A 72,089-nucleotide genomic window follows, 5' to 3' on the forward strand; every position below is an offset into this window, starting at 1 on the left:
GTTGTCTTCGTGAGATTCAGCTGTAGTCTGACCTTTACACACTAACAGTCGAAGTTGGTCAGCATTTGTGCCTCTTGGCTGATGTTTGGTGTTATTAGTACGATGTCATCAGTGAAGCGGAGGTAGTATAGTTGCTGACCGTCTATCATCACTCCCATTTCTTCCCACTCCAGTCCTCGCATGACGTTCTTGAAGGTGGCACTGAAGAGTTTTGGTGAAATGGTATCACCCTGCTGAACCCCTCTCTTGACATTGATGATCACTTCCTTGTAGAATGGTGAGATCCTGGTAGTGAATCCGTAATACAGCTCATGAAGGATCCTGATGTACTGAATTTGAACGCCCTCTGTCACTGTTGGTGGGAACAGAGTATAACAGGCACGTTTAAGCCAGTACAAAAAGACAAGACAGACTTGTGTTTAATCTGCAACTCTTACCAACATCAACAATGCCTCTGGGCTAAGGCCCAGCCTGCAAATACACATCCATGGTTTAGTTCCAGTGACAGACATAATGGAATTATGGTTCCATATGCTTGATAAGTGCAAATAAAATTTGTATGAAGTTACTATCACAGTTCAAAGAAAAGATTAAATGAGGATAGGGAAGAAGGGTTGAAGGGGAATAGATGGGCTTAGAATAAATAGAGTTAACTGATGACTTGAACTTAAGAATTGTATTATTGCCATCTACCACAACCCTACAGCAAGCATCATCCTTAATGGGGAAAAACTGAAAGCTTTCCCCCTAAGATCAGGGACAAGACAAGGATGCCCACTGTCTCCACTACTGTTCAATATAGTACTGGAAATACTAGCAATAGCGATTAGGCAAGAAAAAGAGATTAAGGGCATCCAAGTTTCTCTACCAAGAAACTCCTAGAAACGATAGACTTGTATAGTAAAGTTGCAGGCTATAAAATCAATACCCAAAAGTCCATGGCTTTCCTATACGCAAATAGTGAGGGAGAAGAAAATGACATGAAGAAAACAATCTCATTCACAATTGTACGCCAGAAAACCAACTACCTAGGAATTAGTTTACCTAAGGAAGTAAAGGACCTATACAAAGAAAACTACAAAACGCTGCTTCTTGAAATAAAAGAGGATGCGAGGAAATGGAAAAATATCCCCTGTTCATGGATCGGGAGAATTAATATTGTCAAAATGGCAATACATCCCAAAGCACTGTACAAATTCAATGCGATCCCTATTAGGATACCCATGACATTCTTCAAAGAAATGGAGCAAACACTCCTGAAATTTATATGGAACAATAAGCCCCCTTGAATAGCTAAAGCTGTTCTTGGGGAAAAGAAAATGGGAGGAATTAACCTTCCGAACCTCAAACTCTACTACAAAGCAGTAATAATTAAAACAGCATGGTACTGGAACAAAGGCAGAGCTGCAGGCCTATGGAACAGGGTTGAATATACTAACATCTCCCCTCAAACATATGATCATCTAATCTTTGATAAAGGGGCAAGAAATGCAAAGTGGAGTAAGGAAAGCCTTTTCAACAAATGGTGCTGGCAAAACTGGACGACTACATGCAAAAAACTGGGCTTAGATCTCTGTCTAACACCATGTACAAAAGTAAGATCAAAATGGATCAAAGACCTCAACATCAGACCAGAATCCATAAGGTACATTGAAGACAAAGTTGGCAAAACCCTCCATGACATTGAAGCTAATGGTATTTTCAAAGATCTCATGCCACTGCCATACAAGTGAAAACAGAGATAGACAAATGGGACTATCTTAAACTAAGAAGTTTCTGCACCTCATAAGAAACAGTGACAAAAATACAAAGACAGTCTACAGAATGGGAAAGGATATTCTCCAAATACACATCCGACAAGGGGTTGATATCAAGGATATACAAGGTACTGGTTGAACTCCACAAGAAGAAAACATCCAACCCCATCAAAAAGTGGGGCAACGAAATGAACAGAGACTTTCTCAAAGAAGAAATCCGAATGGCTAAAAGGCACATGAGAAAATGCTCTACATCATTAATCATCAGGGAGATGCAGATCAAAACAACAATGAGATATCATTTCACACCACAGAGAGACTGGTCCACATTAAAAAAAAAACAAAAGCAACCTGTGTTGGTGTGGATGTGGCGAGAAAGGGACCCTCCTTCACTGCTGGTGGGAATGCCGACTGGTTCAACCCTTTTGGAAAACAGTATGGACGACTCTCAAAAAATTAGAATTTGAGCTCCCATTTGACCCAGCAATACCACTACTGGGAATATACCCCGGAGAGGCTAAAAAGTATAGTCGAAGTGACATCTGCACTTGTTTGTTCATTGCAGCACTGTTTACAATAGCAAGAATATGGAAAAAACCTGAGTGCCCGAGAACAGATGACTGGTTGAAGAAATTTTGGTACATCTACACAATGGAGTACTATATAGCAGTTAGAAAAAAATGAAGTCATGAAATTTACATACAAGTGTTACTACATGGAAAATATCATGCTAAGCAATATGAGTCAGAAAGAGAGGGACAGACATAGAAAGATTGCATTCATCTAGAGAACATAAAGTAACAAAATAAGAGACTAACACCCAAGAACAGCTGTGATAAATACCAGGTTGTTCACTCCATGGCTTAGAGGCAAGCCGCACTAGGGGTAAAGGCAGCTCAGATAGAGAAGGGAGCACCAAATAAAGGGTTCTGGCCAGATCTGCCCAGGATGGGAGATGCCTGCTGAAAGTAGTCTATGGAACGAACATGATTGCCACCCAATGTCTCTTCTGCAGACCACAGCACCCAAAAAGAGAGATAGAACAAAAGGGAAAGCCCTGCCATAGAGGCATGGTGGAATAGGGGATGGGGGGTGGGAGGGATACTGGGATTGGTGGGGGTGGAGAATGGGCACTGGTGGTGGGATGGGTACTCGATCACTGTATAACTGAAACCCAAGCACAACAACTTGTAAGTCTACAACTGTACTTCATGGTGTTTCACTGATAAAACAAAACAAAAAATATTAAATTAAAAAAAAAAGAATTGTATTATTAATATCTAACACTGATAGAGTATCAAATAAGTGCCAGGTCTTATTTTTATGTGTGCCTGACCCTGTATTTTTTTTCCTTTCTTTTTGGGTCACACCTGGTGATGCTCAGGGATTATTCCCCACTTTTCACTCAGGAATTACTCCTTTCAGTACTCAGGGAACCATATGGGATGCTGGGAAATCGAACCCAGTTTAGCCACGTGCATGGCAAATGTCCTCCCAGCTGTACTATCGCTCCAGCCCTCACACCCTGGAGCGATCATGGATGTAAACGTATTTAGGAACTTTGACCCAATCCTTGATATCTAGATTCTAACTCTGACTGACTCTCTTTCACAGACCATACATCATGAGACATAGGCTGTATCAGAGAACCCAGGGAACATAGGCAGAAACCAGCATCTTGGGCCAGGCATCTCTCAAAGTGTGTCCCAGTCTCAGCTTTGCCCAGAGACTGAGAGACACTGAATAGAGCTTAGATGAAGCCTTCTAGCTGCCTGCAGAAGAGCTGTTAAGATGGCAGGAGTGGCAGGCTTTGCACTGCCTTTGGTCAAGCTTCCGTGGTCATCCTCTACTTCAGCTGCTGCCTTTTTCTACAGATACAAATGGCCAGTGTCAAAAGCTTGGCTCCCTGTAGGTCCCACATAACTGCAGATTTCTCCTCTATCTAAGAAGATAAAACCAAAGACAAATTTTGGCTATTTCTCAACATCCCCTGACAGCACAGAGGCCTGGGCATTGTACAGATTTCCAAAAGGGACTGTTTTGAGAACTAAATCTGGGGATGTGCGTTAGACATGACCCTCTGCTTGCCCTTGTAGAGGCCTCGTGCCCTGTTGACCTGTGAGCTGGATCTTGCAATTGCCCTTTACATTCCTCCCTCTGTGTCTTCAGGCTGTGCTGGGCCAGCACAGGCACGGGTGGTGCTGGCAATCCAGGAAGGGGGAGCTGGAAAGACTGGCTCCCAGGAGTGAGGGGACAGATTCAGGAGCCAGATCACAGGGTGATCCTCTTATCTTTGCCATCTACTAGCTGTGTGTTTCAGGCAAGTTACCAAACCTCTCTCAGCTGTAGTTTTTCTTCTGTGAGAGGAGATAACAGTTCCTTCCTTTATGAGATGTTGTGAAGTCGAAGTGGTTGTACATATAGAATGCTTAGTTAAGTACCTAAACCACAGAAACCACAATGCCATCTACAGAGTGGAAGATGGCAATCTTTGGAATTGACCTGGCAGAAACCTAAGCTCTGGCTTTAGCCTTCAGCGAATTACTGAGCCTGAATTTCAGCTTCCACATATGAAAAATTAGGTAACAATACTTCCATCAAAAAATGAGGTAGAAGATTAAAAACCCTAGGTAAATGCTGGCCCAGTGCCTGCCCAGAGAAAGAACAATCACTGGTTTCTTGATGCACTTGTCCATCCAATAGCAAGAGAAGATCATGGACAACTTAGCAGTTGGATGGTGGAAAAAGAACCTAACTGTTTGAGACTGACTGAATGGGAGCCCTGTGGAAAGATGAACATTAATGACCCCCGCCCCCCACCCCTACCCCAAGTAAATAGCAGAAAACAGGGCAAGGTTTCAAGTAGGACTCAATGGACAGTGGATAATGCTGAGCCAAGGTCATCCAGAACCCCTGTATACCCCTATGCTCAGCAACCTGCTGGAACCTGGTCTCTGTCTCATCCCAGAAGCTCACTAGTCATTTCCGTGCACCTCAGGCTCTGCACAACTAGCCTGGCCTTTGCAGTTGCTGTGCTTGAAGCTCCCAGCAACTCTGACAGAGCAGAATTAGTGCTGCCCAAAAACTGGGATCAAGAATAAGGATAAGGAGGCAATTAAAACAAAAAATGTCTGCATGTCATTGGAGAAACTATGACAGAGTAGCTAAGGACATGCTCATCTGGCTTAGTTGGCCTTGGGCAATGGTTAAATGAGGCTGTTTATCATCTTAGTCTTCTAGCTTACCTCCACTATGGCCACTGGGGACCCCTTCTACCCCCGGGTACAGGCTGTGATGGCTCCTGGAAAGAAGGTACATACAATGTGGGGTGGTGGGAGTGGGGACAACTCCATAGAGGTGGACAGCAAAGTCCCAGAACATCTTGGTTGCAGAGAGGAAGCATGGATGGACTTTAACCAGGGAAGAGGAATGATTTGATGAGTGTTTTTTAGAAATTTCTATTTCAGCTGAGTGGAGGGTGAGCTCCTTGGGTCAGAAAACTTTGTTGTTTTCTGTTTTGTTTTGTTTTGTCTTATTTTTTCATTTTCTTATATTTTCCAAGTGAAGCCTAACACTTTGCTTTACTCTATAGATTTTTATTTTCTTTAAAAGGCCAAGGAAAACCTAATATCTTTTTTTTTTAGTCTCTATAAAGGTAAAGGCCCTCCCGTTGATCGTCGATTTGCTCGAGCGGGCCCAGTAACGTCTCCATTGGAGACTTTGTTGTTACTGTGTCTGGCATATCCAATACTCTCGGTAGCTTGCCAGGCTCTCCGAGAGGGGCGGAGGAATTGAACTCGGGTCGGCCATGTTGGCCGCTTGTAAGGCAAACGCCCTACCCGCTGTGCTATCCAGTCCATTTTCATTTGGGTACATTAAAGCCAGAAAATCTACACAGTTATAGCCAGTAATACCACACTGTTATTAAGAAATGTAATTTAATTTCTGTCAAACAATATAATTATTTACATTCCCTTTATTATCTTTTTTTAACTTTTAAAGTTTTGTGAAACCTAGCTTTCCCATCTACCAGTTGCATAGAATTGGATAAGTTACTTTCCTGGTCTTAGTCTTGGTTTCTTCGTCCATTAAGTGGGCACAATAAAAATTCCCATCTGATATGGGAATTTTTGTTGTGACTATTAAATGAATTTATAATTGCTAAGTGACCAGTATGAACAAAATTTGGATTTCCTTTTAAGAAAATTCATACTAGACTCAAATCTGGGTCTAGATAATCTAGAGACAATGTGTATTTTATCTTGCTATATTCCACTCTCTCCTCTTCACTGCCTTACAACTGTCACTTTTGCACTGTAGCACTGTCCTCCCATTGTTCATCAATTTGCTTGAACGGGGATCAGTAACATCTCTTTTGTGAGACTTGTTGTTACTGTTTTTGGCATATCCAATATGCCATGGGGAGCTTTCCAGGCTCTGACGTGCGGGCGGGAAACTCTCAGTAGCTTGCCAGGCTCTCCAAGAGGGATGGAGGAATCAAACCTGGGTCTGCCGCATGCAAGGCAATTGCCCTACCTGCTGTGCTATCGCTTCAGCTCAACTGTCACTTTTATTATTTTTTTTTTAATTTTTATTAGAGAGACATCATGAGGTATAGTTGTAGACTTACAAATTTTTGTGTTTGGGTTTCAATTACACAATGATCAAATACCCATCTCTCCACCATGCCCATTTCCCACCACCATGGATCCCAGTATCCCTCCCACCCCCCATCTCCCCCCACTCCACCCTGCTTCTGTGGCAAGGCATTCCCTTTTGTTCTTTCTCTCTTATTGGGTGTTGTGGTTTGCAAAAGAGGCAATGGGTGAGCTGTCACTTTTTTTTTTTATAGTTTATTTCTTTATTGAATCACTGTGGGAAAAGTTACAGAGCTTTCGGGTTTAGGTCTCAGTCATGTAAGTATCAAACACATTTCCCTTTACCAGTACTTATTTTTAACCGTGAACCCCAATAGAACCCCACCTCCCACCCCTCCCAATTCCTGTGAGGCAGATGAGTTCTAGTTAATACTCTATCTACTTTGACTAGATACATTGTTTCGATAGAAGATGCACAATTATTGTTTAGAGTTTACGACCCCCCCCCCCAATCAGATATGCTGAAACAGTGTTGTGAAATGATTTGCTTTCTACAGCTTGGTTTAAGAATAAAATGATGTCGCGCGGCCGCAATAGGTTTTGGATTTCTGCTAAAACCTAGTCTTAAATAATTTTTTTCTTTAGACTTTATCATTTACAAAGTTGTTTACAATAAGGCTTTTAGGCATAAAATGTTCCCACCTCCACTCTTGCCACACAGTGACCATCTCTCAACTCTAGCCTCTCTCCCATCCCCCAAACGTGACTTCTTGAAAGATGCATTTTAAATTTTAACAATTGTAGTTTGGCTTCCATGTTTTCAGTATTGTTTACTCTGATGTTTTATGTATACCTCAGATGAGCCCATGACTCCTTAACCTTGCCCCTATATTACATCCAGACCACCTCTTTTAGCTCTCCTCTCTATTTCTCTTCTTCCTTAATATTTTTGATTCTGTAATCTAGAGACAAAAGAAAAGTTTATTATCTTAAAAGTCGATGATGCCCTAAATTGTCTTCTCACTACGTGAAGCAGAGCAGAACATGAAGGATTCCACACAGTTGAGAGTCTCACAATTATGTGCTGGTGCGAGATCTGCCGTCTGCCACCCATACTACCTCACTGACTTCCCACTCACATTCAGCCTAAATAGAGCTCACTCAGGCTTTGGAAACATGACCCAGTCCATGTCCCTTGCTAGACTTTTACAGGTCACTGTCTCAGTCACCAATGCTTCTGTGGCACCAATCTCATGTCATTGGTACTTCATGGTATGTAAGCCACTAGTTCCTCTACTGTCTTATAAATGTAAACACAGGAGCAGAGTAGACTTTGAGGCCAGTCTGGCTGTCAGGTCCAAGGACACTCAGAAAGTGAACAGATGTTTAACAGAGAACTAATTCAGTGCAGGCTTCCTTCTACAGTGATTATTCCATTGGCCTCTGTTCTCCCCCTTTACTGTGAAGCTTAGCCTCCGTGCCATGAATATGTGAGAAGTGTACTCATGGGTTGGGAGCTGTGGTGGCTACTTTGTGATCTGCCTCTCAGCCCTCTGTCTCCAGAGCACACCTGACAGGAAGGACGTGTGGGTGAGGGATGCTCCAGAATGCCTGTGGATTTATGTGAACGCCTCTGTCATTTGAAACAGGAAATGATGCTGTGTGTGTCAACTGAACTGACTGATCTCAAGCTCCATGCTAGTCCCAAAGGCAACATAAACGCATTGCTGTCCTTTAGACAAAACTTTCTAAACTGGCCAATGATAACCAGGTGTGTTTCTGCAGTTTTGCTTTTACTGTAATTCTGTAAAGTACCTTGCTTTTGATGCATATCTCACACCCTGAGGAAAACGCACACACTCACTACTGAAATCAATATTTAAACAGTTAAAACAGGGGCTGGAGCAATAGCACAGCGGGTAGGGCATTTGCCTTGCACGCAGCCGATCTAGGTTTGATTCCCAGCATCCCATATGGTCCCCCAAGCACCGCCAAAAGTAATTCCTGAGTGCATGAACCAGGTGTAACTCCTGTGCATCGCTGAGTATGACCCAAAAAGCAAAAAAAAACAAAACAGTTAAAACAATAAACAGTAAATATTGGATTCAAATTGGTCTTTGGGAAAAGGGAAATGAATGATGTCCTTTACCACAATGCTGAAAAAGACAGTAGATGTGAGAGGAATCAAGCTGCAGTCAAATTAGAACTTCTTATTTATTTATTTATTTATTGAGGGTGGGGGAGTGCACCTCTAGCAGTCTCAGGGCTTACTCCAAACTGTGCTCAGAATTCACACCTGGTGGAGTGGGGACTTGTGTGGGATGCTGGAGATCAAACTCGGGTGGCTGTGTGCAAGGCAAGCTTTCTGCTTTCTGTCTCTTCTGTCCCTAGGATTTTTTTTAATAAAAAGGAAAATAGAGGTACATGTATTTTTTTTGAACATTAGCTAAGTAAGATATTTTCAGTGAGGATAGTAAAAAAAGTGTTTAAGCTTGCTTCCAGAAACAAGTTCACTAACATCCTCACCAGACTGCAGAAATGGGAGTGGAGGAAAGTGAGTTCCCTCAGAGACCTGAGCAACATCCCATTAGGGGACCAAAAAATCCCCTTGACATGACATAACCAGCACCACTGGTGCGGTGACCCCCCCGCCCCTGTGACACTGTTCTTGAACCTGTGTAGCCTCATTTTCCATCAATGAAGCACTCAACCTGGAAGGAAACTCTCCTGATAAGAAGACCCACATGAGGCTAGATCTTGATGGGATGCTGGTGGCAACGGGTGAACACAGCTGGCAAAAATTCCCACTGGACAAACAGCCTCTTATGTTTCACTTCCTTTTTTTTCCAGTTTAGATAACATGGTAACAATTAGTTGACATTTATAGTTTGTATATACAAGTTACTCTCCCTCCCACCACCACTCAGGACCATCACTACTGTCCTTATGTCACTTAATCCACCTTTTCACTCCCTGCCCCATCCCAATGTGCTGTCACTTCAGTTTTATAATTGAAGCCAAGGGTTTGTCATTACTCATTGACTGATTTATTTTTAAATATCTTTTTCTACTTCATATTTCCAGTTACTTAATGCATTTTGTTTTCCTGTGGGATGTATTTCTACCATTAAATTAAAACATGGTTATGAAATGATCATTTTTCTCTTTCACCTCAAGCCATTTCCCCAGGCCAAATGGGAACCCCCAAACACAATTACTGTCAGACCTTATCTCTGGGGATTCAGGAAAAACTGAGAATAATGTCCCTTGGGATTAATGTTGAGAATCAACCTTGAGTTCAGTAAGCATGAAAAAAATAATTCACTGAAGAAATGGTGTTGTTGAAACTAAAATGAGAGTATATAGTCAAATGGTTCCCGTAAATCTTGCATCTGGGAAAAGGAGAACAGCTTCCCTAAAAAGGGATGAGGCTGAAGGGAATCATGGTATCATCTGAAGCCATGTTTACAAGATTAAAGTTTAGGGTGAGCACAAACTGTATTAGGATAAGACCAACTTGCTAATCTAGTTTCCAAATGTATTTGTAAATGTCAACTTAAGTAGAGTCTTCTAAAGGGCTGGAAGAGTTTTAAAAGGATTTCTTTTTTTTTTTTAAAGTTTGTTCACCCAAATATCCAATAGTTAGAATTTGTTATAAAATGTGACTTTATATTTGAAAAGCTGCATCATTAGTTTAACCAGGCTTTATTTGAAGAATTTTTTCAGTGACTTTGTCTCTGAATTATAACTGTACTTCTGAATTATAACTGTACCTCACCCCAGGGATCATAACTATTTTTCCATTATTCCTTAATTTTTAATATTTCAATGACTGCACCAGAAATGGATTTTTCTTCTTTTAGTTATTAAATTGTTTCCAATTTCTCACCATTAAAAATATTTTGAGGACTTTAGCTTATTTCAGTAATTAAGCTCCTTCCTCATATTTCTATAGCACTGTCCTCCCGTTGTTCATCAATTTGCTCTAGTGGGCCCAGTAACATCTCCATTGTGAGACTTGTTTAGCATATCGAATATGTCACGGGTAGCTTGCCAGGCTTTGCTGTGCGGGCGAGATACTCTCAGTAGCTTGCCGGGCTCTCGGAGAGGGGCAGAGGAATCGAACACGGGTCGGCCTTGTCAGCTGCGTGCAAGGCAAATGCCCTACCCGCTGTGCTATCGCTCCAGCCCTATATTTCTATAAACAGATATAAAATGGATTAGATTATATGTACATCTTTTTGCCTGTAGGTAGTTGCTAAGTTGTTTTTTCTAAGACGTGATACCTAATTTCCCTGTTATTAGCATATAATGAGTAAATTTGTTCTCACCATATTTGGATATTAATATGAATTTGATGAACAAATTATCATTTTAAAAAATTTACTTGGAAACTTTAAATAATTTTAGAGATAGGCAAACATGGTTATCCTCCTCTCTACTTAAAAAAAATAGGTTTAGAAACTTGTTCTTTTCCTATTAAGGACATTGGAAGTGAAGAAGTTTCCCTTAGTTTATTTGGGGGTGACATGCCTCCCAAAATCAACTCAGAGGGGCTGGAGTGATAGCACAGCAGGGAGGGCATTTGCCTTGCACGCGGCTGACCCAGGTTCGATTCCCAGCATCGCATATGGTCCCCTGAGCACCGCAAGGAGTAATTCCTGAGTGCATGAGCCAGGAGTAACCCCTGTGAATCACCAGGTGTGACCCAAAAAGAAAAAAAAAGCCAACTCAGAACATCTGGTGGTAGGACCTATGTGCTGGGAGGTTCCATAGGGAGCCAAGGTCTAGCACCACTGGAAGAGAAGGAGGGTACTAAAGTTTGCTTTGAAAGGGCTGAATAAGAAAAGTGGGTACAGCAGACATAAGTAATATTTTCTTTGGGGAGGGGTGCATGGTGAAAGGCAGAGATATGAAGATAGCTGAAAGACAGCAGGATCAAAGAAAGATGCTTTTGACAATGGAACAGGTAGCCTTTGTATGTTTGAAAGCAAGAGGGAAGGACAACATGGAAAGGAAAAGAATGATTTCAGAGACTAAAAGTGAAGATGTGCAGGGATGAGTCAAAGGAGTCAATAGTGGAGAAGAAATTAGCAGGGAAAATGCTGGTATGTTTTGGGGTGTGGGCATTAGTCTAGCTGGGTTCTGTAAGAGGAGCCAGTCATCTTTCAGGATCAAAGTCAGGAAGGCAGAATCACTTGGAACTGCTAGAAGAAAGGAAGAGAGGAAAGGAGAGGACAGCATATACTCAACACAGTCCATCTGGGCATCATTTGGCCAACACCACTTTAGGTAGAAGTTTTCTTTGAAGGAGGGGACCATGAACCACCCAAGTTGGGGTAGAAACTAGCCTTCTTTTAGCCATAGGATCCTTGCAGTGTGTACCATTGAACAGATTTCCTACATAGTGTCATCAGTGCTGTCAGAAAAACAGAATTAGATGTGATACATATTACTAGGTGTTAAGAATCGAGACCTGAGTAGATAAAGTGATATACATGATAACCTTAAAGTACCTTTCCAGCAAACCATAGTGACCAAAGGAGGAGAGAGAGAGAGAGAGAGAGAGAGAGAGAGAGAGAGAGAGAGAGAGAGAGAGGAGGAATAAAACTGCCGTGGTGGCAGACTTTGAGTAGGGCAGTGGAAGGAGAGAAACTGGGGACTCTGGTGGTGGGAAACATACACTGGTGAAGGGATGGTGTTGGGAAATTATATCAATGAAACCCAATCATGGACAACTTTGTAACTGTGTACTCGGTTTAGTAAAAAAAAAAGTCTCAGATTTAATAAAAAGTTTTTTAAAACAGGCATTATATTTAATAAATTCTCTAGAATATAGATTAAAATTGAAACAGAATTGGAGAGAGAATAAAGATCCATGTGTAGCATGCAGCTAACTTTGCACAGATGGACCCCCACTTCCATCACTGGGTGTTGGGACTGAAGTTATGGTAGGTCAGCAGTTATAGAAAACTGAAACTCTGCTAAGGGAAAGCCAAGTGGTACACATGAGACAACAAACTCATGAGGTCCCACATCCATCTCTCTGCCTTGCGCCTTGAGGATGTCACTTGAACTTCTGAACTGCAGAAGCAGCTGGTGTCCTCTGTCCACTCACCCAGTCCAGCACCTGTAGGAGCTGAGCCCCTGCATTGGCCAGCAGATGCTAACAGTGTAAGCAAGCTGCCAAGGTACTTAGACCTACATGGACCTTCCCGGCATCAAAATGGCTGCCATCTCACTTCCACATCCCCTGGTCCCATCTGGAACTACAGAGGGAAGGGAATTCTGGGAGTTATAGCTTCAATGGGGCAGAATTATCGCCTTCCAAAATCATTGCACTGTCTCTCTGGTGTTTTTTTTTCAAGTAATAGCATTTTTATTTAAATGAGAAATATACTGTTTAAAATTCTTTCTTTTTTAATCATTTTTAATGAAACACCGTGAGGTACAATTACAGACTTACACACTTTTGTGATTACATTTCAGTCATACAATGGTCAAGTACCCATCCTTCCACCAGTACCCATTCTCCACCACCACCAATGTTCCCAGTGTCTCTCCCACCACCACCCCACCACCCCTCAACCCCCGCCTCTGTGGCAAGCACATTCCTTTTTACACCCTTTCCCCTTTTGGGCGTTATGGTTTTCAATACAGGTATTAAGTGGCTATCATGTTCAGCCTAAAGTCTCTGGTGGTTTTTAAGCTATCTGGGGACTCAAGCAAAATCTAGGACATAAAGAGAACTGCAAACAACTATTGAGTTTTATAAGGGCAGACACACAAGTGCAAAGACATGATTTGGGCCCAGAGTCTAATCTTGTGACATTTAGCTGGTGATATTTAAAACTTTGTTTTCTGGTTATATAAATGAATGAGAACTATTTGCCTGCTGCTGGAGGTCTGTAGGTAGAGGATACTCTTTGAGTAATTGGTGTGCAATTGTAATTACAACAAGAAGTTTAGGGCGGGAGGTATCCCAGAGTTCTTGGAAATGTAGCCTTCATGGAGCTTTTTCTCATCTCTGCATACCCTTCTGATGTTCCAGGCATGGGAAGGCTGCTTTGGCCAGCACACCAGAAATACCTATTTTGAATGCTAACACTTCTATAGGGACACCTTAGAAATTTTTGTTTTGTTTTGTTTTTTTGGTCCTGACAGTCAACTTACTCCCTGTAAGTCCTGAGCACCTTACTTCTAGATCTGCACTCAGGGATCAATCCTGGTGGGTTGAGGAATAATATGGGATGTTAGGGATCAAACTTGTGTTGGCCGCGTGATAGGCAAAAGCCCTATCCACTATGCTACCACTTCGAAAGCTCATCTTTGAGCTTGAAAACTCAGCAATGTCCGTGATCCTCAGAAAGCAGCTCACATATTGGCATTCAATGAATCATGGCTGAAATAACACATTCTCCACATTTGTAGGTGAAGCTTCTGCCCGGAAGTGGCCTCTGGGAAGTCAGGACCTCCTAGTTCTAAGTGAAATGGGTCCCACTGCTGCTCCACTTGTGACCTTCTTGCTTGATCTTTCACCTGCTTTTAAACCCAGCTGGAAAACCAGGTCTTCCTTCTGGATTTAACCCCAAGTGGTCCTTGCCCATGCCTGAGAGAAGGTTATGAGTTAGTCAGATTCAGACAAATTTGGTTTTAGTACACATGCATAATCCAGCAAAACTGGAAACATCCCTTTAATGGGGCCTTAATGGGAAATATTAGGGATATGGATTCTCTCTCTCTCTCTCTCTGTTAGAGAGTGGGGGACTTTGTGGCCACCAGGTGATATTAAGGGCTTACAGCTGGCTCAACATTTAGAGATTCCTCCTGAAAGTGCTCAAGGGACCATATGGAGTGCCAGGGATTGAACCCCAGTTGACTGTATTCAAGGCAAGTGTCCTACTTGCTGTACTCTCTCCATCCCTCTAGATAAAGCATTCTTGAAACCATTGAAACCATGAAAAGCTGTCTTCTGAAACAGTATTCACTTTCTCTCTTCCTTTTCTCTCCTCCTTCTTGGTTTCCTCTTCTTTCTCCCACTTTTTCTTATTTCTCCTTGGTTCTCATTTCAGGAACACAGAACACCATGTTCACTGGGATCAGGCCTGCTCCAAGAATTGGGTTTACGTGGAATCAAAACCTCAAGCTCAGGTCACAGAGAAGTGAGCACAGCCTTGCTCTACAATGTGGCTTCGCAGAGGGTGGTGGTTATTGAACTGAATGGTGACGAGTCCTGAAACCAAAGCAAGGGTTACATAGCTGTCGCCTTTGTTCTTTAATTCCTATTTTTCTGCTCCAACTTCCCCTTCTTGGGCCCTGGACTGACCAACCACCAGAGAGAATGAGCCTGATAGCCAGTAATACAACTTGAAGTCACACTATTTCCGGTCATCAAAGCACCACATTTCCTGCATAAAGGAATCTTAGAACTTTCCAATGCTCCAGAAGTACTCAAAATCAAGTTTCAAACACTCAAGTTCCCGCCTACTTTTAATTTGAGTTAGTTAAACCCTCTCAGCTGTGTTGGTCTCTGTTAACATTTCTGTAATTCTCTTAAAAAACAAACATATTGCTTTCAAGTCTCTTTCCTGTTATTCAGTTTTCCTGGCGACAATGCTAGATTTTGCCGCTGCCTCTACTTGACTCATGCTCCGTCTATACCAGAGTTTGTAAAGTGGACAGAAGCTGAAACATAATCTGGCCCCCAGTCTGAGGGTCATCCCTCTCCCCTTTTCCTCTGGCATCACACCTGTCTCCCAAACGGGAACCTCTGGTACCTGACCCAAGTGTAGCTCCAAGTGACAACTGCCAAGGAATCAGAACCAGCTGTTCTGGGAGGAGTTTTAGAATGTTGACATCATAGTCATCAGATTTACAAAATGGTATTGAGCAAAGCTCAAGATTGCTAAAACTAAAGAGTAAACTTAATAAACACATAAGACCTTGACTAAGAGAGATTTTCATTTTGCAGAATTTTTAAGAGCAGCACATTGTTTATCTGCAGCTGTGGCTGGCATGAAGGCAGAGTTTGAGAGGTAGTTGTTGATCTGATGACTGCAATGATTACGTTGTACACTTACATAATACAGCAAATCAGAAGGCAAGAGAGGGGAGTATCTTTACATCTGCAGCATCTAAACACCTGAGAGTTTGTTAGAACACCAGATCTCAGTCTCTACACCTGATCTATGCAAGCGGGATGTGTGTATTGAGACTCCAGGTGATCTTTGTGTATGTTGATAATCCTGTTCTAGCACTTTCTTGGCTAACCCAGCACCTAAACATAAACTTCTCCCCAGACTGCAGGGGCTAACCACCTGTAAGATGGACTTCAAGGGCCTGGAGCGATAGTACAGCAGGTAGGGCATTTGCCTTGCATGCGGTCGACCTGGGTTCGATCCCGTCATCCCATATGGTCCCTCCCCCAAGCATTGCCAGGAGTAATTCTTGAGTGCAGAGATAGGAGTAACCCCTGAGCACTACTGGGTGTAACCTAAAAAAAAAAAAAGATGGACTTCAGATTTCACAATAGTGACTGGGAAGCAGTAAGGACTGTGGGAATTATAGATTAACAAGAAACTAGTTATGTGACACAGGAGGAGTCACCTCATTTGCTCATCTGACTGATGAGGTGGAACTAGATTATCTCTAAGGTCATCTGAGGTCCTAACAAGCTCCATGTTAAGTCTCCTCCTTGTTATTCACTGCTGGCTTTTCTTCTGCGCAGCTTTAATTTAGGATCAGACTCTGTCAGCCCAGACCAGAGGATGGAGACTTGGGGTTGGGGGTCAGAGCAACATTTCACAGTAACCAGTATAGACGGTTAATTCTGGGTCAAAATCCTGCTGTCAGCCTGCCTGCCAGTCTATAATGTGACATGATGGGATAATTTCCAATGTAGCTATTCTACAAAGGTCTCTGAGAATGACTTAAAAACATGCCTTGCTGCAGCACCACACCCATCCAAACTCAGCTGGGAAAAGAATACCTTGTAATAATGCAAAGGGGGTTGGGCCAGGGTGTTTCCTGCAAGTCCCACACCACAGAATGAGTTAATTGCCAATGAATCTAAAACATATGCTCCACATGTTTCTCTGACAGTACACACTGCCTAATAACCTGGGGAGTAGCTTTTCCTCAGAACAAGGCTAGAACCAAATTCAGGGTTTGTGTAATTCACATTCTCTCTCTCTCTCTTTCTCTCTTTATCTATCTCTCTGTCATTCTCTCTCTCTCTGGCCTGGTTATTGCATCTTTAATGCTGTATCCACAGGTAATTTTTCAGTGGTACCGTTTGGTGACTGTGACTCAGAACTAGGTCTGATTGGGACCAAGATTTAGAAGGAACCTGACTGATTGTGCCTCAGTAAATATAGCTTAAAACAAATCACTACTTGAGTCAGTGCAAAAGAACACACTTGCTGCTTCTATTTTCAGAAAATTAATGAACAATTTCAGTTATGGCAAAACAACCCTGCAGAACAAGGGTCAGTTTGCTCTTTTAATCAAGAAGCTTTGCCAAATATTTACTAAAATAGGGCAGACTCCTTGTAAAAGTATAAATAGTTTTGTTTCTTATTTAAAATAAAAAGGTCCCCAGCACCTTATATGGTCTGATTCTTTGATAGCACTCAAGTGTTTTTATAGCAGGATTTTCATTGTGGTCTCTGCTAAGGAGAGAAGAAACAAGATTATAGCACAAGGTCAGAGAAAAATGATGCTTTATATAAAAATCTGATAAAAAAAACTGCAGAGTAAACTGTGAGTAATGTTATCTTGAGAGGATAAGTATGTGCTAAAGCTGTACTTAGACTCAGAACCCAAGGTTTCCACGGCAATCCTGTGGTTACTTGCCCTTCCTTCCTTCCTTCCTTCCTTCCTTCCTTCCTTCCTTCCTTCCTTCCTTCTTCCTTCTTCCTACCTTCCTCCCTCCCTCCCTCCCTCTCTTCCTCCCTCCCTTCTTCCTTCCTTCCTTCTTCCTCGATGTTTCTGAGTTATTCATCTTTCCTCAATAAGATCCATCAGATGCACTCCTTGAGCAAACTTTTTAACTTTTTTTCAGCCCATCATGGAGGTCTCATTTGGCTGATAGAGAAATAGGTTGGTGATCTATTTCTGTCTTTTGAAAAGTGGAAAGTTGGCTAAAGGGAAATTGGGGAAAGATTTCTCTTCTCCTATGAAAGAAGGAAAAGACAGAGCCCTGACATGTCCTATAGGCCTCGCTTTGGATTTGCTGTTATGTAAAGTAATACCTATCCTTCTTGTTTAAGTCATTTTGGTGTCTGTCAGCAGTTACTTGCTCACTAAGTACTCAAACCCATATAATATGTTTCAATCAACTTATAGAACAGCCATCATATTTTCCACCACATAGTATTGAAATCTCCGAAATTTTAAAATTTTCCCAACTATTGTAATATTGGGTTGGAGCAATAGCAGATAGGGCGTTTGCCTTGCACGTGGTCGACTGGGTTCGATTCCTCTGCCCCTCTTGGAGAGCCCAGCAAGCTACTGAGAGTATCTCACCCGCATGGCAAAGCCTGACAAGCTACCTGTGACATATTTGATATGCCAAAAACACTAATAACAAGTCTCACAATTTGTTGTGAGATGTTACTGGTGCCCGCTCAAGCAAATCGATGAACAAAGGAGGACAGTGCTACCATTGTAATGTAGAGCTGTAGGTTAATCAGTAACTCTAAAATAGTGATTTTCTTGATGATTAGTATTTATTTAATTTCATTTTTAAAAAGTCATTGATCACTGTCACTGTCCTCCCGTTGTTCACCGATTTGCTCGAGCAGGCCCAGTAACATCTTCATTTTGAGACTTGTTACTTTGTTTGGCATATTGAACACATCACGGAAAGCTTGCCAGACTTTGCTCTGTGCACGAGATACTCTCAGTAGCTTGCTGGGCTCTCCAAGAGGGGCAGAGGAATCGAACCCAGCTCGGCCGGGCTGGCTGCGTGCAAGGCAAACACCCTACTGCTGTGCTATAAAGTAACCCCTATTAAAAGTTTAAAAAAATTTTTTAAACACTACGATTTACAAAGTTGTTCATAATACAGTTATTTCAGGTTTATGGTGTTCTAACATCAATCCAATCACCAGTGTGACCTTTCTTCTACCAATGTCCCTAGTTTCCCTCCCACTCCCCAAGCCTGTTAGAGGGACATAACAAATTTACTTCATATTGATTACTTCAACAAAATAGGAAATGGAATTATTAAAATTTGTACCTTTTCTTTCCCCCCACCCCCACCTCCAGAGGGCTGCTCGGCCTGTAGTTCTGTGTCAAGTCACAGTCTGTGGTCTCTGTTCCAAAGGCTAGGGTTTGTTAATGTTGTCAAGAATAAGGTGTATTTCAAGAGATACCAACTGAAATTTAGAAGATGGGGAGAATGCAAAATCTATTACTATGCTCAAAACATTTGGTAATCCAGGATAAAAATAAATACAACACACCAAAATATAGGATGGTAGTCCATGTCACCAACAGAGACATTATTGCTTATGCTTATATAAGGAGATATGGTAATTTGTGCAGCATATGCTCACGAACTTCCTAAGTATGGTGTCAAGGTTGGCCTGACAAATTACACTGCAGCATATTATACTGGTCTGCTGTTGACCTGTAGGCTTCTCAATAGATTTGTCATGGACCAGATTTATCAAGGCCAAGTGGAGATCACTGGAGATGAATATAATGTGGAAAGCATTGTTGGACAACCAGGTACCTTCAGCCACTATTTGGATGCAGGACTTCCCCGAACTACTACTGGAAACAAAGTCTTTGGGGTCCTGAAAGGAGCTGTGGATGGAGGCTTGTCTATTCTTCATGGTACCAAATGATTCCCTGGCTATTACTTGGAAGGCAAGGAATTCAACCCTGAAGTGCATTAGAAACACATTATGGGGCAGAATGTTGCAGAGTATAACACTTGATCACTTGACATCCTGTTACTCATCAATTTGCTCGAGCGGGTGCCAGTAATGTCTCCATTCGTCCCTGATGAGTGCTAGTGTAGCCCAATGGCGTCTGCTCACTCCAGGAACGTAGAGCCTTAAACCTATTGTTCAGGGTCTTGGCAAAGAAGTGACCATCTCATAGGTGGATGGCCACAAGATCTTTTGACGTCTGTGGAATCCAGTCAGTAACGACTCTAGTCCAGCGGTCGTCTCTAAATCTCATTACATGTCCAGCCCATCTGATTTTCAATGCCTTGGCAAACAAGACAGCATCCCTGATTCTTAATCGTCGATGGAGGTTGGAACTCCGGATTCTTTCTCTCATTTGAGTGAAACATGATACTCCAAGCATAGCTCTTTTGATTCTTCTTTGGGAGACCCGAATAGCGTTCTCATTCTGTTTTCGTAGGGCCCAGGTCTCTGAGACATATGTTAATGCAGGAAGAACAGTGGAATAGAAGAGATGTGCCCGGAGTTGGAGGTTCTTCGTCTTCTTAGTTATTTCTTCAATGCTCTTGAAGTCGTCCCAAGCCGCTCTCTTCCTCCTGCACAATTCAGGTGCCAGGTCATTCGTCATGTTGACTTCTCAACCTAGGTACACATAACTGTTGCATTTGGAGATGTTTATCCCGTTGAGAGTGAATGGAACGTCAGGAAAGAGACTGTTTCTCATAAACATTGTTTTGGTGAGATTCAGCTGCATTCCAACCTTTCCACACTCACGGTTGAAGTCGGCCAGCATTTGTGCACTTGGCTAATGTTTGGTGTTAATAGAACGATGTCATCAGTGAAGTGGAGGTGGTGTAGTTGCTGATCACCTATCTTCACTCCATTCCTTCCCATTCCAGTCATCGCATGATGTTCTCGAGGGTGGCACTGAAGAGTTTCGGTGAAATGCAGAGTATATGTGTTACCTAATGAAAGAAGATGAAGATGCCTACAAGAGACAGTTTTCTCAATACATAAGAACAACATAACTCCAGACATGATGGAGCAGATGTATAAGAAAGCTCATGAGGCTATACAGGTCAAACTTGTTTAAGAGAAGAAACCTAAGAGAGAAGTTAAAAAGAAGAGGTGGAACAGTCCCAAAATGTTTCTTGCCTAGAAGATCAGGTAACCCAAAAGAAAGCAAGTTTCCTCAAAGCTCAGGAGTGAGAAGTAAACTCAAACTAAGATTTTTTAATGGAGATTTTGTAAAGTCGATCACGACAATCACGACCATCCTGTTATTCATCGATTGCCTCGAGCAGGCCCCAGTAACGTCTCCTTCGTCCTAGCCCTGAGATTTTGAAAAAAGTGCCATATTCAAGGCTCTTTCAGAGTTAGGAGAATGAGACCCATCATTGTTACTGGTATTTGGCATTGGGTACGCCAAATTGGGTACTGGTATTTGGCATTGTTACTGGTATTTGGCATTGGGTACGCCACGGGGAGTTTGCCAGACTCTGCCATGTGGGCAAGTTACATTCGGTAGCCTGCCAGTTTGTCCAAAGTAGAAATGAGATAATAAGATGTCGAGCGGCTGTAAATGCCTTTGTAAAGTCACTAAGTAATAAACCTATTGACCAAACAGTGAAAAAAAAAAGGCAATTTGTGATGATTGACTGCTATATGATTTTAACCTATGCAAATTTAATACAATATAATCAAATGCCTATTCTTGTTTACTTAAATTAGTTTTCAACTCTGGCATCTAAAATATATTGCATTAAATTTATATTTACTTGAGTCTCATTGTGATAATCATCATGTCTTCCCTGTCATTAATAAAACTTTATTTTTAATTTTTTGCTAATATATTTTTGAGTTTACATTTTAAATAAGTAAGGCCTACAAGTGGAGAATTTAATAAAAAGAAACCCCTTCTGGGGCTGGAGCAATATCACTGCGGGTAGGGCGTTTGCCTTGCATGCGGCCAACCTGGGTTCAATTCCCAGCATCCCATATGGTCCCCTGAGCACTGCCAGGGGTGATTTCTGAGTGCAGAACCAGGAGTAACCCCTGTGCATCGCTGGGTGTGACCCCCCCCAAAAAAAGAAACCCCTTCCTTTGTAAGCTGATTTCGTCTTAAACAAAAAAACTGTTTATTTTCCATTTCTCTTCCCTTAATTTCTGTTTCTGCAGTAACTGGAGGGTCTCATGCACATTAGATTGCAGTGTATAATGGGGTATGAACACTTTAGTTATGGTGTTGCACACATTTGGTTGTGATGCACTGAAGATCAGACACTTAGTTGTGGCACAGGGATCCCAATCAACTGTGCCCTGAAATCTCACTCATAGCCTTTATTTTCAAGACAGGTGCTTCATCACTGAGTTATCACTAGATCTTCTAAAAGTTCTTTTCTATAATTATTTTATTTTAATTTTTATTAAACATCCATGATTTACAAGCACTGTAGCACTGTCCTGTAGCACTATCCTCCCATTGTTCATTGATTTGTTCCAGCGGGCCCAGTACCGTCTCCATTGTGAGATTTGTTGTTACTGTGTTTGGCATATTGAATACATCACAGGAAGCTTGCCAGGCTTTGCCATGCGGGCGAGATACTCGGGTAGCTTGCCGGGCTCTCAAGAGGGCGGAGGAATCGAACTCGGGTCGGCCAAGGCAAATGCGCTACCCACTGTGCTATCGCTCCAGCCCTTCATGATTTACAACGTTACTGCAAGGCAAATGCGCTACCCACTGTGCTATCGCTCCAGCCCTTCATGATTTACAAAGTTACTGCAAGGCAAATGCGCTACCCACTGTGCTATCGCTCCAGCCCTTCATGATTTACAAAGTTACTGATAATTGAGTTTTAAGTATACAATAATTCAACACCAATCCCTACACTAGTATCAAATTCCCTCCACCAGTATTCCCAGAATCCCTCCCTACCCCTAGGATATGGTAAGTACATCGTCCTAGCCTGTCTCATTATTATAAATTGCTGGAAATGTCAAGATATCTGATGGGGATGAGAGGGTGATATCAGGATTGAGGGCCAAAGTCTTAAAACAAAGAAATCTCACTGATTTACCAGGATGTCAATTCTTTGACTGAGACTTCAAAAGTTTTTAAAATTACATATATAGTCAGACTTAATATCCAAAACTGAAATTTATTATTTTAAGCTCAAGGATTGAAAAAAATTCCTTTGTTTTATATAGAAAATTTTTTTAAAAATTTAATTAAAAAATTAAGAATTTTCTTGAGTACCTGATGTTATTATTTATGGCTTTGTTTGCATGTACCTAATAACAGGCTTTTAATATATATATGTATATATATGTGTATATATATTTATATATAAAATTGTTTCATCTGCATGGAGTCAGAGAGTAAGCATTAAAAACTACCAGGTTGGGGCTGGAGCGATAGCACAGCGGGTAGAGTGTTTGCTTTGCACGTGGCCGACCCAGGTTCAATTCCCAGCATCCCTTATGGTGCCCTGAACACCACCAGGAGTAATTCCTGAGCGCAGAGCTAGGAGTAACCCCTATGCATCGCCGGGTGTGACCCAAAACGCAAAAAAAAAAAAAATTAGGTAGCACAGAGGGTAGGGCGTTTGCCTTGCACGCAGCCAACATGGCCAACCCGAGTTCGATTCCTCCACCCCTCTTGGAGAGTTGGAGAGCCCAGCAAGCTACCGAGAGGATCTTGCCCTCACAGCAAAGCCTGGCAAACTACCCATGACATATTCAATATGCCAAACACAGTAACAATTGTCACAACGGAGATGTTACTGGGCCCACTCGAGCAAATCGATGAACAACTGGAGGACAGTGATATTCCATAGTCTGTTTTACATTAAGAATTTCTCTGTCGAGAACAAAAGGCAATGCCCTGCCACAGAGGCAGGGTGGGATGGGGGGATGGGTGTAGGAGGGATACTGGGATCCATGGTGGTGGAAAATGGGCACTGGTGGAGGGATGGGTATTTGATCATTGTATAATCGAAACCCAAGCACAAAAATTTGTAAATCTACAACTGTACCTCATGGCGTTTCACTAATAAAAATTTTTAAAAAAAAGAAAAAAGAATTTCTATGTCTTGCCATTTAACAAAAAAATACTTTCACTAAAAATCTTTTAGTGAAATAATCCAAACAACAACAACAGAAAAGAATCAATGGGTGATTTAAAAAACATTCTCTTTCTAAACCTGATAAACGAGAAGGTTGGATTTTTCATCTTTAATAATCTGCTATATTGCTTCAATTTTCTGCTTTCTTATGCATATGAAAGATAGATTTATCACTCTCCACTAAATTCCTTACAGGAAGTAATTACTGAATGTGCTACCAACTCCTAACAAAGAACAGCTAAAAGTTTAGCCCTTATGGCCTCTAAGTACTTAGATTATCAAAAAGAAATGGTAGGTAATTTCCAACCAAAACTGAATCTGAAAATACTTTTCATTAGAGGCTGGATACTAACCTCCATTCTTATTTTCACCCTAAATTATAAATAAAATAGAAGAACATTTTTATGAGGAATTTTAGGATGAAGGGTTGAGGAAAGCAAATGCCTGAAGAGCGAACTTCACAAATCATTAAACCAGTGTCAGTTATAATTTCTATGTTGACACATTCTTAGAACAGTAAGGACAGTTCTGGTTATGCTGACATTTTGGCACACATTATTATGTTCTTCAAAGGCTGTAAACAGTGTTACTGGGGGTTCTGTTCAGAAGTTTATTATTGTGCTATAAAGTTAGAGAGGTACTGGGAAGCTTCTCATTTCTTCTTCCTGGAGAGAGGCGGTACCTTCCTTGCTGACATTGCTCTGGCCTGAGTAAAGATTCACAAATCACACCCCGTAGCATGCATTACCAACCTCAGACTCACTACCTTTAGAACTGCTCTTCTTAATGTGAAATCCAACCACAAGGCTCATGAATTCTGTTAACAGTTCTTTATCTGTTGTTTTAACAGTCCTTTATTTGTTAGAATTCAAACAGAGGGAAAGTGACATGATATAGTGGCTTCCATGATAATAACCATGTATTACAGAATAGGTCTTGGTTTGCAAGATTTTCCTCAAAAAAATTTTTTTATGTGAGCCATTCAATAATCTGGTGGGATTTTATAGACAAAAAAGGCAAAGATACATGAGACTTTGGTCCATCCCTGGGAAAGAGAAAGAAGAAAGAGTAAGAGAGAAGGAGAGAGGCAGAGAGAAAGAGAGAAAGGAAGGGATGAAGGAAGGGAAGGAGGGAAGGAAGAAGAGAGGGAGGGAAAGAGAAGGACTATCCTTAGGTGTCAGCCTCATGTTATGTTGTTTTATACTCCACAAATGAAAACAGTACTTCTATGTCTGTCCCTCTCTTTCTGACTCATTTCACTTAGTATGATACTCTCCATGTCTATCCATTTATAAGCAAAGTTCATGACTTCATCTCTTCTGACAGCTGCATCTTATTCCATTGTATAGATGTACCAAAGTTTCTTTAACCAGTCATCTGTTCTAGGGCACTTGGGTTGTTTCCAGATTTTGGCTATTGTGAATAGTGCTGCAATGAACATATAGCTACAGATGTCATTTCTACTGTGCTTTTTTGCACCCTTGGAATATATTCCCAGAAGTGGTATTGCAGGATCATATGGAAGCTCAATTTCTAGTTTTTGAAGGATTATCCATATTGTTTTCCAGAAAGGCTGGACTAGTAGGAATTCCCACCAGCAGTGAAAGAGTGTCCCTTTTCCCCACATCCATGCCTGCACTGGTTGCTTTTGTTCTTTTGAATATGTGCCAGTCTCTGTGATGTGAAATGATATCTCATTGTTGTTTTGATTTGCATCTCCCTGGTGACTAGTTATGTGGAGCGTTTTTTCGTGTGCCTTTTGGCCATTTGTATTTCTTTTTTGAGGAAATATGTGTTCAATTCTTCTCCCCATTTTTTGATGGGGTTGGAGGTTTTTTTCTTGTACAATTATACTAGTGCCTTATATTTCCTGGCTATTAATCCCTTATTAGATGGGTATTGGGTAAATATTCTTTCCCATTCTGTGGGCTCTTTCTGTATTTTGGTCACTATTTCTTTTGAAGTGCAGAAGCTTCTTAGTTTGATGTAGTCCCATTTGTTTATGTTTGCTTCCACTTGCATGGTCAGTGCTGTTTCATCCTTAAAGATGTTTTTAGCTTCAGTGTTGTGGAGAGTTCTGCCTACATTTTCCCCTATGTATCTTATGTATTCATGTCTGATATTGAGGTCTTTAAAGATCACACACCATGACCAAGTAGGATTTATTCCAGGGATGCAAGGATGGTTTAACATTCGGAAATCGATTAACATAATCCATCATATCACTGTCACTGTCACTGTCCTCCCATTGTTCATCGATTTGCTCCAGCGGGCCCAGTAACATCTCCATTGTGACACTTGTTACTGTGTTTGGCATATCGAATACATCACGGGTACCTTGCCAGGCTTTGCCATGAGGGCAAGATACTCTCGGTAGCTTGCCAGGCTCTCCGAGGGGAATGGAGGAATCAAACCTGGGTGAGCCGGGCCAGCCGCATGCAAGGCAAATGCACTACCCTATGTGCTATCACTTCATCCATCATATCAACAAAAGAAAAGATAAAAACCATATGATCCTATCAATAGACACAGAGAAAGCATTTGGCAAGATCCAGCACCTGATTATGATGAAAACTCTCAGCAAAATAGGCATTGAAGGAACTTTCCTCAATATAGACAAAGCCGTCTACCACAACCCCACGGCAAGTATCATTCTCAATGGGGAAAAACTAAATGCCTTACCTTTAAGATCAGGCACAAGAAAAGGTTGCCCACTTTCACCACTCCTATTCAATATAGTACTGGAAGCCATGGCTATTGGAGTTAAGCAAGAGAAAGGTATTAAGGGAATACAGATAGAAAAGGAAGAGACCAAACTATCACTATTTGCAGACGATATGATACTATACTTAGAAAACCCCAAAGATTCTACAGAAAAGCTCCTAGAAACAATAGGTCAGTTTAGTAAAGTGGCAGGCTACAAAATCAACACCCAAAAGTCCATGGCTTTCTTATATACAAATAACGAAAGAGAAGAAATAGACATTAAAAAAACAATCCCATTCACAATAGTACTTCAGAAAATCAAGTACCTCAGAATCAGCTTAACCAAAGAGGTGAAGGACCCATACAAGGAAAATTACAAAACACTACTTCAAGAAATAAAAGAGGACATTAGGAAATGGAGACACATCCCCTGCTAATGGATAGGGAGGATTAACATCATGAAAATGGCAATACTGCCCAAAGCACTATACAAATTCAATGCAGTCCCTATCAGGATACCTATGACATTTTTCAAAGAAATAAAAATAAAACACTCCTGAATTTCATATGGAACAATAAACCCCCACAAATAGTTAAAGCAATCCTTGGGAAAAAGAAAATGGGTGGCTTCACCCTCCCCAACTTCAAACTGTACTACAAAGCAGTAGTAATTAAGACAGCATGGTACTGGGCTAGAAACAGACCTGCAGACCAATGGAGCCAGTTGAATATTCTGTCACAGACCCTCAAACATATGACCACTTAATCTTTGACAAAGGAGCAAGAAATGTGAAGTGAAACAAGGAAAGCCTCTTCAACAAGTGGTGCTGGGAAAACTGGATAGCTATCTGCAAAAAAAAAATGAACTCTGACCTCTGTCTAATGCCAGGCACAAAAGTCAGATCAAAATGGATTTTCTGTGATTGTTAAGAGCACAGTTGATCAGGGATCAGACTCCAGCTCTGCCACTTAATGACTGAACGTGGGAAGTTTGGGCTGGAGCAATAGCAGGGCTGGAGCGATAGCACAGTGGGTAGGGCATTTGCCTTGCAAGCAGCCAACGTGGCCAACCCAAGTTCGATTCCTCCACCCCTCTTGGAGAGCCTGGCAAGCTACCGAGAGTATCTCGCCCGCATGGCAAAGCCTGGCAAGCTACCCATGACGTATTCGATATGCCAAACACAGTAACAATTGTCACAATGGAGATGCTACTGGGCCCGCTTGAGCAAATTGGTGAACAACGGGAGGACAGTGACAGTGACAGTGTTCCTAAGTTATAGCCCTGCCTTGACTTTTCCATCTACAAAATAGATATGCTAACATACATGTCATAATAATGTGATTGAATGTATTAATACATGGAAAACATTAAGCATAGAGCTTAGGGGCCAGAAAGCTAGTACAGCGATAGTCTACCCTATTCAATCCTTGCCACCACACAGTCCCCAAGCGCTGCTGGGTATGGTACTGGTGATCTTCTGAGCCACAGGGCCTGAGCAGCATCACATCCCCAAGTCTTAGCAATAAGCCATCTGAGTCAATTGACTGAGAATCACTGGGTATAGCCTCAGCATCCCTATGCCCCACTTGGGAGGTATTCTCCTGCCTCAAAAAAGCACAGAGCACAGCACTTAGAAAATTCTCAATAAATAACAGCTGTTAAAAATAAAGGGGGCATTCCCTTTTGTTCTCTCTCTCTCCTTTTGGGTTCTGTGGTCTGCAAGAGAGGCATTGAGTGGCAATCATGTTTGGTCTATAGTATACTTTCAGCACGCTTCTCCCATCCTGGGAGGATCCTCCCAACACCCTTTATTTGGTGCTCCCTTCTCTATCTGAGCTTCCCTTTCACTAAAATAAATAAATAAATAAATAGATAAATAAAGCTAGGGATGTGGCTCATGGCAAGCAGAGCACATGCCTTACATGTGTGATGCCCTGGAATCAAGCCCTATTCTGCTTGGCCCACCCTGCCAAGTAGCAGCAGGAATGACCCACCTTCTATCACAGCCATCACTATCACAACAACGACAAAAAAGAAAAGATTAGAGTTTATGGAGAACTTTGAGATAAAATCCTGTTTTTGTGACTTTTCACATTATACTGTTAGTCAAAATGGTCCATGAGCTTATTTATTTCCTTTCCCACCTAATGAAGGCAACAGGGACTTTATGTAAAAAACTATAAACAATATAATTTGCAGCTGTTTTGAGCATAGGATTCTCCATTGTTGTGTGTGTATGTGTGTGTTTGTGTGTGTGTATACCTTCAGGTTCCACTTGCACTTCCGTTCATTTTTGCCACTTCTGTTTGCTGTATAGAAAATTGAACCTCTGAGAAGTGAGAAAACTTGGAATGTTGGTTCAACTTCAAAGCTTGGTTTCTGATTTTAACCAAAATCCTCTACTGCCTGAAGATTTAAAAAAAAATGGTTGAAGCAAAATTTGTGCATATTAGAACCTGGAAGTTTTTGTTTTTTATCTTCAGTTTGTGATTTAGTTGATTCCTTTTTCCTTATTTCACAGTGAGTCATGTAAATCCAAAGTCACAGCTTTACAAGCTGCTGACCACAGGGAGTTTAATTTATCCCTTTACTCCAGGCTTGCTCCCTTAGCTGTATCTGACCACAACTGCCTCCGGCTCTATTAATCATCTCTCTGTGGCTTCAAATTACTCTTTCTTTTCAGGGAAGTATGTCCACTAGGGATGTACTGCACAAATTCCCTACTCGATTATAATTGCCCCTTTCGATGCTCAGGGACATAAGTAGGGCCATTTTCTATCACACCTATCTAATCTAAGAAGGTGCTGCCTCAGTAACATGTGATGGAGCCTGGGAGAGCTGGGGAGCTGCTTTCTCAGCTGTGTTTTTGCAGGAAACTGCTGCCAGTTCAGACCTGGGGATGATTAAAAAAAAAAGCATTGAGTGTGAGTTTCTTAGGAGAAGAGACAACTGGTTTAGAGACAGTGGTGGAGGGACACTGGCACACTGCAGCACAATGACACAGTTCTCATAAAACATTTACTGCTAATACTATTAATAAATTAATAAAATTAATAGCACTGCACTGTCCTCCCATTGTTCATTGATTTGCTCAAGCGGGCACCAGTAACATCTCCATTGTGAGTTGTTCATCAATTTGTTCAAGCGGGCACCAGTAACATCTCCATTGTGAGACTTGTTACTGTTTTTGGCATATTGAATATGCCATGAGGAGCTTGCCAGGCTCTGGTGTGCGGGAAGGATACTCTTGATAGCATGCCAGGCTCTCCAAGAGGGATGGAGGAATTGAACCCGGGTAGGCCACGTGCAAGGCAAATGCCCTACCCGCAATGCTATCACTCCAGACCAACAAATTAATAAAATATTAATTAAAATAGTACAACTTATTTTAAAATTTATTTATTTTTATTTAAGGGGCTGGAGCGATAGCACAGCAGTAGGGCGTTTGCCTGGCAAGCTGCTGGCCTGGCCGAGCCGAGCTGGGTTTGATTTTTCTGCCCCTCTTGGAGAGCCTGGCAAGCTACCGAGAGTATTTTACCTGGACGGCAAAGCCTGGCAAGCTATCCATGACATATTCGATATGCCAAACACAGTAACAACAAGTCTCACAATGGAGAAATGGAGATATTACTGGGCCCACTCAAGCAAATCGATGAACAACAGGAGGACAGTGATACAGTGATTATTTAAGTGGGGGCGGGGGTGGTTAGGATATACGTGGCTGTGTGCAGGCTTACTCCTGGCTCTATGCTCAGGACTCACTCTTGTCACTGTTTAGGGGAAGCTTGTGTGGTGCTGGGGATCGAACCCAAACTGGCCACATAAAAGCAAGCACCTTACCCACTATACTATCTTTTTGACTGTTTTTGAAAAACTTTTAATTGGTGACTTCTGGTAGAACTGTCAGAAAAACAACCCTGAGAACTTCTGCATTTTCATGGCAGCAGAATTAGTTGATCAGTAGCTCTCATCCTCAGTCAGTTCCTACAAATTGGAATCAAATAAACTTCAGAGCTTTCCATGTTCTATTTAGGTATTGCTAAGAGTTTATATTTTTCTAACAGCTGGCCTGGGAGCAGAACTATGTGTTTTCATGTGTTTGCTTGTTTGTTTGTTTGTTCATTTATGAATGGAAAAGAGTAAGAATGGAGGGAATAAGGACCCAAACTCACTGGGAGCCAGCTGTGTTTCTTCTTCAAGAGGGACCACTAAGGGGGGGATGGTTTGTTTAATCTCAGAAATGTAAACAGAATGAAGCTGTCACAGTGATGTTGGATTCTTTAGCACTTATTAACTCTGATGCAGCATAATGGAGATTTTGACTTTGTAAATACTGAGCCCCAGTGATTCTAACTTTATACATCTCAAATTAATCTTAATGTAAACCAAAGTGCATGTGATTTTTTTCAAAGTAAAATCCAACTCCTATCTGTAGTATAAGAGAAATGAGATTGGAAAGTACAGGAATGACATTTCCCAGGAATGTGTATGAAATAGCACAGCTGAGTAGCAGCGCTATCTGTATTTCTGCAGTCCTGCTTGGGCCATGTCAATCTACACAGGCCAACAGCAGATCACTCTGGAATCCTGGGCAAGATTAAACACACACGCACACACATGCATACAAACTGACCCCACAGTGTTATAACCTCCAAGATTTTAAGATCTACTTGTAAAGTTGATTGCATAACTGGAAGACTATATTGAAAAATAATTGGGGGGTAGAAATATTATTAATTTTCCAGCAACTACAGCTCCCATTTCAGTCCACCTCTGTGATGGCTAACTGAAAATCCAGATTGCTTTTGAGGGCATGAAGAAATAAGCAGCTCCTGATACTTCACAGAAGAGGAATTTGTTGAATGCTGCTAAGGGAATTAGTGTTTGCCCAGTTTACTTTGAGATCATCTTTGTCAATTAAAAAACTATTCTTGTCAAGTTGGTGAGCCTTTGGCTTTTGCTTTTATGTAGAAATAATTTATTTAATTCTTTTCTTGAAGTTTTGTTATTTATTAAACACTTGGCACGAAATGAAATAAATTAAATTAAATTCACTTAGAAACAAAAAGGTAAATGATATTCCCAAGAGATCAATTTTTTATACTGAATTGGCGGATAAAACAAGAGATATTTTGGTGGTGGAATGCATGGCATCTTAAATTTTATATCAGAAACACAGCCTGGAAAGGACCATCTTTCTTTTCTGGACAATTTTGTGCCTGCAAAGTTTAGCATTTCTTTTAGCAGTTTAACAACCAAAATAGATGCCAAGACGACTCATCTTAAAGGTGAGAGAACTGTGAACCCAATAAACAAATGATAGCTTTGAGGAGGACCAGTGTATGTTGGAGGAGGAACCAACAAAAGTTGGCAATGGATGGGAGGTGAAGGGAATCAGGGATAAGCATGTTTTTGTTTTTGACTGGAGTAATTGGTTGAATGGTGATGCCACCCCCTGAGATGGAAAAGGCTAAAAGAACAGACTGTAAAGATGGTAGAACATGAGGTTTTATTGTGGATAATTCTGAGATGCCTGTTAACCGTCCAAACGTAGATGTTAAGTAAGCAAATAAATAGGTTAATCCTGAAACTCAAAATTGCTGGGGCTGGAAATAAAAAGCAGAAAAGATTCAGTGAGAGAGATAGAGGAAGCCCAGGAATGAATCCCTTGTCAGGAGAAGTTCTGGAAGGACAAGCAATATCAGGAATCAATTTTGATTTCTTTGATTATCTCTTTTAATTTTCTCAGTACTATAAATTCCTAAAAGAGAAAACATTCTAAAGTTCAAACATCTGATTGAAATATATGCGCAAAAGTACATTCTCAGGTCAGATGTTGATGAATTCTGAATTAGTTGCTTGAGGATCATTTTTAGTTATTATAAGTCAGTTATTTATAAGTCAGTGGGCTGGAGCGATAGCACAGCGGGTAGGGCGGTCGCCTTACAAGCAGCCAACATGGCCGACCCGAGTTCGATTCCTCCACCCCTCTCGGAGAGCCCAGCAAGCTACCGAGAGTATTCGATATGCCAGACACAGTAACAACAAAGTCTCCAATGGAGACGTTACTGGGCCCGCTCGAGCAAATCGACGATCAACGGGAGGGCCTTTACCTTTACCTTTACCTTTATAAGTCAGTAGCTGATCCTATATTAATATCAATGAATTTGATTAACATTTTGTTCATGGCATTAGAATCAGGTATATGACTTGATGCTAGCTACAATGAATCCGAGCCCAAGCCTTGTGTCCCTACCAGGAAATGCCAGCAAGAAGTTTCCAGAGTAAGATGTGATATAAGCTGGGACATGTCTGCTTCCTTCCAGTTAATATGAGTAAGACAGTGCATTTCCTTCCAGTTAATAGGAGCATTCCCCTCTTTCTCAGGACCCTTATGTGGATGGAAGTCCAAGTCCAGTCCTTGTTTTTGACCACTGAAGAGATGCCGATGTCTCAGGATCTAGAGCCAAGTGTTTTCGGCAGATTCTATCATATTCTCTTCCTTCTCTTGGCTAAGTATTCTGCACTTGGCTAAGTATGCTGCACCCCACTGCACTCCCCTTACCAGTCTATTCTGAGCCAGAAATTTAACTCTACCTCACCGAGGATAAAATTTTGTTTCCTGACTTGAGGCTGTGTCCCTAATCAGGAGTTCCAGTTCCTTCTCTGTTGGAAGATTTTAATAACCAGAGCTGTGTCATTCAGTGGATAAGTTATTTGATTAGTTCTTACTGCAGGTTTGGAGTCTTTCTAACCGAGTGTCATGTGCTATCATCCAGCCTGGTGGTGCTGGGTTCATATGAAGGGTATTTGGGGGACCTGAAACAAAGTCCCTATTTGCATAACATACTACAGGCTGGGGTGCCATTTATGCTTCTGCAGAAATCCTCTATGATGATATGGAGCTTTATGTCCCACGAGGAAAGGCTACCTGGCTCACTGATCTAATTTATTGTGGATCTTGGAACATCTTCTACCATTCATCATGTCCCAGCAGCTCCAGTAGCTGACAGATCAAATTGAACAGTTTGAGGTAAGCTTCCTGTTTTAGACTTGCCCACTGTTCAAAAAAGTTCTCAAGGCAAAAGGCAGAATTCACAACGTTGTTCAGTATGGATTTCAGTAATAGCTTTGTCTTTAGGTATGGAGTCCCAAGGCAATAACTGATCTGTGTCTTCACTGGGTTACAGAAATGAAGAGTAATAGCAGTAACAATAAAAAGCTTTAAGTGTATAATATTGTATCTATAGTTTATAGATTTATTTAAAGCATTCTGTATAATCTGTCACTGTCACTGTCCTCCCATTGATCATCAATTTGCTCAAGCGGGCACCAGTAACGTCTCACAACAAATTGTGAGACTTGTTGCTGTTTTTGGCATATCGAATATGCCACAGGTAGCTTGCCAGGCTTTGCCATGCAGGCGAGATAGTCTCAGTAGCTTGCCGCACTCTCCGAGAGGGGCGAAGGAACTTCTGTATAATAAACAAATAAATTATAAGTATTAAAATAAAATATTCACATAATAAAAATTTTCTAATTTTCTCTTTTAATGTTATTACTTTTGAATTTAGTAACCCAGCGCTTCAATTTCTTCATAGTCCTCAGACTTGTCAAGTTTCTTTTTTACTTCATACTATCAGCTTTCCATCCTGAGCTTGAAAATTCACCCTTTAGCATCTCTGTGTGCCAAGGAAATGAAGCCAAGCTTTGCTTCCTGCCACCAGAGAGGAGCCATCAAAAATGATCCCAGACAGGTAGAATGTGGCATGTCAGAAGTGGCTTTGCTACAAAGGCAAGTGTAAGCTTTGGGGTCTGTTTCTTGTGACGCATCATGACCCCCAACCCAGCAACTCTGCCTGATACTTTATTTGTAACTCTTAATTCTTTTCTTTTCAAATTATCAGAAATTTTATGATCTTGAGATCTTACCAATCTTGAGTCTACCTCTTGGAGAAGATAACTTCTCCAGGGATAGTTTGTGTAACTTGAGGTAAGTGATCTCGATACCTCCTGTCTCCCTCTTAGCAGCTTACCCTAAATGGCTGATGCTAAAGGTGCATACTGCAGTTGTGATGTCAATAGAACCCAGGACACTGACCCAGGGCAGCACTAGAATAAAAGTCTCGAAGTGCAGGTCACTTTGGATGCCATGCCATGGGACAGTATGTACATCCATACATTATTGATTACCAAGTAGAAGAGGCTTTTGATGAAGTGTTGAAAAGAAAAATTTGCATAAAATGTGGGTTGTAAGCAGAGCTAAATAAATATCCATCTCATCACCCTGTGTGATCTCCTTAGTCCTCTTGACTCACTGAGCTTGGTCTTGCGTATCCAGATCCTCTTCAATTGGATACTGGTGTTTGGGGTTCCCTGTTTCTTTCACGTCCCATTTGGATTTCATGCTATTGCTGTAGCATTTGTGGTTTCTATTTAATCCCAACTATTTCCCTAGGATTCTGGCCAAGTTTCTCTATCCATTTTACCTGCATGGAGGGCAAGGAAAGTAAACAGTAATAGGTTTCAAACAACATTGTAAATGCTTTATGGGCTATGTGTTACAGGGAGTAGTGAGTAGTAAAATCAGAATTAAATCTGTATATTTACAGAAATGTGCCAATTTTAAAGCTTCTCTGCTTCCTAAATGCAGCCTTTATACTGCAGAGGTGGGTACACTGAGGGTGGTTCAAAACAGAGGACTGGGGTGTTTCTAGAAGCTTCCCGAGAGAGTTTGAGTGCACAGCTTGGCCCTCTTTGCCACAGAACTTCAGAGTGACTCTTGTGGAAAAAAAAAAAAAGCTTAGTAGCTCTTCACTGAGCCTGTTATGTGTCTCATGTCAAATGTCCATCACATGTCCTCCATTTGAGCGGGAAGTGCCCCTCCCTCTGAGGTGAAAATGGTGCTGTCAACACCCATTCTCAAGGGGGTGAGTGGTGGTAATGATTCCACCAGCTGGCATGGTCTCCACCCCTTCTCTGACAAGCCAGTTAGAACTATTTCTCTAGGTTATTACTTCCAAGACAGGAAAAAGCAACTTCCTTTCCTACTTCCTCTCCTTCCCTCTTTCCTTCCTCCTCATCGCCTTTCTTCCTTCTTTCCTCTGACACTGCTTTCTAAGTGCTTTACTCCCATTTCCTGCTCTTGTCTTGGTTCATTCCATCATTAGTTGACTTCATAATCAGTAAGTAAAGGAAGATTCTGTTCTGGGCCCCATAATGGAAAAGTCATATGATTCCAGCTTTGATTCCTGGTTCTCTTACTAAATCAGAGTCCTGGGGCAAGTCAATTCAAATATATCTAATAAGTGCCACAAATATACAAGTAGTCCTGTTTGTATTATTTGTGCAATTATGTACAAGAGTTTCTTTAAATTTTTTGAAGCAAATAGATTTTATTTGGAGGTTTTTAAGTTGTGGAGGGAGACAGAGAGAGAGAGGGAGAGAAACGCACTCAAGAGAGAACACAGGCTTCTCCAAGGGCAGAGAGAGCCTCTACACACATCCTAACATTAGACACGAAAGCATGATTCCCAGCATCCCATATGGTCCCCCGAGCACTGCCAGAAGTAATTCCTGAGTGCAAAAGCCAGGAGGAACCCTCATGCATTGCCAGGTGTGATCCAAAAAGAAAAAAAAGAGAGAGATTCTGTTTGTCCTCTATCACTTGAACTCTCACCCTGCCCCAGAAATTTTGTTCATATTTTACTTTCACATTGCACCTCCTGCATCGTCACTATGACAGTGGAAAATGTTCTGTCTGAATTCACTGGTCATGGTCTAGTTACACATGCTGGCCTAAAGAGAATTTGCTTGATACCTTTTGAGAGCAAAGACTTTGCTTATTCTTTCTTCCATAGTTCAGAGTTTCTAAGGCTCAGGCTCAGAAAATGCTCGAAGGAACAGAGCATCAGATTAATCTCCACAGAAATATACCTCACTGTAAGTCAAAGGCAAGGCAAGTGCACAGGCATATGCACATACCTCCTCCTCCTCCTTCTTCTCTTTCTCTCTCTCTCCTCTCTTCTCTTCTTCTTCTTCTTCTTCTTCTTCTTCTTCTTCTTCTTCTTCTTCTTCTTCTTCTTCTTCTTCTTCTTCTTCTTCTTCTTCTTCTTTCTCTCTCTCTCTCTCTCTCTCTCTCTCTCTCTCTCTCTCTCTCTCTCTCTCTCTCTCCCCCTGTCTCCCCATCTCTCTCTCGGAAACCATTTTCTCTCAGATCCTTTGGGAAATATCTCAGGCATGCATGGTATAAAGGTCACAAGGTCACTACTCTGAGCAGAGAATATTCAGCTGAATTTATGTTTCTACCATTGTGGGGGCTAAACTGCAAGCAGGGTGGAGCCCAGAAATAAGAAGAGTTTGTGGTGTGAATGTCAGTAATTTAGAGCTGGGGGGGTGGCCCTGCTCCAAGCAGCCAAAGGGCACTGCCCACTCTCTATAGGACCCTTGTTAATGGCCTAAGGGTGTCATATGAGTGTCAAAGAAAAGTTCACATTTCCATGAAAGGCCCAGAGGCCAAGAGAGAGGTCAGAAGCGTCTGTGGGGCTTTTGTCTGGTTGGTCTTTGTTAAAGCCCATATGTGGGCCTATTTTGATCTCGTCCTATCTGCATGTGTTTCTGGGTGGATGAGAATGCTGTGCAGCTGGCCCCTGAGTAATGGGTCTGGCCTTCAGCGAGCTCCACAGAGGAGCAGTTTAGACAGGGTTGCATTCTGTTCTCCATTTCCAATTTGGCAAAGGAAACTGCATATTCATCTCGTAAAGTAAGGGAGAGTTAAGGGTGTTGTCACTAAATTCTTCTTCCTTCCCGCATGGGTAAATCAAGAAGTGCTGACTGATTTTCTATTGTGCCAACTCATGGCTGAGGTGCATCGTATTAACTTAGTCCCTGGTATACAATAGGTGTTTTATTAAAACCCCTTATTGTGGGAAAAGCCCAAGAATGTACAAATATAGAATGTTAAGATTTCAAGTACCTAAAAATGTACCTTTCATTCAGTATCAACTTTTATTAACTGAACCTCCCCCCTCCTCTCCCCCTTCCTGCACACACACACATATTCACTTCACCCTATCTGCATTGTTTTGGGCCACACCCAGTGGTGTTCAGAGTTTATTGCTGGTGGTATTCAGGGGACCATATGCAGTTCAAGGAATCAAACCACAATCATTCACATACAAGGCAAGTGCCTAATCTCTCTCTCCCTATCTATCTATCTATCTATCTATCTATCTATCTATCTATAGTCCATAGACCTCTTTTTGTTTGCTTATTTGGAGGAGGTGTGGGTGACACACAGCAGTGCTCAGGAACTACTCCCATCTCTGTGCTCTGGGGAACTTTCCTTGTGGTCCTAGGGGAGCTATGTGGTCCTGAAGATATAATCAGGGTCAGCAACAGGCAAGGCAAGTAACATAATCCCTGTACTAAGGAACTCCTGGGCCTAAAGGAAGAGTTGTTTGGTTTTGGTTTTAAAGGCATGCACTTTGCCACTGAGCCATATTCCAAAATCCCTTGCATTATTTTTTAAAATTTTTTGCTTTTGGGAGTCACACCCAGTGATGCACAGGGGTTACTCCTGGCTGTGCACTCAGGAATTACTCCTGGTGGTGCTTAGGGGTCCATATGGGATGCTGGGAATCGAACCAGGGTCGGCTGCGTGCAAGACAAACACCCTACCCGCTGTGCTATTGCTCCAGGCCCCCTTGCATTATTTTAAAGCAAATTTCAGATATGGTAAAGTTTCTCTCATAAACAGTTCTATATTAAATCCTAAAAAAGAAAAAAATTTTTAAGGGCTGGGGAGAATGCTCAAAGGTCTGGAGCACATGTCTTGCATGAAGGAGACCTGGGTTTAATCCTTGGCACTACATGGTCCCCTGAATGACAGCAGAGAAACCCTTTAATCATATTAAAACAATAGTACTAAGTCCTTAATGTCATTAAATATCTAGACATTATTCAAATTCAAAGCCACCTCAAACTTTTTAAAAGTTTCTTTACTTGATTCAATCTAAATAATTTCCAATAACTGGTTTCTATGTTTCATTATATTTAGTTTTATCGATTTCATTCCCCTTCCATCTCTCGCACCCTCTTTCCCTCTCACTCACACACTCTCTATTCTTTCTCATTTTCTCTCTCTTTTTCTTTAAAGCAACTGTGTAGGGTGAAAGAGAATACTCAAAGGGTTGTAGCACCTGTTCCGGTTCCTTCCCCAACACTACATGGTCCCCCAGACACCACCAATAGTCCCTGAGCACCTTTGAGTGTGATCCCAGAAACCAAATAAACAGAAACTAGGTTGTTATTCATATAGAGTTTCTCACAGACATCATGGGAGTTTTTTCTCCCATAGTGTCACTTTACACGTTTCCTTTTCCTGTTTTTCCTGTAACTTGGTACTTAGATTTTAGAGTTTTTGTTTTCAGACCACACCCAGCGGTACTCAGGGATCACTCCTGATGGGACTCTAGGAACCATATGTTGTGCCACAGATCAAACCCAGGTCAGCTGTGAGCAAGGCAAGTGCCCTACTGCTGTACAATCTCTACAGCTCCCACTAATTGTTCTTAAACTTAAATTTTATTCTTTTCTATTTATTTGTAATATATACACATATACACATTTCTTTTTCACCATACAGAAATAATTTTTCTGCTCTGCTTTATTTTATTATATTGTGCTTTTGAAATTACTTAACAATGGTAGAGATATTATTTCTTTTTAAGGCAGGTATACAGAATTCACAGTTTTTTTGATGATAAGTAGTTGTATTGAGTCATTTATATTGACAAAAATAAAAGGTAAAGGTAAAGGCCCTCCCGTTGATCGTCGATTTGCTCGAGCGGGCCCAGTAACGTCTCCATTGGAGACTTTGTTGTTACTGTGTCTGGCATATCCAATACTCTCGGTAGCTTGCCGGGCTCTCCGAGAGGGGCGGAGGAATCGAACTCGGGTCGGCCATGTTGACCGCTTGTAAGGCGAGCGCCCTACCCGCTGTGCTATGACTTGTATTTTCTTTTATATTTTAAAAATACATTGAGTTATTTTAGAATAGACTCCCCCAAGATTGAGTTGTTAAATACAGAATTGATTGTGGTGGGTTTTTTTTTTACATTCTTGAATATAGAAATTTAAAGTAAAGTACAAACATTTTTTCCCCTGTACCTTGTAAGCAATGGGTGACCTGAGGTTCCAACTCTGGTTATTTCTTATAAATAAAAACATAGACCCACATCATAACAAATCACCTCTTAAAATAAGGACATTCATGTTGGATCTAGACTACTATCTAATCCTTATACTCCAATTATCACCAACTAATAGGTTCTAGAGTCAGGGAGCTAGTTCAAAGGGCTGGAGTGCATGCTTTGCAAACTGGTAATTGGGTTTGCTCTCCTATAGCATCTGGTCCCCTGAGCATGACCAGGATCAACTTCTGAGCAGCACCTGGGAGCAGTACATGAGCATTGATGGGTGTAGCCTTAAAAACAAATTAAATAAAATAATAATAAAGTGATCTAAATTTAGAATTTAACATGGTATGTTGGACTCACATCTCTTTTTTCCCCTCATTGTGAAACTTTTCTCCCTTTCCTTGATCTTCATACCTCTTTGGTGATTCGGAGTCAGTTACTATGTGTATCTCAGTGTAAGTTCATGAGACTACTAGATTTATTTTTTCTTAACATAAAAAATACTGGCCGTCGTCTCCTTAAAGAGTTTCGACTGTGGGAGAGAGTGTGTAAAAGGATGAATAGAGAGAAATATCTCAAGAAGAGAGGGACTCATCCTCTTGGGAAGTAAGTTTATCTCACTCCACACAAAGGATCAGGGCCTTTTTCTAAGGGAAGGGAGGGTAAGGGAAAGGAAACAATTCCCCCGGAAATTCTGCCAGATAAGAAATCAGGGACTCTGTAAACTCTTCTCTTCTGTGTTGTCCCTTTTTAGCTTCCTCCTTAATTGTAGTAAAATTGATTGGCGGGGTGAGGGGGAGGAGGTGAGGGGTGGGGGCTTGGGGAGAGGTGGGGTGGTGAATTGCAGCTTTGCTTTGGGTTCAGCAGAATTACAGGGAAGTGACTGTCAAGAGAGCTTAAGAAAGTGAAGGTTGCAGGAAGCCAGCACGGCGAATCTGTTCCCTCTTGAGTCTCTCCTGGCAATGGGCTCTTGAATAAAGATGAAATGAAAGAATGTAGGAAGACCTGGTCCAGGATGGGGAGCTACCATCAGCAGTTCTTCCCCTTCCTCCTCATCCAGGCTTTGTCCCGCGGCTAATGAAACTGTGTCTTCTGTGTTTGTTGAGTGAACTTGCCCTACCCACACTGATGTTGTTTTGACTAACAGTTGCACACATGATTGTTTATAGTCACACACACTTAGTATGGTGTACACTCAGAAGTAACACTGTTAGGGTGCGGATCAAAATCTCCCTTTAACAACAAAGAGACTCCAGAGACTGCAAACAGCAAGCAGGGTTTATTGTAAGACTGGCTAGCCAGGGTCCAACCACCTACACAGACACGCAGGTCTGGCAGGTTGGGTAAAGGCCCCGAACTTCTTCAAAGGAGATCTTATGTAGGCCTTCACCGACCATTACAGCAGAGCCCGCGCATTTCATAGCCAATAGATTTGTAATAACAGATACTTTCCTAACCAATCCAATTAAAGGTACATCACTTCTTAGCCTATAGTTTAAATGTCAGCATTTGCCTCAGTGCTTAGGAACGTCCTGGTTTTTAGGGCAGTCCTGGGTCTTGCAACATGGGTCTTGTGAGAGACATCCGGTTATCTGGTCTGACCCCCACCCTTCAAGTACCTGTATCTGAACTCCTTGCTCAGGGGCAGAAAAACCAGTTACTTTGCAATGTGGGCTCCTGTAAAGAGACTCTGAAAAAGCTTATCTATACCTGTTCCTCGAAAAACCAGTTATTTTGCAATGCGGGTTCCTGTTAAGCTAAGCTAAATTAATTCTGGTGGTGGTCCATTTTGGGCCTGTCCCTCACAAGCACAACAGACTGTTTTTCTCACACAGGGTCATGCTCCTTTAGTGTTGAACTTGCATACATTTGTGTTGTAGTGATCACCAGGGGTCACACTTCTGTGAGGGTGTTGGCACATCTTTTTAGTAATGTGTTTTCAAGGTAAAATCCCTTAAATTGCAGTACTTAGGGAAGCCAAAATTTGATGGAGATGTTGGGCCAAAGAAGTAGTACAGGAGATAGAGTACATGGTCATCCCTGGGGTTCGATTCTCCAGCCACCCATATGATTCCCCAGGCACCACTAAGAGTAATTCCTGAGTGCGGAGCCAGGAGAATCCTGATCATTGCTGGGCGTGCTGCCCCACACACAAAAAATAAAATTGATGGAGGTGCCAAAGACCTCAGACAGAAGAGCTGTCATGTACAAGCAGCAGGACTGCCAGGAGTGCCTGCTGCACGTGAAGTAACATGGGGAATTAAACTCATGCCCAAGAGCTTGCAAGGTGCTTTAGAGTCCGAGCCGTTATCTGGCTCTGAAACCAATAACTCTTCTAAGATGAATGATGTTACGACTTTTACTTCCTCTAGAGAGTCAAGTTCGACCATCTTCTCAGCGCTCCGCCAGGGCCGTGGGCCGACCCCGGCAGGGTCGATCCGAGGGCCTCACTAAACCATACAATCGGTAGTAGCGACATGCTGAATGGCTTAACAGTGGCTTCCATTAGTGTGAACAGCTGCTTCCTAGCTGCCTAACTCATTAGTAGACATCATTAGAAGGACTTCAGACAGCAGCAATCTTTTCTAGAAAGAAACTGGGTATTGCACCCATTAACATGGGAAAAGAAAGGAGAAGGGCCTAAGTATCTGCAAAAAAAAAGATTCACTTGACCATTCCTTTAGATCCATCAGTCAGAGTAGTTTCATTTAAACTTAAGTTGGGGAGACCTTTCATGAATTCAACCCCCACGCACCTCTGGGGGTAGCATGGATAATCTTTGGCACTGCAGATATGGGTAGCACCTCATTGACAGGTCCTCATGATGTAGGCAGGTAGACAGGGAGGGCCCCCTCCCGAGGCAAGGACAAAAGCCAGCCCTGCAGAAAATAGGAAAACAGGAACTAAGGCTTGATAAGACCCTCACCTGGCTCCAGCAACAGACCCAAAGAAGCTCCTCTAGGAACAAAAGGCCAGGAAAGGAATTTCAAAGAAGACCATCACCACACCCATCCTCCCTGGCAACCTCCTTAGCAACGGGACATTTACCTGGGAAGAAGCCCCACGTGGGGGCAGGTTGGAGGAACCCTATAAAGGCCACCTTGAACAAAGGAAGCACGCGCATTTGCTGCCCCAGCCCATGTGCTGCTTGTGCCCACGTGGCCGAGCACATGTGGTGCCCGAGCACATGTGTCGCCCGCATCTCCCCTCTTGAGATGTGTACTTTCATGCTTTCGTGTCTAACTTTACTCTCTCACTCTCTCTCCCTCCCTCCATACCTAAAAATCCTCCAAATAAAATCTATTTACTTCACTGCTTGTCTACTCCTGAAATTCCTTTCTGCGAGGCGAGACAAGAACCCAGCAACCCTGGGTCCCGAGTGGCAGAGGCAGATGGGGAGAAAGTGACTGTCTTTCTCCTCCCCGCTTCATATAAGTCACCCGTGGGGTCCACCGACATCACTCAGTTGCCTGAGAATCACTGGGTAAGGGCCCCAGACTTCCTGAGCACCACTTGGAGATACCCTCCCTCCTCCTATTCCCCTGCAAAAATAAATAAGTAAATAAATAAAAAGGAAAGAAAAGAAAGAAACTGAAGTTGAGGGAAAAAGGAAGAAAAGTGAATATAGGAAATGAAAGAATTTGTACTTGGGTCCTTTTCAAACTCAGGATATAGGAGCTACCACAGGGACCTAGTTTGGTTCATTTTCCCAGAAGCCCCTGCAGCATAAATCCAGGCAGGACCATTCCTAGGTCTCCACACCCTGAATCCACCTGAGAATTTATGAAGTCCGAGAGCAATTTATTTTAACTGCATTTGCAAAGCCATGTTTTCTTTTCAGGCCAAAAAAAAAAAAAAAGTAAAACCACACACCCTGAGCTCAATCCAAACACCAAGCTCTTGCACTGCTTGCCAAAGATAAGACACACCACTTCCCCTAAGGAGGGATAGTGGTCATTTGGGGGATGGTGTTTCTGTGTGTATATCATTGGATGGACTCCCTAAGATAGATTTATTTCTTATGATATGAACTTCAATCTACTTTTTGAAAAAAGGCAAAGCTCACCTTTAAAGAACTCTGAGATAATGTCAAAGACTTCAATGTCTACATTTGCTTACAGGACCTCTGTATCCCCAACTTTTCATATTTGGATTTTATAAAACTCTTGTTTCCCATGGTGTATAACTTGGGAATCACAACACATCAAAAGATTTTTATTTTTTTGCCCTCCTTTTTTTTTTTTCAGAAAAAAAAAAAGCATTATTTTTCAATCCCTGTAATTTTTTTTAAATCCCTTTAATTATTGGTACTTTGTTATAGTTAGAACTTTCTTGAACAAAGGGTTTGATGGATTTAAAAATTGTGCCTATAAATTTATGAATTGGGAAAAGAGCATAATTTGACAGTGGAGCTCCTAGAAATAAAAGGTTTTGTTAAAACACTTGGAATTTCAAAGCTCTCCTTGCCTTGTAATGAACCCTTTGAAAGATAATCTGTTTGGGGCCCTGGGGGTTTTCTGAGGAAACATGCAGCTTTTGAGGGGAAATGCTTGCTCCCCTGCTCCCCTCGGGTCCTACAAGTGCACATTCTCAACCCCCCATCCTCCCCAGCCCCCTGCATTTGGAAGGGTTTGCTTCCTGATGCCGTAATCAGATATTTTGGTGAAGGAAATTTGAAAACCTAATCATGCTGTATCGGGAAGGGTGGGATTTCTTTTCTTGCATGTGACCCAAGAACACATTTACCCCCAAACTAGGTATTACATTTTGTCTTCTTACAGGATGCCCAGGCTATTGCTCTACAAAAACCCATAGCTCTGCCCTTCGGAGAGGTCACCATCTAAAGTGGGGGGAGGGAGCCAGGCAAATAATTCACACGTGTGGTAACTGCAGTAAACTTTTATTAATGTTGTCAGTTACATTCTACACATTTATTGCATTTACTGAGCCCAGTGCCTGGGGACTCAAAAGCACGCATTAAAATGTATCAAATATGTTATATATTGTAATGACCCCATTACTCTTTTTCCTTGTCTCATCAAAAAATAGAAGAAAACCCTGCCAAATGTCATATAAATGCTTCCTGGTTTCAGGGAGGCTAGAAAGTTGAAAATCTCCATTCTGAAATGAATGAGATGCACTCATCATCTGTTACAAATAGATTCAGGTGGGCAACAATCACAAAGCACACCGAGAAGCATCATTTGAGGACCTGAAGAGACTCCATGGAGGACTAAGCCAGGGGTGCTGCCCTTGGGATTCCAGGTACCACCCAGGTACCATCTCCAGAAATCACTGCTATGAAGTAGGTAAGCATGAAATCAAATTTTGCACCCCCCCCCCCCCAGATAGCACAACAATAGTGACAACAATAAAAAGAAGGGAAGGATGGGGGAAGGCCTTCCTGACACTTAAAAAAAAGAAAAAGAAAAATCAGCAGCATCATAAGTGAGGACTGAAAAAATAAAATACTTATTAGGTCCAGAGCCAGGACAACTGGGATGTGGTACATTCCAGAGGAGACATTTGGACAAGGCCCTAATGAGTGAGTAAGGACTTGTAGCAGAGAAGAGGGCATTGCGGGCAGGAAACTATTGATGCAAGGATATGTCAAATTTAACATTCAATGTTCACTGTATCACTGTATCACTGTTGTCCCATTGTTCATCGATTTACTTGAGCAGGCACCAGTAACATCTCCATTAGTCCCAGCCCTGAGATTTTAGCAGCCTCTCCTTACTCATCTTTCCCAACGCTGCCATATTGGAGGCTCTTTCAGGGTCAGGGGAATGAGGTCCGTTATTGTTACTGTTTTTAGCATATCAAATACGTCAGGGGTAGCTTGCCAGGCTCTGCCGTGTGGGTGGGATACCCTCGGTAGTTTGCCAGGTAGTTTGCTCTCCGAGAGAGATGGATGGAGGCTTTTGGGGTGACCTCTAATCACTTTTACGGGTGTTCCCAGTCTACCAAATGCAAGCTTTTGGTCGACTGGCTTGTTGTAATGATCGGCAGCTGACAAACACACACTACCTGTGTCTCTGGGCAGCACCTGGGACATCTGTGGCCTTGGGTTGATCTCCTTGAGGTTGATGGAGAGCACCAGAAGTTGTTGAGCTGCTGGCAGAGCAGGACCCCATCATGGAGGGTCTGTGCCAGGTCGAACATCTGCGCCAGGTCAAACATCTGCGCCGACCCAGGTCACCCAGTGGTTGGCAGGGTGGATGAGCCACTGCCCGCACTGCCGCCACGGATCCATTCTCAAAGGCGCTGCAACTTGGCCCGTCTGGGGCAGGCGACGACCTTGAGGCTGCTTCCGTGGTTTCTCCGTGCCAACATTCAACATTAGATTTTTAAATTATTTCTCTTTGATATAGAAGGAAACAGTTTTAATAATCTACCCACAGTTGTAAGTTGTTCAGCTAATCAAGAAATTTTAGTGATCAAGAAATATTGTTATGATTTCAGGCCATGATTTTTTGTGGGTCATTGTTATAAAGCTAATAATTCACTCACGGCCGTGGGACCACATGTGGTCACTCTAAATGTGGCTGGTCCCAACTGAGATGTGAGGTACAAGTGACTGGACAGTAAAGATTCACTAATCAAATACCTCACTCATATTTTTTACATTAATGTGCATGTCAGATGATACTAGTGTGGATGATATATTTGCTGAAATAATACAAATTATTAATTTCAACTTCTCTTTCTTTTTGTAGTCAGGTTCCTAGGATAAGTTTCAACTATACATGCAACTCACAACGTATTTCTGAGAGTCAGCACCACTCCAGGGCTGTTTACTGTGAAATGGCTTGGTGAGTAGAATGGTGGCCCAAATCAAAGCAATGTACCTGTGCCCTTGGTCTCTGAAGCCCTTTCCACTTCCCTCGTGGGACCTTATACATCAGAGCCTTGCAAGCACGTGATTCTGAGGTTCAGTAGCTCTCCCTAGGCTCTATGACTGCAAGAGACAGAGCTGGGTTGGAACCCAGGCAGTCTAGCTCAGAGCCTGCCTTTGAGCTGAAACATGAGTTACTGATGAGTGAACGGGGGCAGGGTCAACTTGCTAATGTGTTACCCTGTCCAGGAACTAGTACTAGTACATGCACATTTTCAGAAGGCCTCTGAGGAGTGGCGGAATGCTGGGAATTTCTGGCACCAGCTACAGGACTCAAGGAAATAACTTCCACGTGAACTAGGATTCTTTCTGTGAGAGCAGGAGCCCTAGGTGTTATGTTGGAGGGCAAACAGGTTAGGTCCACAGAGAGAGAGAGTCTGTCTAAAGCCTAAGAACTGAGCAAGGATGCCAACCCCTCCATACCTGAAACCCCTATTATCATCATTCCAGCATCTGTCCCACCCCCTACTCACCATCTAGAGCCCCCCCCCCCCCCGCTCCCTTTGGACTCCACATACCATGCTCTTGTTAATAATTTCCCTCTGCTTACTGACTCTTTTCCTTGTAGACATAACCAGCTTTGTAGTCTTGTCTGACATTCCTGGAACTCGATCATTTGACCATCACATCAGTGGGTTATTTGCCTTCTTGTTTGGGGCCCCTATTTGATCGTGTCTCCCACCCTGCCACATCCTACTTTCCCTGTCTGCCCCACAGAGCCCCTGGAGTCTGTGCACACCCAGATGCTTGAGGCCCGCTTGAAATGAAATCCAATTCAATCCCAATTCAATTCCATTTAAGCAATGGAAGAAGAGTTGTGGCCACGCCTTCCCTCTCACTCCCCTTGGCCAACTCTCAAGGAGGCCAGAGGCTCCTGCCCTTCTTCTGTCAGTGAAAGTACAGGATTAGAAGAGGAAATAGGCAGTCATTGTTTAACTGCTGGAATGATTGTTACAGAAGCAAATCATGCAAAACAAAACAAACATGTTAACTCACCAGCAGCATGACTCAGCAACAAGACGTGTTCCAGGGGAAATATACGTGAGTTTGCCACACAGGCACCTAAGCTGTGTGATTCACTCACTCTCCTGCTCCAGCGTCTCACACTCTGATGGTTTAGGATTTGAGGGCTCACCAAAGGATTTCTGGGTTTGATTTTTTTTCACCATACCTTTTTCTCTCACAACATATTCAAAGTATAGTGTATTGGGGGGACATTTGCAATGATCTTAAATGAATCAACGTCTCATGAATAAACAATTTGTGCCATCTTCCACCTCCATACGGTCTGGTACCCTATTGATGATCCAACTGTTTTTCTTCAAACAGACTATTGACCATGTCAGTGCTTTGGAGCATGCCTTCTGACTCACTCTTTGTCTCCTATTGCAGGCAGAAGCAGGAAGTGATGATTGGGTCTAGGTAGTATCTTAAAATTGGCAATAAGGACTGAACAAGAGATCAAGGGCCCTCCCAAGAGCCCTCAAATCAGGTGCAGACCCTAGTGACTTTGGGGAACTTATCCACCAGCCACTGTTCTGCTGCATCAAAACAAAACAGACTTGTTCTAAGAAGAAAATATTTGACACCTGTTTTCTGCCTAAACCTACAGCTAAGGAGGTATCTGTCCTGTCCATTACCTAAACTATTGCAGTGGTCTCTCCTTCTGCAATAGTTCTTTAGCAATTAGTGCAGAGCCTTGAGCCCATATCATCTTGGAAGCTTGTATTGGGCAATTTCTGCAGCATTGTGACTACAACCAGCAGCACTTTCTCATCAGCATGTGGAAGTCCCATTGTTTCCTCTTTGGGGATTATGTAAGTCTTGGAGATTTTAGACAAGTAATAGACTATCTACACCTACAATCTATTAAACCATGGAAACACAAGTCACTTGTTTTATGTGGAAAAAATTAATAGAACAGCATTGCCCCTGGTTTGTGGCACTTTATACTAGTTCTTACAGCTGCGGTATGTGACTATAGCAGTAATTTGGAAGCCAAGAACTTTTCGCCACTGACCCGAAGTTTAAAGCTCTTGAGGGGGTGTGACACAAGTTTCTGTCTTGACAGTTCTGTGATATACTGTGTCAGAAACGTCAGGAACTGTTTGATGTATATCAAGTGTAGAGGATGAAAAAAAATAATCAGTTTGGGGCAAGATGAGACTGAAATATCAAGACAAGAGCCTAAACTATAACACAAGGTTGATCCAGAGTTATTCCATATTTATTAGATCATTTTATAAGTAACTACTCTTTTGTTCATTCACCATAATTTGCAAGGCTGTTGACAGCTTGAGGTATGCAATATTCCAACTCCAAACCCATTACCAGTGTTAGCTTTCCTCTACCAATGGTTCAAAGTTCCCTCCCTCTTCCTGACTTGTCTCCTTAACAAACTCTAAAATAAAGTCTTTTTCTTATTGTAATTTCAGTCACATGCTTACACTAGTATGACTCTTATGGTTTTGATGTACGTAGTACCTTACTTATACATCAGTGGAATGATGATGTAAAGTGAGGTATGTCCTTGACTTTTATGTTATCACCAGTTCACCCCCTCATCCAGCCCCCTGCGCCTCCCCATCTTCCTAGCTATTCTCATTTCTATAATCCAGAGCTAGGATTTGCCTTCATTTAATACCTTCCATTCCTTTGTCTTGTTGTTCTCCATACTACAGATAAGTAACTTTGATATGCATTGTGGTTGGTACAAGGAAATTAAATAACAAAACAGACATTGTTCTTTCCTTCACAGATACAGGTGGAAAAATAAAACAAAGAATTTTGCTCAAATGAATCAACAGTTTGACCCTGAGGGCTAATTATTATCTATTTTCATACCAACTAATTCTCAGCTAGGAGACAAGGAGAGATAAGACTGTGTATAGGAGCCAGATAGTTCAATAGCTAGTAGAGTCCTCGCCTTCCATGTGGTTGACCTGGGTTCGATTCCCAGCATCCCATATGGTCCTCTGAGCACTACCAGAGTAATTCCTGAGTGCTTGGTGTGGCCCCAAAATCAAGTAAAAGAAAGGAAGAAAGGAAGGAAGGAAGGAAGGAAGGAAGGAAGGAAGGAAGGAAGAGAAAGGAAAGGAAGGAAAAGGAAAAAAGAGAAAGAAAGGAGAAAAGACTATATAGAGGTTAAGAGAGGAAAGAGTTAAATACTCCATTGGGTTTGCTGAGGCTCTCCCAGAGGAAAAGAGACCCTTTCATCAGTCCTTAGGCAATGGGTTGGTTCTTCCTCTACTGTAATTTCAGAGAATATGTGCTCCCTCGGGCATCCTGGCTGGCCCGGAAGGTCACTGCCAACTCAGGATGCCACAAATGCGGAATTGTTCCTTCTTTGGTTGGGAAAACAAGCTAGGGACCAAACTGGCCCAAAAACTCAGGTTTTTCCTTTTTTTTAAAGGGCTGCCAACTTCAAGGCCTTAAAGACAGGCTTATGGCAACAGTGAGAGTGAGAGTGGGAAAAGCCAAAGTCAATGCCATCAACAGGCCACACTGCCTGCAGAATAATTTCCCAATCTTTGAAACAACTACAGAATGACTGCCAGAGTGATTCAAGGGGAGAAAAGCTGCAATAATTTAGACTAGTGGGTTGTATATTGAAATCACTGTATCACTGTCATCCCGTTGTTCATCAAATTGCTCGAGTGGGCACCAGTAATGGCTTTATTTGTCCCTGTGATAGTATATTGAAATAGAAAAAAAATTCTTTAGGGAAATCTAATTTAGCATTTTCTTTTAATTTTTCTAACTATTTAACATGATTTACAAAGTTGTTCATCACAAAATCACAAAATCACAAATCATCCTGTTATTCGTCGATTGCCTCGAGCAGGCCCCAGTAACGTCTCCTTCATCCTAGCCCTGAGATTATATTCAAGGCTCTTTAGGAGAATGAGATCCATCATTGTTACTGGTATTTGGCATATTGGGTACGCCACGGGGAGTTTGCCAGACTCTGCCGTGTGGGCAGGCTACACTCAGTAGCCTGTCAGTTTGTCCAAAGTAGGAATGAGATAATAAGATGTCATAATAAGTTGTTCATAGTACAGTTCTTTTAGGCATTCAATGTTCCAATACCAACCCCACAACCAGTGTGACCTTCCCTCCACCAGTGTCCTAAATTTCCCACCCCCATCCCAAACCTGCCCCCGTTGAAGGGATAAAATAATTTCTTTTGTGTTGTTTATTACCCAAAAAATGACAAATAAAATTATAGTAAAACAGATCAGTAAAAGAAAATTTTTGAAAACTGTTATATCTCATCATGGGGTTTTTAAAGTCATTGCTTACTGAGCTGTTTGTTGCCAGTTTTTTATTTTTTGCATCTGCATTGTTTTTTATTTTTTGCTGATGGAGCTGAGTTGACTTCTATGTTACATTCCCATCTAGTTTTCTTTTCTTTTCTTTTTTTTCTTTATGTAGAAGCACTGCTATTTACTCAGACACTGATTAGGCTGATTGAATTGGGCATGAACTCCACCATACTTTTTTTTTCATTTTTTATAATTTTATTTATTGAATCACCGTGAAAGCAGTTACAAAGCTTTTGGGTTTAAGTCTCGGTCATGCAATGAAACACCCATACTTTCACCAGTATCCATTCTCCACCCCCAAAAACCCCAGTATACCTCCATCCCACACCCTCCCCCTCCCTGTGGGGCAGATGATTTCCAAATTACTCTCTCTCTACTTTGATTACATTCAATATTTTGACACCAGACCCACCATTATTATTTGGGATTTTACCCCAACACTTAGATATGCCGAAAAGGCAACAGTAGACAATTTGTTTTCTATTGCTGGTTATGAATAACATATAATGTCGCGCGGCTGCAGTAGTGGCCATGTGATTTTGAAATTCCGAAATTTTAACAATTAAATCTAGAGGGATTTCTGCCAAAACCTGCTGGGTTCCGAGATTTGTTCTTGAGTCTCTGGGATCATGGCCATTAAGCAGCTTGATCATGAGCCAGAGAGGCCGTTCGTGGGTGGCAACTCAGGGTCTCATTGGGATAGGAAGGAAAGGGCCGGCTCCACCCCCATCCTGTGAGGCCCCACATGTCTCATCACTGCAGGCCCAAACCTCACTGTCCAGTGGCCTCTGGAGGATGGCAGCCACCAGGCCGCCAAGGGGACAAGCCAAGGCACGAAACTATTCCCCCCTGGGGTGGCCTGGCAACAGTAACCTACTTCGGGGTCCAGATGCATTTCTGCCAAAAGCCGCTGGGTTTCAAGATTTGTTTCTGAGTCTCTGGGATCATGACCGTTAAGCAGTTTGATCAGGAACCAGAGAGGCCATGCCTCCAATTATATAGCTGAGCTGGAGGTGGTTTGTGGGTGTGTCTCCCACATACCTAACTTTTGGCCATTTACTTTCTTGGTAAACTTTGCCCCAAGTTTTTGGGGTCTGGCCAAAGACACAGCAGCAATTTTGAGGTATCTGGAAGTCTGAAGGTGCCATCAGGTTGCTGATGCACTTGCTTCACAGGTACAGATTGACCTGCTGGTGGCACCATACCCCCTCCCATCTAATTTTCTATGTTCCTATGGAGGTGTCAGTATGGTAGAATTTGGAGGTGTCACATGGCTGCATATGTGGCTGTGAACTTCAGGAGCTCCAAAATCTGTAGAACTGGAACAAGTCTTGGCCTACCCATTTCCCAATGGTGCCCCAGAGTTTTCTTTTCGTTTCTTTTCTTTTCTCTCTCTTTTTTTTAATTACACAGTTTTTATTTGAAAATTTTGAAGGGAAGGAGGGAGATAAAGTGGGAGAGAGTGGAGAGTAACCTACTCAAAAGGGAGCCCGGGCTTCTCCAAGGTCAGAAAGAGCCCCTACACACATCCCAACATTAGACATGAAAATATGAAAGTACACATCTCAAGAGAGGAGATGCGGGCGACACATGTGCTCAGGCAGCATATGTGCCTGCCCCAGAGTTTTCAGCCTGAAGACTGTTGTACCTGTGAGTTGTATCAGTTTAGTTTAGCATTAGCATCTCTTCTGATATTACTTGTGAAGCTGAGCTGTTGTTTACTAAGAAGCAGCTGTGGGATTTGTGTGTGACTGCTGGCATTTCCAGAAGTACTGGGGGTGCTAGGGAAGAGGCCGTCTCCTCTCTTTCCAGGAAGATCCCAGAGTTTTCAGACTGAAAACTAGTGTGCTTGGCAGTTTCATCTGCTTGGTTTCTCTGCCTAGATTAGTTGTGTAGCAGTGAGGTTGGGCCACTTGAATAGTGGCACTGTAGACTTCAGCAGGGTGGACACTTGGCCCAATCCCTCCTGAGGGAACCTCAGAGTTTTTATCTTGAAGACCAGTGACTCTGTGAGCTGCATTTGCTTGGTTCAGCATCTCTTCTGAGATTGGTCATGAAACTAGGCTGTTTTTAACATGGTAGCGGGTATGGGACATGAAGCAGTTTTGTTTTGAACAGTAAAATTCTTGTTTCTTCCTATATTTTTTTAAAAATTAATTAATGAGCTAATCAATATAATAGATACCATTCCATTATTTTCAGTTAATTACTAATCAATGTAACAGATACCATCTAATTCAATGTTTTTACTAGCTACAAGATCTTAAATGACAGTTAATTCATCATTACTTCTAACCAACAACCACTTATTTAATGCGTATTTCAAGCAGACTGTTTTGTATACCAAAGAGGGGGAAATGATCCCAGATCTTAGATATTATAAGAAATTAAGAGGTGGGCAAGACACTGGTGATATCTCTGCATCAGTAACAATTCTTTTAATTAACCAAATCTCATGCCATGCATCTTCCTCAAACACATGAGAAAAACTGTATTTCCCAAATTCCCTTGGGATTGCTTATTAGTTGGGGTCATTCTTCTCACAGAATAGGGCAGAAAAGGAATTGGAGTGATAGTTTAGTGGGTAGGGCTTTTGCCTTGCATGTGGCCGACCTGGGTTCAATTCCCAGAATCCCATATGGTTCCCTGAGCACCACCAGGAGTGATTCCTGAGTGCAGTGCCAGGAATAGACCCCTGAGTATCACAAAGTCTGACCTAAAAAGAAAAAAAGATAGGGCAGAAAAGATACTTATTACTTTCAGATCCAGTTACAATATTTTCTGTACAACTAACTGTCCAGGGTGCTTTTTTCTCTTCTGTGGTGAATCAAGATGGCAGTAATGTGAGAGAGAAGGAATGTTGAGTTTTTTTTGTTTGTTTGTTTGGTGTGGTGGGGCGGGGAGGGGGAGTAACACATCTAGTGATGTCCAATGTTACTCCTGGCTCTGCACTCAGGAATTAATCCTATGTTGCTCAATGGCCGTATAGGATGCCAGGGATCAAATCTGGGTTAGGGGCATTCAAGGCAAGTGCCTTATCTGCTCTACTATCTCTCTAGCCCCAGGAGTGTGGGTTTTTGAGTCATCACTTGGAGAAGATTCAGAGAAGAAATATGACATGGAATTTGTTTGTTTAAACTGGTATTTTTTCTCAGTAACACATTATATAAAAATGAGGATGTCTGTTTAATACTGAAGAAATAGAATAAATGATTTAGACTAAGCCCTGATTTTATTCTGAGAAACAAACCCCCAAACAGGCTAATTTTTGAAGATGAAAAAGTGTAACCTTTCCCAACTCCAGAAATTCTCAAAATTCAACAGCTTAAAAGATGGAATTAAAAATTTATTGTGATAACTAAATAGTTAAAGGAACAAAACTGACATTTTCCACAATGCTTTATGTTGATATCATGTTCTTGACCTTGGAGTATTGTTCTGAAGTAGTCTACCAACAGTCAGATGGTCAAAATTGGAATTCCTCTTTGGATTAATCTCTCTGTCTTGTCTCTGTTTCTCCTCTCTCTCTCTCTCTCTCTCTCTCTTTCTCTCTCTCTCTCTCTCTCTCATTGTCAAGGTTTAGAATTTTAAAGTATTTAAAAAGTATTTCGAATTTTAAAGTATTTAAAAAGACCCAAGCACAAAAATTTGTAAGTCTATAACTGTACCTCATGGTGTTTCACTAATAAAAAAAAAGTCTTAGCTATTTCAATACCACGAGTAAATACAGAAATCTGTGATGTTCTGTTTTTCAAATAGTTCTTTCCACTGCCTTTTCTTGCTGTTTAATATTAATAAAATTATTAACATTTCTTAATGTTAATGAAACACATGTCAAAGGGAAAAAAGACCATCCATATCGTGATTGCTTAGAGTTTATATTTCAATAGATAGAGGAATGCAGAGAATATCAAGCTTGGTCAAGTCCTAGGTCATTGGACCTAGTTTTTCTTCCTCCTTGTTATTTGCTTCCTTGAATCATGTTTTACTGTCACTTGATATAAAGCAGTCACCCAATTATTCCCTTCTGAATAGCTCCTCCGATCCCCATTTAACTTATCTGTGTAGAACTTCCCACTATCTTAATAGTTTACTTGTTTATAAATTTTGTTTGTTTTATTTTTGGAGGTTTCTTCTCAGTAGAATGTGGGAATGAGCACTTTTTGTTCAACATGATGTCAAGCACAGTCAACATTAGATAATACAAAATAGAATCTTCACAAACATTTGTCAAAAATATGAACAGCAGATAGTCAATCAGGTATGAAAATACTAAAATTTTATTTTGAAACAAATTTGAACTTTACTGAATGAACAATCCAGGTTTGAGTCTTTAGTGAGAACTATAAGCAGGTGGTGCTTATCATTCTGTATCAAAGGAAAAATAATAGCAATTGGTACTGATAATCAATAGCTTTTCTCCCCTGAAATGAAATTTTCTTAGATGGTTACAATGAAGTGAGTCTATACTGCAGAATTGCTTATCTGGAGACTGGACAAAATACCAGAGATGTAACTAGCTTTGAATCTAATGTAATTCATGTGCATTATACCCCTTATTGCACCACATCTTAGATTATTTGGTGGCCAAGATGAAATATTTGTGGTAGTGGCTGGATGAAACATGATCTCTCTTTCAAAACAGATATGAATGCTTGGGATCAGACAACCTCTCCCTGGCCTAACTATTCTGAACCCTGAGGCATGAGCTTTTCAGAATTGAGTGATCAGGAAATCATAAGAACACAGAGAAGGTCTGTTTCATGACAATTTTGATCTTTAAACAATTAAAATCTCAGTTCTGAAATTCAGGTCTGAAAATGAGTGTAAAAACTAAATAGATGTAGTTTTGATCCCAAACTAGAAGCTATAACCAAAAAATAAAAAAACAGACAAGAGAAAAAAAAGAAAAAACAAAAAACTGTATAGAACTGCAGCTTGCTGGTCCAGGATACAAGGAGGATGCCTCACGAAGCCACTGAAGGAGATACATTTCAAGTTAAGCTGACCAGCTAAGTCCTATAGATGCTTTACACAATGACCTCAGTGATGACTTAGTTCCAACAATCAACATCATTGAGTATTTACTGGGAGCGAGCATCTGCTGATGCTTTCCCTGTCTCCCCTCATGGAATACTTCCTGAAATGTGCAGTGAACCAGAGATCAGAAATGTTTCTTTATAGACTAGAAAACTAACTGGGCTTTGTTAATTTGTCCAAACACAGATTTTTATGACTCTAAAATTTGAGTTTGAGTTTTCTGTTTTCTTTTATTTAATCATACCAAGACTCCAACCTGGGCCTCAGACATACAAGACACACTGCTCTCCTGCACTGTGCTCCAATCCAGACCCCAACTCAGGGTTTTAGTTATAAGTCTCCAACATTAGTGTTCATGGGAAATGTCACATAATATTTAGCACTTCTTAAGTGTCTCTAAATAGGAGGACAAATGTATGCACTATGAAAACATAAAAACAAAGCTATATTTCATGAGAAACTTTCACCATGAAGGGATCAAATTAAATAATTCAGAAGATGATCTGACTCCTTCATGTACTTTCATTCCTACATGAACTATTCATAGAACTTAGCGTCCCTCACATCTCTTCTTTCATTGGTTTCCTGGGCTATAAAGCAGATGGATCTCTGTCCTGTAGTTCCCAAGCCTAAAAAATCTTTCTGAAAAGTCTAAAAAGGGAATGATTGTACTTCCATTTCAGTCTCCACAAGTTTTTTCACTGCTCCATTAGATATGTAGGAAAAAGAAATGCTGCAATGCAATAAACATGTTTAGGTACCACAGGAAACCTAAATCACTTCTGTAGCTCGTATTGTGCTTTTGTTCTTTTGAGGTATAAAGAAGAAAAAGTTTTATGATGGATGCTGATGAGGCAGTACTAAGTTTACTGTGAAGACTGATAGACACCATGTTGTCTTCTCACAACTTCTAGGGAAGTCAGGTGGCTGATGAGCTGCCTATAAAAGGCTACATGAGGGGCCAGAGAGATAGTACCGTGGGGTAGGACACATGCCTTGCACATAACCAACCTAAGTTTGATACTCGAGGTTGCTACTGCTGCTATTTCTCTGAGATCAACATTTGCTTCTCAAAATTAGCAGCATGTCAGCATCACTGTTTAAATGACAGACTCGGAGGCCCTGGTCACTTAATGGTTTAAAGACACAGAGTTACATGGAAATGGTGTCTTTTGGGGAATTTCAATTGGCCCTTTGCACCAGAGCTCACCTTTGGGTTGAGAGACTACACCCAGAAGACCAGCTCACTACCTTCTCTGAATACATCCCTTTTTCCCCTCAACTTTTGTACGTATTTTATTCACTAGAGCTTATCAGAAGCAGCAGGCCTAAAGATAGGACTTAAATATTAAATCTAATGGACTTTTTACAAGTGCAGTCTGGGTTTCAAAATATTATTTTGGATCTGGGCTGGAGCGATAGCACAGTGGTAGGGCCTTGCACACAGCCAACATGGCCTACCCGAGTTCGATTCCTCCGCCCCTCTCGGAGAGCCCGGCAAGCTACCGAGAGTATCTCGCCCGCACGGCAGAGCCTGGCAAGCTCCCCGTGACGTATTCGATATGACAGACACAGTAACAACAAAGTCTCCAATGGAGACATTACTGGGCCCGCTAGAGCAAATCAATGATCAATGGGAGGGCCTTTACTTACTTACTTTACTTATTTTGGGTCTACAGAAAAGACTGGCATTGATTTAGCAAAAATTTAGAAACAAGCAATAGACTTGAATGAAGTATTTGCAATATTTGTAACAAGCCTGAAGACATCCTTGACTACCCATGGGAGAAGACCTGAGGGTATGGCTGTGCTGAGTGTCTGCAGGAGGGAAGCTGCTCTTTGGGAGCCAGGACCTCAATCTTGAGTGCTGACTCAGACATCCCGCAGTTTCATTGTGAGGGATAGGTGTTCCTCTGTGGAAGCTGATCCCTTTGCTGTGGGGCCCAGAACCTGAGAGGTCTAGGAAAGGGGCCAGAAGGTGTAACTTCTCACTGCAGGGGATTTTTAATTAAAGGATAAAACTTTAGATCTTTCCAAAGCATGGACTAAACACATGCAAAAGAAATCAAACAGAACAAGCACCAGTGAACTGAGAAAAAGGTGGGAATGGAACCAGGTGGGTTGGAAGTAAAAGAGCCCCAGGAAGTAGTGTATTTCACACTGTGCTTTGCAGGAGATCATTGGGAATTGGGGGAAGGGGGGTTGGGAGTGGGAAGGGGCAGTCATTCATATGGATGAGAGAAGGAAATACAAGATAGAGATTTGAAGGGAGGACAGAAAAAACTCTGGAAAAGGCCTTCTTGAAAAGCCATGAGATTTTTTAAATAGAAATAAATACCTGCATTTGTTCAGGACCCACCAGGCCCTCTTTTCAAACTGCCTCTGGGACACCAACGGACCACATCCTGCCTCCCAACCCCAGGTTGGCCTCACTCAACTCAGGCCTGGGCTTTTGGAAACCACCCTATGGGGTTATTTTGGTCATTCTTGCCCAGTAGTAAAATAACAATTGCCAATTGCAGCTACTTCCTCCCCCTTGTCCCTATCCCCACCTGTCCCGGAATGACCCTTGACATCTGAGTCAAAGGGGGAGAAGTCGAATTTGCACATGTGGTAGAGCAGGGTCAAGGGAGAGGCGCAATCAGGGCTTCTGAGGGAGAGAGGAAGGGCAGGGAAAGAGCTGCCTCACTGCAAGACAAAGCTGCGTGAACAACTGGGTCTTTGCTCCCAGACAAAGGAGAATGAGGGACTGGGGCCAGGGTGACTTGAATTGACTGGAGAAAAGTTAACTTTTGCAATTGATGGCCTTCTGTGTGCAATGGAAATGCTGGCAAAGCAACAAGATAGACATGCACTCTACAGGCAGAGAGAGCTTGAGCTATGAGACAATTTCCTGCTCCAGGGTCAAGAATGGGGTTTCCCAAGAGTCTGGCTGTTCCTACAGACCTCAGGGCCTACCCCTCTAGCACAGCTCTTTCTGGCGCAAGCTGGCCTGGCTAGAAGAGGTTGTGATCACAAAGTTGGGTAATCTTATCTCCCAAATTTACCCAACTTCAGGTTTCTTTGCTGGGTACTGTAGGTGTCTGTGAGAACAAAAAGATTCCCTGTAGTAGGGAAAGCAAAACCAGTAGCTCAGAGGGTAGCAATCCAACGTACACCACCTATCAGCTGATCAACAAGTCTTTGCTAGGTGGTTGCTCTGGGCTCAGCATGGCATCAGACTTGGGTTCCCATTTCCAAAGCCATGGATGAGAATCACTCACTAGTGGTGAGGGGCCTGGAAAACATTCTTTCATGGTCACTGTAGGAATCTCAAAAATGAAGAGACATCACAGTTAGTGTCCAATTTTGGGTTTCTCATCAGTGTTGGTGGGTGAGGTCAAGCCAGAGATCATGACTTGGAATGAACAAATGTCAAGTTTCTTACCTCCAAGAAGCCTGGGAAAATCCATATTCATAATTACACAGCCCAAAACTGTTGTGCTCTGTGGGATGACAATTGAGTATAGCTGTGGTTAGGGGCAGTGATCTTAGAGACTGGAGTGATGAGGGGAAGTCTTGGAGGAGCAAGATGAAGTGTTTGTGGATGGGCAGGTTAGAGGTAGGCAGAGGAAAGTGGGAATGCATTGCAGAAGGAGGGAACAGTCAACCAAAGTTCCTGAGAATCTGTGTGTTTACGGAGCTTTTGCATGATTTGGCTGATTGGAGTTTAGTGGGAGCTAAGAGGAGGAGAGCACAGACAGTTGGATATGAGTGGGAGCTCATGACAGCCCCCTACAATACAAACAAGGTTTTCCAGTGCTTCTCCTGAGACTCATCCTCAGTTTCTTAAGGGACTGAAAGAAATCTTGCATTCAAGTTTCAGGAATTTGAGTTGATTTTTAATCTCCCCTCACTGAATCCCAATAAGTGGACCATCCCCTCTAAAAAAAAAAATTAGGTGTTATTTCTCAGAGGCCAAAACTGGCTAAAAAGTTGAAGTGCCTCCACAGGGAATATGGGTAGCACTGCACTGTAGCACTGTCCTCCTGTTGTTCAACAATTTGCTCGAGCAGGCACCAGTAATCTCTCCATTGTGAGACTTGTTAGTGTTCTTGGCACATCGAATATCCCACGGGGAGCTTGCCAGGCTCTGCCCTGAGGGCGGGATACTCTCGGTAGCTTGCCAAGCTCTCCGAGAGGGACAGAGGAATCGAACCCGGCTCAGCCCCGTGCAAGGCAAATGCCCTACCCGCTATGCTATAGCTCCAGCCCAGGAAATATGGGTATCTGATGAATTTCAAATGTTGTTTCTGCCTGGAATCAAGAATATGAGAGATGATAATGAAGCAGAAAGGCTTTGGGTAATAGACTGGCTGTGGAGGCAGGAAGCTAGACTTAAGGAAATGAGTCAGAAGCTGGAAAGAAGAGAAATGGACAGGTCACTGCTGGGAAGTTACTAAACCGTGAACCATAGATATCTGTAATTTCTCTTCCTTTTCCGGAAGAGGTGGCAGGATTCTCCTTGAAAAGTGAACATCCAAGGTCTGTCAGAAAACAGGCAAGAATGGTTTTATTCTCACCACTCCTACTCTCCTTAATGTAGATGGCCCTAGCCAGTACTTGGGTCCCCTTGGCCTTGATTTTTAATGAAGCTGCACAATTGGACATCAAAGAAAAGTTTGTATCTAGTTGACAGAGATTCCCAAATTCTGTTTGTAAGTGCACACAATATTTTAGTTCTATTGCTAAGTACAAAACAAGCTGATGCTGATTAGTCACCCTTGGCGCTCTTGGGGGATAGCAGGCTGCTCAGCCTTTGTTGCAGCTCAGCTTTTGATGCCCTAAAGAGCAGAGCTACCCTCAGAGGTGTGGTCTGTGCCTTTGATCCTGCAGGCCACTACCAAACTGCAGTTTTCTAGCTCTGCACTGAGCGCTCAACAGCTTATCCTCTTTGATATTACCAGAAGAATGTAATGTAAAATGACTATTGGATAAAACAAAAATTAAAAATACACATTGGAATGTAAGGGCAATCTGACAGCAAAATGTCACTCTATTGATTTTTAGAGTTGATTCTGCTAATCTGGCTGGCTCAGCAGGTCAGGGTTCTTTCTCCCTAGTCCATCTGTGTCCCTCTGAAAATTATGTTCTTGGTCAAAAGCCCTGTGCTTGCCTGTCCCTCCCCAAATACAGCAGACTGCTCTCTGTTTGAGAGCATATGAGTAGCTGTACTCCCCTATTAGAACCTCCAAACTCTCAAGGTCCATTTTTAGGAGAATGTAGGGTAGTCAAGCTTCCAAGATTTCAGACACATCCAAATGATTTATTGCACATGGCAGTTTGCCTTAAAAAAAATTGGAGATGAAGAGCTAAAACTCCTTATTTGAAGATGACACAATCTTCAAATAAGTATGTAGAAAAACCTAAGAAATCTACAATAAGAACCAAGAAGCAAGTTTTGAAGCAAGAGTTGAAGTATATGCTGTTAAACAAATAAAAAATAAAGTTAAAAAAACAGAACTTCCAGTCACAGTAACACTAAAAAATATTTAGGAATAATTTTATCAAAAGAAGTTTGAGATCTATATTCTGAAAACCTTAAAATATAGCTGAGAGAAATCAAAAGTTAGCTAAGCAAATGAAAAGACATACCTTCTTCATAGGTAAAGGTAAAAGGTAAAGGCCCTCCCATTGATCATCGATTTGCTCGAGTGGGCCCAGTAACGTCTCCATTGGAGACTTTGTTGTTACTGTGTCTGGCATATCGAATACGTCACGGGGAGCTTGGAGGCTCTGCCGTGCGGGTGAGATACTCTCAGTAGCTTGCCGGGCTCTCCGAGAGGGGCGGAGGAATAGAACTCGGGTCAGCCATGTTGGCTGTGTGCAAGGCAAACGCCCTACCGCTGTGCTATCGCTCCAGCACCTTCTTCATGAACTGACAAATTAAATATTAAGATACAAATTAAACTCAGACTACTCATAGTTTCATCACAACCCATATTAAATCCCAGCAGAGTTTTGTTTTGAAAGTGTGTGGCAGAACTTGATAAGCTGATCCTAAATTTGTATGAAAACTTTAAGACTGAAAAAAAATCAACAGCATGAAAAATGAAGAAAAATTTTGGAAAATTTATTATAAAAAGCTATAATAATCATGGCTTTCTATAGAAGTGATTTATAAATGTGGTTTAAATTTAGATAGGCATATAACTATGGGACAGAATAGGCCAGAAATAGACCCTGATATTGATGGTCAGTTTATTTTTAATGAAGGTGTCAAGGCAATTTAATTTTTTTTTTAGTAAATGATGCTAGACAACTGATATTTATCTGCAAAAAAAAAAAAAGGTTTAGGAATATGGCTCCATAGTAGATTAAGAGGTTTTGTAAGCATAAGACTGAAAGCTCAATCCCTGGCACCAACCCCCAAATCATCTAATGCAATTTCTGGCACTGCTTGGTGTAATTCCTAATGCCACCATGTGGAACCAATGTGCACCGTAGCAAAATTTGAGAGTACTGAGATCAAGTGGACAACCCTAGACACTTTAACAAGTTGTGTGGTCCTTGACTCTGCTACAACAACCAAACAATAAACACATCCTTACCTCACATCATATCAAAAGTTAACTCAAAAGGAGTCACATAGTAGAAGTCAAGCTATAAAATGTCAAGAAGATAACATAGAAGAAAGCCTTTGAGACTATGGATAAGGCAGATTTCTTAGATATAACCCAAAACTATAACATTTAAAATTTAAAAAAATTAGGCTCAGGGAAATAATAAAGGGGTTTGCTTTGAATTCTTGCTTTTTGTTTAGTCCCAAAACTTCATGGACTTCCAAGCACTTCTAAGTGTGGCCTAATACTCTCCACCCCCCTGAAAAAAAATACTAATAAATTGCGCTGGATAAAAATATTTAAACCTCTGCTTTTTAGGGGATAATATTAGAAAACAAACAAACTGGGGGAAAATATTTGTAAATTACAAGTCCTTTATGGGACTTGTATTGAGAATATAAATAACACATGATTCAATGAAAAGATAAATAAATTGATTCTAAAAATAAGCAAAAGACTTTTTTGGTGGGGGTGGAGGGGGAGAGGAAGGGTGGCAGTTTGGGGTGGGCCACACACAGTGGTGCTCAGTGGCTATTCCTGGCTCTATGCTCAAGAGTGACCCCTGGTGGTGCTTGAGGTCTAAACCAGGTGTGCTTGGTTTTGAACCAGGGTCTGATGCATGCAAGGCTTTATTTACCTGCTGGAGCGATAGCACAGTGGGTAGGGTGTTTGCCTTGCACACGGCTGACCTGGGTCAATTCCTCCCTTTCTCTTGGAGAGCCCAGCAAGCTACCAAGAGTATCCCGCTCACATGGCAGAGCCTGGCAAGCTTCCTGCGGCGTATTCGATATGCCAAAAACAGTAATAACTCTCACAATGGAGACATCACTGGTGCTCGCTTGAACAAATCGATGATCAACGAGAGGTCAGTGCTACAGTGCTATTATCTCTCCTGCCTTAGTGAGCAAATGACTTCAATAGATTATACAGTTAATCAGCATATGAAAAACACATGAAATTGTCCAACATTTTTAATAATAAGGAAATGCAAATGAAAGCTATAATGAACTACCCACCATTAGGATGGCAATTTTTTTTAAAAGGACAGTATCACAGATTGCAAGGATATGGAGAAATCAGAACTCTCACATATTGACTTTAGAACCTAAAATGATACAACTAATTCTATTTTTCCATTTTTGAAATGTTTAATATATATATATATTTACCATACTACCCAACAATTCTGCTCATAAGTATCTACCCAAGAGAAATAAGACCTATATCCACAGAAACATGCAAATGCTCTTAGCTGCATTATTCATAGTTAAAGGCTAGAAGAATTTGCCGCTTCAAAATATGTATCTTTGGCAAGGAATTATTTTAAGAAACATCAAATGTAGGAGACACTCCGAAAACAGAAAAAGGAAATTTAAATTGATAAGGTAGCCTCCCTTGCTATACCTGGACTGGACTGGTGATTTTAAATTGTATGAGAATCTCACCAATGTGAGAAGACTGGCCCAAGCTCTCATAATCCAAACCCTTGTTTGCCATTCTTTACCTAATAATCTTCTCCTGTAACTGTCCTCCTACCCACACCATCCACAAACAACTCTCTTTTGTCTTTTGCTGTGAAGATGCTATTTATGCTGGTAGCTTAGATCAACTCAGGGAGTTATTATTTCCCCTTGAATATCTCCTCTGTAAACGTGGGGTAAACATGTTAATAAATTTTAGCTTGTTTCTCTGTTAATTTGTCTTTTATTATAGGACTCTCAGCCAAGAATTCAGAAGACTAGATAGTAGGGAAAATATTTTCCCTTCCCTACCCTAAACTGGAATGAATCCAAATATCCACCAAATGCTACATGGAAGTCTTCTAAAATTGGTTTATTATCTTTGTGAGGATTGTATAATTACATAAATTGGCTTAAACAGTTAAACTGTACATTTTGATGGGTGAATTTTACAAAATATAAATTACAGTTCAATAAAGTTGTTAAGAATGTGTGTTATAGGAAGAGATAAAATACTTATAGGAAAGAGTTATGGATTTAAGTGCAGTGGGGGAAAAAATGGGCTGAGGTCAGAGTGCTGGATAAAAATCCAGATCCTGTCCCTTAGTTCTTGTGTGAACATGAGACAAATTACTTAACCTCTTTGAGCTTCTGTAAAATGAAGCTAAAATATAAATCTCAAGGAAACTATGACATTAATGTATGTAATGTACGTAATCTGTGTAGAGCCCGGTAACACAGTAGTGTTTTGCAAAGGGAAAATTTATGACCAATTATTTCTACAGAAAATTCAGGGTTTTGTAAGTAGAGTTTGGGGCTCTCTGGGTATATGGTAGCAGAATTACAAACATCTGACTGACCTGATTTAACAACCTTTTTGATAAAGAAGCTTGATACCCTGAACTCCATGCCTTGGTTTCAATACAGGGTCCTTCACTTCTTAGGGTTCCCAAGATAGGTCCCACTTCTCAAATGGGATTGCTCAGGTGCTTCAGCAATAGAGGTGTCCTGTGTAAGAGAACCTTGATGGATTAGAGCCCAGAGTGAGGGAAGGGCCAGCATCAAACGAGCTGACTTTGGCCAAGGTTATTGCAGTTGGGCTTGAATATGTGAACATTAGCCTAGCAGGAAGCTATGGAAACTTTCACAAAACAAAATTGGCATTTGGAGTTCAATGGGAACACTGCAAACACAGGATGTGGCTGAAAATGGTGCCGGGCAAGGCTGCTACCTGAGGCCTTGGCAGGCTGAATTCCCTGCCAGTTGATTGCAGAAGGATGTTGGATCATCAGGAAATAGGAATTTGAAATGACCCCACAGGAAGGTGTGAATAAAAACTGGGGCAACAAACAAAGTCAGGCAGGCTGGGTCTGACATGGGAGTGTTGGGTTGGGGGACAGTGAGCCTCTCTTTCTTCCACACGTGAACATGTCGATGTTGGAGCTCAACTGTCACCCAAGGAGAGCTTTGTGCTGGATCCCTCGACCTCCTGCTCTTCCACCATTAACTTGAAGGGACTGTTTCTGGCCCAGAGTGTTGGCACCCCTCCAAGGGCTAGTTTGTAGTGGATATTTGCTATATTTTTGGATGCCCAACACACACTCCTCCTGTCTTCTGGGAAGGGCACTTAGGTTCTTTCTGGGGAATTCTCTCCTCATTATGTCGTCTTGGTGGGGCTGTCAGATCAGGTATGCGGCCTTTCTCTGGCCTGTGAAACACTCCCTCCTGAACTCTCAACATAAACTGAGAGGTAGAGAGAAGGGAGAAAACTGTCAGAGAAGATCTGACTGCACTGCACACTCAACTTTTTCTTTCACCTACTCGTTATTTTTCTTTTCTTTTTTTAAAAAAATGTTGAAGTACTGCTATTTATTCAGCCACTGACTAAGCTGACTGAAGTGGGCATGGACTTCACATTAATTTTTTTTTAAAAAAATTTATTGAATATCTGTGAGATAGGTAAAGGTAAAGGTAAAGGTCCTCCCGTTGATCGTCGATTTGCTCGAGCAGGCCCAGTAACGTCTCCATTGGAGACTTTGTTGTTACTGTGTCTGGCATATCGGATACTCTCGGTAGCTTGCCGGGCTCTCCGAGAGGGGCGGAGGAATCGAACTCGGGTCGGCCATGTTGGCCACTTGTAAGGCGAACGCCCTACCCGCTGTGCTATCGCTACAGCCCATCTGTGAGATAGACCATTAGAAAGTTGTTCATGTTTGGGTTTCAGTCACACAATGATCCAACACCTATTCCTCCACTAGTGCACATTTCCCACCACCAATGTCCCATGTTTACCTCTGACCATCCCTCAACACCTCACCCCTCACCCCCAGCCTCCCTCTATGGAAGACTTTTCTTCTTTCTCTCTCTCTCCTTCTACTTTTGTGCATTATGGTTTGCAGTACAGGTACTAAGAGGCTATCGTGTTTATTCAGGTCATTCAGTATTTTTAATGAGACAGTAAGGCTGGAGTAGCTTTTTAAGTGAGTGGCAGCTTTGGGGGTGGATGTGACTGCTAAGACTTCCAGAAGTACAGGGAGGTAGGGGGAGGTAGCCCATTCTGACCTCCCCCCTCCCAAGAAAGCCTAGAGATTTTAGTCACAAAACCCGAATACCTGAATTTTCAGCAGTTCATATCTCAGTAAGGTCCATCCTGAGATGGTGAAATCAGGCTGGGGCATGGCAGCACTTTTGGATTATGGAAGCAAGTGACTGCCAGGCGGGGTGAGGTGGGGTGGGATGGGGGACTCTACAGAAGCAGACACCAAGCTAACCTGCCCCCACTCCAATTTATCTTAATTTGTTCACCCTTGTGTGGGTCTGGGATTAACTGCAGCTTTTGATCTCTTTGGAGATTTATTTATGGGACTCTGAAGAAAGGCCTATAAATAAGCTTGTATTGCTGAGCTGGAGGTAATTTGTGGGCATGGCACCCTCATAAGTAATTTTTGGCCATTTAATTTCTCGGGAAACTTGGTCCTAAATTGTTAGGGTCAGGCCAGAGGCATAGTGGCAATTTTGGGGTATCAGGAAGCCTGAAGGTACCATCAGGCTGCTGATACACTTACACATTTCAGGAGAAGAGTCAGGTTAACAGCACACTAATGTGAACCCTGGAACACTCTTGTGCATTTAGTTTCCCAAAGGGAAAAGGACATTAGTGAGACCTGCTAGACCTACCTGAACAGTTGACCTGCGGCACCATACCCCCCCTTCACCTGCTCTTTGAATCCCAGTTTTTTACCTCTTCTATTTTGTGAGCTCCTGAGATCATGTCAATAAATTCTCTTTTGTTTGAGTTGTAGTCCATGTCTATTTCGAAGAACAGCACAGAACATGACTGTGGCATATTTGCTTAGCACAGTTTTCATAGAGGACATTCAGGGGTTAGCATGAATCTAGCCATGGCCAGCCACATCAGTTACTCAATTTTTTTTTCTTTTTGGGTCACACTCAGCGACGCACAGGGGTTACTCCTGGCTCTGCACTCGGAAACTACTCCTGGCGGTGCGTGGGGGAGGGGGGGCATATGAAATGCTGGGAATAGAACCCGGGTCAACCACATGCAAGGCAAACACTCTACCCTCTGTGCTATTGCTCCAGCCCCTCAGTTACTCAATTTTCTAACGCTCTGAGTTTCCAAGGATACCTTTGAAAGATAAAGCAACCAATGCAGAGCCCAGACTCCAAAGTACCGTCCCTATGGACTTTTGCATTCAGGGTCCATAAGCCTGAAACAGCTCAGGACCAACCCTTAGAGACCAAAGCCTTGGAGACCAGAGAGATCATTTAGTATTGTGGATTCTAAACCTTCTTACCCTGTCTAGACAATTCTTGCCTGTTCTAACCATCATAAATACCCTTTGCTCGAGGTTTCCTTTTGTTCCGCATGCTTCTTCTTGTGACACCCCATCCCCATGGGGTGGCCTGCCCTTTCTTCTGGATCTGCTAGATAGAATTCAGATATAACTCACTTTCCATGGAAGTTTTTTTTTAATCTTGCGATGACCAAATAATAAAATCCAGATTTAATAATAAGGAAATTGTTCCATTTCTGCTTCCAAGCTAGTCCTTGTTTTCCTGTGCATGTCTATCCTGTGCCATTCCTTAGCCTCAGAATCCACTTCCTCTGCCATGTCCGTAGTTTACGTTTCATCCATCCTTCAGTGTCTTCTCACCAGCAAAGTTTCAAATCACTGGTAATCCAGAGACAAATCCTGCAAGCTTCAGAGTGGTTTGTAGCCTACCACACACAGAGAAAGGAAGGCAGCCTCAAGCTTCAAAGCTCAAGTAGACTTTCTTTGTGTCTTTTGAATTGTTGCACTGGCTCCTTTGAGAATATGCAATAGAAACTGACCATAGTCAGCTAGATCACAAAAGGTCCTTTTAAGACAAACAGTTGGAGAAGCTGAAGGACAAGACCTTAAGGGAGAGTAGGAACTTGCAGCACCCAAATTAAGTACCGACTCTTCCAATATCCCAGTGTTCAATATCTCAGTTCAAGCTCACTTCCTTGAAGTGTCAAATATCTGGAAGTAAAGTTTGAGGGACCCGTTCAGTTATAATCCCTGGATAAATCAGCTATGATGGACAGATTTTGGGAGGGGAGTCAGGTTAACAGTACACTAATGTGAACCCTGGGACACTCGTGCATTTAGTTTCCCAAAGGGAAAAGGGAACTATTGAGACCTGAGTCAACACCCCAGATTGAGTCTCTTACTGAAGCCTTCCTAATGTTGAAAAGGTTCCCCCACTGAAATTGGACAATAGAAGTAAAGGATGAAAACAGATTCAAAAAACTATTTCAAACTTTTTGAAAGAGCTGCTGAATACTAACTCTGCGTAAAGTATAATGGGTAAATGGACGAAGTTGAGATGTGAAAATTAATAAAACCTGGACCAAGGATAAAAGGTCTATAAATCATGACAATGCAAGGCTCTAAAAGACGTACAGCAGGCTCATAGGTTTTAGAGTCTGGAGAGATTGCTTAGAGTTTATATCCGAAAGAAAACCAAAAAAATGCAAGTGCAGGTTTTCCTTCTTTAAAGCAACTTCATCATGCTGGAGAGACTATATATGACTCCATGTGGAAAAGAACACAATGTGCTTAATTCCACCTTCTGCTGTCTGCTGCCAACTCAAACATTTGCCACCCCATCAGTGTGCACTTAGGGAAACATCAGGTTTAGGGGCTCCAATGCCAAGTCCCCATTTAAATGGACTGCATAAACATGCACCTGGGGAGGCAAAAAGGAAGTGTCAATCGAGTCCCACCTCTGCTCTTGCGAAGATTTCGGCAATGTGTCCCAACAGGTAGACAGTTCTGAAAAACACGGCACGGAGAAAGTCCTCCAAGATTCTTGCTGGTCAGATTAAGGCTACAATCTTCACTGATAACATCGATGTACAAGGAGACCTTGAAGCAACTCTTTCAAACTCAAGAACTGCGGGAGCAACGCCATGTTGTTGCTACATATTTGGATCCAGCTCACAGTGTGGTTGGGAGAGTCAGAATTTAAGCTTCTTGGTCCTGTTGGGCTTATCAAAGCAACCCTGTCTGATTGAGAACACAAGGGGATGGAAGACACTTCATGATCTCTCAGGTAAAAGGAAATCAGGCCCAGAATCAAATAAGGGATATGGGACTATGATGATTCACAGTGCCCTCACTGACTACTCACCTTTTCATTTGGTCTGGTTCTGTGGCTCCAGGGGTGGCAGAAGCAAAGGAAGGACAATGGGAGAGAAGACCGCAGATGCAAATGAGCCAGCAGATTAACAAGAAAGGAGGTGAGGACCAGAGAGACAGTACGGTGGACACTGTCATTTTCACATAGCTGACCCCAGCTGGATCACAGTGATCCTTGAGTTCAGAGCTAGAAGTCAGAGAAGGTGGAATATGTTTGGAGATGGAGGAAAGGGAAGAGAAAGACTCTGAAGCTAATTAAGTCTGTGTTTAAAATTGAGGTAAGGCAGAGGTGATAGTACAGTGGGTTGGGTGTGTGCCTTGCACACAGCATTTCATATGGTCTTCCAAGCCCCGCCAGCAGTGATACTTGAGTGCAGAATCAGGAGCACCTTTGAGTGTGGTCCCCAAACAAACTAGCAAAAAAAAAAAAAATTGAGAAAAGGGAGAATAACTCATCAGAATTAAACCTTACCATTAGCAGCAGAAAACACCTTGCAAGAGTCAAGCTGACGGGCTGGAGTGATAGTACAGTGGGTAGGGCATTTGCCTTGCACGTGGCCAACCCAGGTTTGATTCTCAGCATCCCATATGATCCCACAAGCACCACCAGGAGTAATTCCTAAGTGCAAAACCAGGAATAACCCCTGAGCATCGCCAGGTGTGACCCAAAAAGCAAAAAAAAAAAAAAAAAAAAAAAAAAAAAGTCAAGCTGAGAGCAAACTGAGAGTCTGACTCCTGACACTATGCCAATTGCCCTAGTGAGGTCCCCTGGACCTGTTGAGGTAGTGCCAGGGCTCCCAAACTCTTTTTTTTCCTTTTTGGGTCACACCTGGTTATTCTCAGGGGTTATTCCTGGCTTTGCACTCAGGAATCACTCCTGGCAGTGCTCGTGGGACCATATGGGATGCTGGGAACCGAACCCGGGTCAGCCACATGCAAGGCAAACGCCCTACCCGCTGTGCTATTGCTCCAGCCCCAGCTCCCAAACTCTCTTGCTCTGAAAAAATCAGGTTTCATTTCCTACAAACCGTTTGAATTTAATTGTAAATCCATTCAATGAGAATTTGGGTTAAGATAAGGACTATTTAGAGCAAAATAATTTGCTTTACTGTAACCACACCTGGCGATCCCTGGTGACCCCTGGCAAGAACTGCAACCAAGTACTGTGACCCCCAAGTCATTGTAGGGATAATGGAGAAAAGAGAAAGGATGGGGCGAAATGGATATGATTATGATTCTTGTTATCATCAAGTCTATGATCTAGTAGATGACACAGTGAGTAGGGGGACTGAGGTTGTGTGCTGTGAGTGCCACAAGAAAGGACTGGTAGCCACAGGGGCCTGTGGGAGCAGTAATCCTCTGCCCTGAGGTTTGGAGTGTCTAATTGTTCCAAGCACGATTCTCAGTGCTGTATCACTCACTGTATCACTGTCATCCAGTTGATTGTCAATTTACTCAAGCAGGCGCCAGTAACATCTCTATTCCTCCCAGTACTGAGATTTTAGCAGCCTCTTCTTACTCATCTTTTCCCAATGATTAGAGTCTCTTTCAGTTTCAGGGGAATGAGACCTGCTGTCGTTACCGTATTTGGCATATTGAATATGCCACGGGGAGGTTGCCAGGCTCTGCCTGTGCAGGGAGGATACTCTCGGTAGCTTGCTGGCTCTCCGAGAGGCATATATATATATATATATATATATATATATATATTATATATATATTTATGATTTGTTGCCTACTGTCTGAACCCCATTAGATATGGTGTAGTAATTGTGGAAAATGGGTAGGAAGTGTCCTATAATGTGTCAGTGTGGTCCAGAAAGCAGCCTAGAGCATGGCGGGTAGTGGAGGTCAGCTGCTGGGGCTGGGTCCCTTGGGGCAGGGAGGGCTCTCACCCCAAGTGCTAAGTGCTAAAAAAAAAAAAAGAAAGAAAAAAATGATAAACTGGAGGTGGTGGGTAACATTTGAGCTAGATGCTGAAAAAAGAAGTAGGATGCAAGGCTCAGGGAAGAAGCACGGGAGAGTGTGGTGTGGTCAGGGCTCGGGGAGGGCTCAAGGACTGGAGCACATGCCTGGCATGGTGGAATGTTGGGCTGCATTCTTGGCGCTCTAGGGTGGCCCTCAGCACTGATGGATGTGAGCATTAAACCCGGTGGTCCGCACAGATGGACTGAATATCACTGGAAGTGGTCCTGGGCCCTCTGACTACTGTTTGGGAATCCTTCACCCCAGAATAAAAAGGAAGTCCTCCTAAAAGCAGTGATGTTTGTGCTGTGTCCTGGAACATGACATTAAGTGACTGGGCCTGGTGAAATGTTCCAGTACAAAAGTGAGGGTAGGGAGGAGTTGTGGAGAGAACAGGACATAGTAGATGATCACTAGCTAGCTCATCGTCTTTCTGGCAAAATTGCTTTGTTTTGGGTTTTAGCTTTTGAGCCACACCCAGCAGTGTTCCTGACTTACTCCTGCCTCTGTGCTCAGTGATCACTCTGGCCAGGGCTCAAGGGATCACATGGTATTCAGAGGATTGAACCCAGGTTGACTTCATGCAAAGCAAGTGTCCTACCCACAGTATTATCTCTTGGCCCCAGTGCTTTTGCACACCCTCTTTTTAAAAAAAAAATTTTTTTTTAACTGATTTTAACTGAGTAACACCAGTTCAAATGAGCTGGTAGCCAACAAGAAATGCTGAAGGAACTGTTGCCACCTGCTGGACAAACAAGACATTCGCAATGAGCACATTAGTTTGTCCATGGCGCTAGGCTCTTGGCA

General features: G+C 42.1%; 1 pseudogene; it reads left to right on the forward strand.

The window, feature by feature from the left end:
- The first annotated feature begins 18,675 nt into the window (after positions 1-18,675).
- LOC130031873 (60S ribosomal protein L5-like) lies at positions 18,676-20,484 on the forward strand (annotated as a pseudogene).
- The last annotated feature ends 51,605 nt before the right edge of the window (positions 20,485-72,089 follow it).

Source organism: Sorex fumeus, unplaced genomic scaffold (genome assembly GCF_029834395.1).
Source record: "Sorex fumeus unplaced genomic scaffold, SorFum_2.1 ptg000047l, whole genome shotgun sequence".
NCBI classification, from domain to species: Eukaryota; Metazoa; Chordata; class Mammalia; order Eulipotyphla; family Soricidae; genus Sorex; species Sorex fumeus.